Source organism: Chanodichthys erythropterus, chromosome 18 (genome assembly GCF_024489055.1).
Source record: "Chanodichthys erythropterus isolate Z2021 chromosome 18, ASM2448905v1, whole genome shotgun sequence".
NCBI lineage: Eukaryota > Metazoa > Chordata > Actinopteri > Cypriniformes > Xenocyprididae > Chanodichthys > Chanodichthys erythropterus.
The window spans coordinates 1575125-1647213 of NC_090238.1; the positions used below are offsets into that span (position 1 = coordinate 1575125).

A 72089-nucleotide genomic window follows, 5' to 3' on the forward strand; every position below is an offset into this window, starting at 1 on the left:
ATGTAAATGCATGCTAGGTGACATGAATGTGTGCGGCCTGCTGGCCCATTCACCCCTTGATCCTTTATTACATTGTGTAAATGGGAAGGGAGAAAGGAAGATAAGGAGGGGCTATGAAGACCCCACCACTAAAACAGAATGCGCTACCGAGGTTCTGGTGACATCTAGTAGGTAGTAGTGCACAAACGAGAAGCCCAGCTGGCAGCAGAGCAGATGTCCTGCAGTGACACTCCCCTGAATAAGGCCCAAAAGGCACCTAAGCCCCTTGTGGAATGAGCTCTGATGTTCCCTGGGGGCTGCACTCCCATCGCTTCATATGCCACAGCCATAGCTTCCACAAGCCAATATGAGAGGCGTTGCTTTGATATGGGACTTCCCTTGTGAGGGACGCCAATGAAATAAAGAGCAGGTCGCTCTTCCGGAAAGCACTGGTCCTGGTCATACACTGTAATGCATGAACAGCCTCTCGAACAAGCATTCAGCCTCTGATCGTCCTTGGAGGAAAAGGTGGAGGGTGAAAAGCAGACTGCTCCAACACCGACGATGTGAATGCAGGGAAGCAGTTGGGCATAAAAGCCAGGTTAAAACCTTATCTCCACTAAGAGAGATTTTAGTGTACAAGGAATGAACTGAGTGCATTTAGCTCACCGACATGTTTAGCTGAAGCCAAGGCCAAGAGCAAAGCCATCTTGAAGGACAGCAGCTTCAGGGAAATACTTCCCAGGTGCTCAAAAGGGTATTGAGACATAGCCTCCAGCACCATGGAGAGGTCCCATTCAAGAACAGTTCTCCTGATGACTGAAAGAGAACGACGGGCACCCTTCTAATTGACAATGTAGCGCTGTTGCATTAAAGTGACAGCAGGACCAAAGAAAGCCTAGCCAGGCTCAACCTGCTTCAGCGATGTGCCGCTCTTCACTATTGGGGAGACCAGATAGATTTAACCTACAGTTCACATTCTCTTCACAGAGAGAGCCATAGAACGCCCGCTAGCTTGGACAGCTTGACAAGGTCATAAACAGAGACGAGAGCGCACGTCATTATCTCCAGCTGTTCTCCCATGTCGACCAGGAGCTTGGTCTGGTAAGCGGAAAACGTGTCAGACATTGCGGGCTCGTACTGCCAAGGCTGAGGCTTTATAAGAGGCCTGGTGGATGGACGCGGAAAGCGATCCATTTAGCCAAGGAGAACAAGCTTGGGAGGGGTGAGCTGCCCACCTTGAGAGGGGTTAATGTGTCTGGTGATAGATGACTCGATAGCATGGATCCCCCAGACCGTTTTAGAGGTCAAACGGGACACCCTGCAATGTTTCATGCGTTTAGCACATGCAGAGAGGATATGGAGGAAAACTATTTTTTGGGCCGGGAGGGGGTCCCGGGAGTTTTCCGTCATAGACAGCCCGTTATTCGTCAGAATAACTTTGAAGGGCCGGCCATTCGATGTCAAGGCGAGCGGCCGCTGGCTCACAAAACTCAAAGAGGACCAAAAGCAGCGAGTGTTCGTCTGAGGTATCATAGATGACAGGCTGGCATCCTCGTCTTCTGAGCTGTCGGATGGCTCATCCATAAACTGAGGCTCAACACCACAAAAGAGGCTACACCGCAGGAATCCCCCGTGTGCGCACCTGCGTCACCTTTTTTCCCCCCCATCAGAGTCGGACAGGCATAAATCAGAGCGCCAGGCCATGCTACAGTGCGTGGAGAAATCAATAGCCTCTTTGGCTTGTTTAAAGCCAATACACACCACAGTAAGGATGGAAATCCCTAGCGGCAAATAGGGCGCTGCACAGGACTCGTAGTCCCTGGGGGGCCATTGTGGGTTTAGAGAGCGCCAAAGAAATAAACGAATAATCTGACAGGCGGGCAGCCGTAGAACAGGGGAAAATAGCGAAGACATGGGCAGCTTGCAGTAAGTACTTCAGCTAATCTGGATAATAGGACAAACACGTCCAGCGGAGACTCATCCCAAAAGATGTGTCCTCCTGCAGACCATAGTGAAGTCCGTAAAACCAGGAGCGGAGTGTAAAATATTCCAGAGGTTGTGAGAAGCAAATGTCAACTGGAGGATCACATCGTATGCAGGCCTTATATGTTCTCAGATAAGGGGACGGGGTCTTACCTGGCATTGGCTGCATGCTTCTGTCCATCTAGCCAGACTTTGTGCAATTGGATGTTTCTGCAGAGTTTAGGTATGGATGCCCTTCCCATAGGTGGATCTCGAACACGAGATAAAAAAATAACTCCACAATTCAGTACTACAGAGTTAACAGTCTTTGTAATGAGTTTAAGCACTACATTTGTAACATTTATAATGTATTTAGAAACAATTCTCAGAATTGACTTTACATAGACTTTAAATATGTCATTTTGGTGATCAAAGATGAGTTTTAAAGGCATAAAATTGACTACAGGGACACTTTAAATTAGGATTTTTCTTTTTATGAATTCTGTCTTCAAAACTATTTTTTAACACGGTCTTTTTTTTTTTTGACTAGTGCCTGTGCTGTATAGGCTCTTGAGTTAAAGTCTCATCCAGTTATAAACCTTATTTCACTTGGGAGCAACACATTCAACCTTTGATGCTCCGACAAACCAAAAGGTGGTGGATGAAAGCCGTAACAATTATTTTACAGAGATTCCTGGAGTGGATTGTCATTTGTATGGCATACCAATGGGAAATTAAAGCAGACACTGTTTTCTGAAGACTCAAGTTTTTTTTTCTGACTCAAAGTTACCAACCACTTACACAAAGTAGCAGCATGTAAATATCTTTCCAGACAACAAGATGACAGTGAACAGGTTTTAAGATAGAATTCAAAACCTTTATTACAAAAATAAGTTACACTCACCTCATTTTACAGTATAAAACAATTTATTTGCTGGAATGCAAAAACGTTGTTGGCCACCAACAATAGTTTAAAACTGCTCACATCTTTTCAAAAGGTTGCAATGTTACAGCTTTATCGAGAGGGAGTTAACTGTGTACAAAACCGGTTGAATGGTTCGGTCACCTGCTTGCTATATATGGAATATAAACTGAAGCTGCAGTGTCCTTTTTTCTACAGAAATGAGTTCATATCTTGCCTGTGATCACAACCACAGGAGAGTGGCAAGCATTAATATCGATCGTTCGAAAATAGTCATGATTGATTATAAAACCTACATAATTCACTGAACTGGCGTTCATGAGAACTGACAGAAAAAAGGACACTGCAGGGCTTAGCAAATGCAGCGGATGCATTTGTGATGTTTAAGCCAATACAAAAGTAACATTTTATTCCAAACTATCATACAATCATACACCCAGTAACTACATAATCTGAAGAAGCAAGGTAGCTAATTCAGTTGAAAGGAGGATAAAAGCAGGGCTTGTTCCAGCTCATCATATGAGATTCATTTGCATGCCCAGTTTTACTGTTTGCAATGTCAGAGCAGCAGCGGATTGACTATATTACATTAAGAATATCTGCTGAGCTGCTGCCCTTGTGCATATTTCATAAGAAACAAGCCCTGCTCCTATGCTTTTTTTTTTGTTGTTTTTTTTTTGTAAGTGTCCCTATTTACAGTACAGGCAGGGTAGTTGAATCCTCTCTATTGAGGTAGTTAACCGACCCTTAAAAAGACAAGTTCTGAAAAGAACCACGTTCCTGGAATGCCTGACTTGTCCATGTGAGGTGGCTACACCAAAAACCTGCAGATGTTCTCTACCAGAATCCAAACGTTTTAGGTTAACATGGACATTCCCACAAAAAAAATTGTAGTTAGCACAAAAATATACATCAGCATCAAGCTCCTTTGAGCCACTTCAAACGCAGGAGTAAAAAAAAAAAAAAAAAAAAAAAAAAAAGTGCAAAACACATCTGACGTATTGGTATCCTTGAGAGTCTGAACTTCAGTCCCAAAATGTGGCATGTTTAGGCGTGGACTATTTAAGTGGGGGCAGTAGCGAGTTCATTTATTTAGACGGGCTCCGAATGTGAAAACTGCAAGTTGGGGATTTTGTTTGAACTCTTATGGTTTGTCGGGAGTGGCAGTACAGGAGATATGCTTCAATACAGGCTGGAATATCATTGAGTTTGCTTTAACCTTATGAACACTGGTAGCATCCGGTGTAACCCCAACAACAAGTCAGTCTTCATACTACCTGGTCAGGACCAGCCTCGACCCCCTTTCCCTGGTGGAACAAAAGATATGCATGCTTTATTTATGCAAACACAAGTAATGGTATATAATTAGTCAGGTTCATGCAGGACCTTTACAACAAAAGCGCAGGAGATGGTTATCCAAAGTTTGGAAAATCCAGTTAAGAAGGAACATGATCTGAAGACATCTGTGCCAGTAGCCAGGTTTCCATCCAAGGAAGTGCAACGTATTAATACAGAATTTTATCTCAAATAAATAAGGAAAATAAAGAAGCTAATGCAGACCACATAAAAAAAAAAAATTAATACACAAATTTTTAGGTCACAGCTACATCTGTCTCTGGGGGAAGAAAAAAAAAAAAAAAAAAAAAAAAAAAAAAAAAAACAGCGATTTGATGTCAAATAAAGGCAGTTAAGCCCTGTCATACGAGCTGCTCCACTTCACCGTTGTCTTCTTACATTTCCTATGTAATAATATGCAGTGCTTCCCACACAGACTTTACTTGAGAGGGCCGCCCACGTATGACAACGGCCGCCCAAGTATATTTGGAGACACATTTTTGCTTTTATTATTTTTATCCTCCTATAATTTTATATCTGCACAAGGTAATGAAACCATCCACGATCGATTAACTAATCGTTTCATACCTGCTCGTTATTTGTGCATCAGAACTGTTTAGTCCCGCTGACATTCCCACGGGCGCTGCATTTTGCGAAGTCACAAGGGGGCGCTGTTGCGCGTTCTACAAGCTCATGCAACAGCGCTTCAGACTGCTTCAAAGTGATTCTCAATCAATGAAAAGCACATATTTATGCCAAGCGATTGCTAATGAACTCAAGTTGATGAATTATTACAATGTCTACTTCATGGCCTTTATATAAAATGTTTTAGACGATTGTAAGAATCTGAAAGATCAGCCTGCAATAGTACAGACATTTCAAAATAAGAGTACCTGTGCATTTCGGGCTTGTTTATAATTAAAAGTCACACGCTAAGTTTTTTCTTTTTCTTTTGGGCATTATTGGTATTTTGGTTACACGATAAATTGTATTTAATTTGATTTCGATTTAATTCATAGTAAATTATTGTAGTCTCCCCCACAGGAAGAAAAGACTAAGAACATTATTTGACACATATTATTCATTTTATAAATTTTACTAGTAAAAAAAGTGTCCTGTTCACTGAGAGAGACACTATATGACAGCAAGGAGAACATAGGAAAAGGTGAACCATTTAAATGCTGTAATTTAGCACAATTTACAATGCATAATAATGCATATTATTAGTATGTGATTAAATGTAATATGCTATGCAATTAAAATTAATTTCAATAAATAAAAATACTGTTAAAAATCACACATTATTTGTTTGTCACATGTAGTAGACCATTTTTGTGCCGTGGGTAATAGGAGGATTTTTCGCCCGGCTACCACCACAAGTATATTTCAAACCTGTGGGAAGCACCGATACATGTGAAAATAGGTAGGCTGGTGGCTGGTGTAGGCTGGTGAATTACAATTGTCTCACTACTCTGTACATTTTACAAATGGGATGCAAAAGATAGCCTACGAATTATACGCAATACAAATTATACTAATATATGCAAAATTATGTATGGAAGCATTTTTTTTTTTTTTTTTTTTTTTTTTTGAGATATAACAAAACTTATCGGAAAAAGGCTAACTGGATGGAAACAGCCTGGACACAGCAAATTTTGCAAATTTTTCTTTGCGCATATTTGCTTTGTCGATAGCAAAACAGCACAAAAACTGGATGGAAACTTGGCTAGAGAGTGGCACAACATCTTTGTCGATATTAATCTGTGTGCTAAAGCAGCACAGTTGAGAAATGAGCATGTTCAGTTGCAGGACTGATTTTGCTGGAGTACAACTGTTACTCTTACAATTAATTCCTTAAATTTGAGATGCATTACAGCAGAGGCGGGGAGACAGAATATTTACAACACATTAAGTTTCCTGAAGAGTCAATCTTTAGACTAGTTTTACAATCCTCTATCTTTGCGCATGTGAGAGTGTTAATACAGGTCTCTTATTTAAAGTTCAGTAGCAGAAACTGCATTTTGTACGTAGTTTGTAAGTTTGATTCACTTTTGTTTAATTAGTAAAAACATATGGAGTTGGTTTCATAAACATTTACACTGCACAAGGCATTTTTTGTACATCTTTTGGTATAATTATGTTTCTACTCCATTTTGTTGAAACAGAAACATTTAAACGGTAGTTGGAAAACGGTGCTGAAAACTCTGTTCATCAAAACGAAGACTGATTAAAAACAAGAAATTGATATTGCCACCCCACCAAAACTTAATATTCAGCCAAATTTGCACGGCCGCTGGAATTTCGGTGCATTACAAGGGCAAACATAAATATCAAAAAGCTGAAAAATAAAGAAATTTTAGCTACATCGCCCAGACTTCATTACAGCTTGTGCTACAGTACTTGAGTACTTGAAGACAATTTGCATATGCAGCAGACTAAAACAATTCAGTGTACTTAAGTGCTGTGAATATAATTTCCAGAAATGAAAGGAAAGTGCAAACCTTTGGTCCATTTCGTCCACAAGGTGCCTTGCATATGTAAGCAATATGAAAAGGAGGGGAAGGAAAAACAAACGCCAAAACATGTATTTTGATCACTGTCCTTTGTCATGGTAAAGTCTACTTTAAAAGACCGAACATCTAGCCTACAGGGTTTCAAAACCTCCTGCCAACACTCCAGGAATGCTCCACCCACACATCACGTACCACTCGACATCTCTGCTGGACGCCTCCTCTGGAGCCTCGGCCGCCTCGGCTGGATCCCGGACCAATGCGCTGAGAGAAACCGGCCCGTCCTCGGGTATTGGTTGAGCCACGGCCTCTGGACAGTGTGGGGCCACGGGCTCCTCTGTTGCCTCTTCCTCTAACGTGAGCTTGAAAGTCATCGTAGCCGTAGTAGGGGTCGTCGTATCCGCCTCGGTAGTTGTGATAGTCATAGCCATAGTAATCGTAATAATCTTCATAGCTGTAATAGTCATGGGGATACGAATAACCTCCTCGAGCTCCTCGGCCTCTCACTCTTGTCGGGGCGTGCATATGCGGTGGGCCGTAGTAATAATATTCATCATACCTAAAACAAAAGCACATGGTTTAAAATATAGACAAATCAATGTGTCCCCATTAAAATGGCCTTATTCAAAGTCTTGATTTTGTTTTTGGACTCCACTAGAACAGGTTTACATTCTTAAATGTTTTGTTCCGAATATTCCGTTTAGTTCCTGTCTCTATGAAGCCTCTCCTTCTGAAAAGCCCAATGTAATTGCGTAATTAATGACAGAATTCTCTTTTTTTTTTTCAACCCTTTAACAATTTACATTACCCCGTTAGATGATCTTAGAAGTCGGGAGTTTATCACACCAAGCGTCTACAATGGCGTAAACACCTGTAACTCTGGTAGACGTAAATTTCTATTCCAACCGTCTGACCCGATTTCGCTTGGATAAAGCAAACCAGTGTCTCGCTAGTAAAGTTGATGGATGAGGATTGCGGTGACATACAGGAGTCGTACAGTATAAACACGAGTGAGTCCGTTATATTAATGCACAAACAAACTGTGTGTGCACTCTCGACGCACTGATCGCACATTGTATTTAAAGGTGCTAAAGAGGATGTTTTGTTTTATACATTTTTGCAATATTACTTGAAACTGTCTTTACTAACTGATAAAAGACTATTAGGTGCACTGAAAGGAATAATATTAATATACATCATCTGTGCACGAGGTAGGGCCTTAAAAACATCAGCCAATCGCGAAATGATGAAAAACGCGATGATCGCGTAAACGATTGGCCCTCTGGCTTGGCAATCACTGCCGTGACGTTCCTTGTGAGAGACGTGCGCGGCTGCACTCTCCAGTAACTTTCCACACTCCACAAGCGCCGCATGCAATGTTTTTGTCAGGAGACAGGAGTAACATCTGCAGATTATGAGTTACCTGCGGTGAGTCCGACATAATGAATCCACTAACATGACACAGCGAATGCCGGTGGTAAACACTCGTGTTCCAATACTCATGCACGAGTTTTTGGAGGCGTTCCCACGAAAGGGATTTTTTGGACTTTTTTGGACTCCTTATATCATTTGGTGTCCTTTTGGAGTCTCCAAGTGTCCTTTTTTTTGGAAAGACACCTAAATCTACCTTGGAAAAAGCTTGCAGAAAATAGTTTGAGAGAATCATCCTTCAATCTGATGGTTTACTTTGCTGGATTTAGAAAATGATGACAAAATGAACGTGTTAAACAAGATAAATGGTGTATGATTAATTTCACGGTAAGAGTGTGTGAGGTTATCGCACAAAAGGGTGCAATAAAAATTTGAATCAATTGACAGCCCTAATATACATACAGAAGTCAATGTAAGTGTAGACCTCTTACTGCTGCATCTGGTAAAATCTTGGTTTTAAAAACTGCAATTACAAATTATACTATTAGTCTACTATTATATGCTCAATTTCTTTTTTTTTTTTTTTTTAATGTATGGTGGAGATTTGATAAACATTTTACAAACATGATAGATATGGTAGAACAAATAAATAAATAGGCTAAATATGAATTATATTTTGCACAAAGCTAGTATGAAAGGCTCCAATACAGATCAGCACAAAAGCACTTATGCACATCCCGGGCAGATGATGATGCCCTTAAAGCAACATGAAGCCACCGGTGAGCAACGCTTCGCAATGAAAAGTTCTTAACAGTTAGAGAACAAAGAGATTGTGTGCGCGCAACACACAGAGTATTGCTTCTAACAGTTTAGTGAGCCTTTTCATCAGTTTTAATTTCCAGTTACTGTGTGAATGAGTTTTTTTCAGTCCTCTAATCTGAAAACCACACCATTCAGAATCACTAATACACTACAGATAAATACTGTTAGTTTAAACAAAAGCCTGTATTGTAATTGAAATCTACAGACGCAAATAGACAGAGCGCAATAAAACAAACAAATAAGTGTTTTGGATGTTTTCTTACCACTTGTCTGAATCAACATTATGAAAAGCCAAATAACCCAAAATCTCAAAACTGACCAATGCATGAAAAAGAATGGTGTTGCCTGTAGTGTCTTGCCTTAATCAAATCCCTTCAGCAGAGGGGAAATCTGTGAACTAAGCTGCGTTTCCACCGCAGGAACTAGGGACTTTGGGGCGGTACTCTGTGTGTTTCGACTTTCGACCGAAGGTACCAGGGTCTAAATGAAGTTCCAGGTAAAAATTCCCCCCTCAGAAAGTCCCTGCTCACGAGATTGTACTTTCTCAAAGTTCAGGAACTTTTGGGGGTGGGACTTGGGAGCTGAACATGCTAATTGGTTGAGTTCATGCAGCATTTTGATTGGTGGTTGAAATAAAATTCTGTATGGAGTCAAACATTTTTAAAAGTCCGTTGTGGTGTGTGAGAGTAACCCTGCGTCTAAATCCGCTCCCTAGTTCCCTAGGTCGTGAATCAGTATATCATGAAAGTGAATGTAGCTGATTCCCTGATCAGTGCCCTGACTACTGAACTAGGGAGCTGATTGAGACACACGGTAAGAGTTGTTTGCTATGAACTTGCTATCTTTCCTGGACTGGGAGGAGTCCAAGGATGTCACAGGACTAATTGGCCCAATCTTCTTGGTACTTAAGACTGCGATTGAAACGTAGACAGCAACAGGTCTGGGGGAAAAAAGTTCCTGGGTTAAATTGTTCCGGGTAATTATGGTGGAAACGCAGCTCTAATTAATCTTCGGGCTCCTCACAAAAAGTATCAGAAGGCTGGAATATTAAAAGCATCAGAACAAAAGTCTAAAGGACTAATGCGCCGTGTCATTTTGCACTGTCATTTTTAGTCCTTGAGAGCACCTGAAAAATTCTGCCATGTTTCTCCATTTGAGTTATGCGGGGAAGAAAGTTGTGAGACAACGCTCATGAATGGCTATAAAACAAACTTACATTTGAGTTTTAGCAGCTTGTCTCTGGGCCTTTCGCTCTTTCCTCTTCTGATCAGGTGGCTTTGCAAAGACAATTTCAATTTGTTCCCCTTCCAAATCCTTCCCATTCATTTCAGCTAGAGCCTGTGGGAAAACACTTTGATTAAAATCTGTGCATAAATTACCAAAAACCTCAAACTATCCAGAGGAAGAGATACTTACCTTAACAGCACCATCTCTCTCATCGAAGTGGATGAAGGCGTAGTCTTTAAGCTTTTTAACCCTTTCCAGTTTGCCAAACTGACAGAACGTCTTCTCGAGATGTTCTTCCGTTACTGTGCTTGCCAGGTTTCTTACAAAAAGGACTTTGACCTATGGAAAGTTGCGCATTATAGGTTAAAAATTGCAATAGTGCCTCGTAAAGATGATAATTGTTTTGTGATAATTGTTTTTGGTATCGTAAGCATATTTTCCAGCAAAAACAACTATATTGTGATGTATATGGTAATCATGAAATAAAATTACTCCTTGTGATGCAAGACTTTGGTCATATTAGACAAAATGCTACTCTTGCATTGTGCTAATGGAAAACAACGTACCTTGGCCATGACTTCGGGGTCAGGGTCTTCTATGGGATCAGCCCATTCTACCGTCACCACATTCCCCCAAACCTTCACTTTGCCACTCATTAACCTACGTCGCGCTTGGGCTGCCGTTTTATGATCCTCGTACTCCAAGAAGCAGAAGCCTCGATTCTTCTTTTTATCATCAGGCTGGTGATATAAGATGACGTCATTCAAGCCCTCTGTTGAGATTAAGAATGAAAAATTATTTCCTGGAAAACTGAAGCTTGTTTTGGCAAATCAAATACAACACATTCAATAATTAACTATTGAAACATACAACAAATTTATCAACATTTATTAGCAAGATGGTTTAACTTTTGAAAAGGAAATGTATTAAAAAAATGCATTGTTCTTAAATAATCTTATAGTAAAGCCATTACAATAATACTTGTGTTAAATATTTTAATTTAATAGTAATATTATTATATAGGCATGTTGATAATTCAACAAACTTAATGATGCCTGAGATTTTTTTACTCATCTGATCGCTCCTTTCAAAAGACAAAGCACACATGGTATACTGTGCAAATGAGTGTACAAAACTTTTCGTTTTATAAAATAAATACTTGAGCTGTGTTATGTACTGGGGTCAGATATTACAGAACATAAAAATGAGCTTCAGTCAGTGTTTGTGCTCACATACCCATGTGAAGAATGATTAAAGTCCACATGAAAAGACAAACCAATTATACTTTTATCTATCAGGAACTGATGTGATGAGTGTGCATTTGAGGGTCAAGTTCATCCTCCAGACCATCTCAATGTAACCCAATGGATACACTATCATTATTTATTAAATTATAGAGGTTTGCCGACTTTACAGATAACTAGGGGTGTATCGATATATTGCAGTACGATATTACGCAATGCAAAAATGTTACGATATGTATCGTAGCGTGATGGCGATACTTTTACGATATGACGGCAGTCTGATCTTATTGGTTGAGCTGCCGACGTGACCTACTCTGCAACAGGAGGTGGCAGTGAGAGAAGCCGGGTTGTCCCCACAAATTAAGGGTGCGTCTCAATCAACTCTCTAGTTCAGTAAGTGTTTCGGCTGCGCCTTGCATGCGTTTTTAGACACGATATGTGAACGGCCCTTAGGATTCTTAATTCTAAGTTCATGTTAAACTTAACTTTTTTCCAGTGACAGACAGACCTATTCAGCTGTTAATTTGAATACAGAAAGTTATTAAACCTTGAAATGTGATCTTGTATGTACAAGGAAAATTATTGAAATTTGTTAAGGTTTTTAAAATAAATCTTACTTGAATCTCAGTTTCATTTTGTTCAAAATATTGTGATACGTATCGTGAACTCAGTATCAAGATACGTACATATCGTGACCTGAGAATATCGTTACACCCCTAAAGTTAACTAAAAGTGGAAAATCTGTCTGAAAACCTATTAATCAGCCAATAGTTTTTAAAATAAATAATACCAACAAGAGTTTTCAACTTAGAAATTAATAGTGCTAATGCTTTTTAGAACACTACCAGTAATTACTTGCAAATGAAATAAATTGGAAGAAATAGCTAAGATTCATTACTATTGACAGATTTTTCTCATTATTGTCGTCATATGAACTATAGACAAATTATGTACAGGAAAATGAGAAAGAAAAGATACATTTTTTTTTTTTTTTAAAAGGAAAAGTTGGAATGGCTTTGTATACGTTATATATCCACAAGCCTTCATATAAACGTTTTATGTTTGCGTTTTAAATGCATTTGTGTTTCTTGCATTTTTTTTTTTTTTTTTGCACATAACCATTTCATAAAGTTTATTTTGTTAGAAAAGAGAGAAGTATGGAAAACTAAAACAGACATGCACTTGAACAGCAAACAAAAACTAGGGCAGCATTTTTCACATTAACATGATTGATATTACCATGAAATTATGATTAACTCAATAGAAACTTCAAGTTTATATCCTTACTGTAACAAACTAGACCACTCTAGAAAATAAATGATTGGATCTGCATGAAGCACAAGTGTCATCTTTATTATTCACAATTGAATTAAATGAATTAAGATGAAAGTAGTGTTGTCAAAAGTACCGACTACGGTACCTATTCGGTACTAATATTTTAAAAACGTGACGCTTTGAGTGCTGTTGAGTGGATTCGTAAACATCTCTGATTGGCCGTTGTTTTCATGGCTCATCGGTTATGTCTGTGATAGGCTTCAATGATCAACGCTGTAAAAACGTTGTAAATAGTCATCAATTAATCTCTTCACTAAGCGCTTACACAGATACACACGGGAGCGTTTGAAAGCAGGCGTCTATCGCGGATCGGTCCACTGTTAGACGCCTGCTTTCAATCGCTCGCGCTCCCACTTTCAAATTCATATCCGATGAGCGCATCAACACAATGGCCAATCAGAGATGTTTATGAATCCGCTCAACAGCGCTCAAAGCGTCACATTTTTTAAATTTCAGTACCGATAGGTACCGAAGTCGGTACTTTTGACAACACTAGATGAAAGCGATGCAGTTTCCATCCTTAAAGTTTATAATATTGTTGCTAGAACCCTCCAGTGCAAATAGAAAAACTATTACCAACTATCAGTGTTGATTTTCCTGTCATGTCAGTCGACCTCTGATGCAAGCATCTGGATTACACCAACACTTACCAGTAACTTTGGCAAACTCCTCCACGATCTGGTCCTTAGTTTTGCTCTTAGGGATGGACCCCACAAAAAGACGATTGTTGGCAACAGAGATGCATACACCGATGTGTTTACCAGGTCGAATTTCATTGTTGTTACACTGCAGGAAACATTAAAATAAGAATCCAAAAGACTGAGCTGACTCTGAAAGGTGGCTAGAGACAAACAGTAAGGAAAATCGCTTACAAGTTTGACCGCTTCCTGCGCAGCCTCTTTAGTGCAGAAGGTGACGAAGGCGTATCCTCTGTTCAGCCCGCTGAGGGGGTCCATCATCAGACGGAGATCCCATATAGGCCCAGCTTTCTCAAACAGAGGGACCAGCTCATCTTCAAACAGATCTCTCGGGATCTTTCCCACAAAAATCTATGAATGTTTAAAAGACATCAGACCAAGATCAGCCATAATAAAACATTTTAACAATACATTTTTGATGGTACAATGTGTGCATCCGTCATTTGGTCTTACTGATATTAATCGACTACAGCACTAACCTCTGTGCCGACGGTGGGCTGTACTCCGGCATGGGTCGACCCTGGTGGAGGACCACCGTACTTGCGCTGGCCTGTCGTCACATCAAGCGTATAGCCAGTTCTCTCGAGCAAAGCCTGGAGAAGCAGCAAACAAAATACTTAAATAACAGTTCCTGAAGTTATTAGTGGAAAGAGAACGAACCATGAACAGCTAGAGAGAACAAGTAAACTTGCTTTGATTTTGGCCTCATCTGGTCCTTTAGTGGAGTCTGACACTTTGGTCCCCTGTTTCTCCCTCTGTCTGTATGTCTTCATCACGCCGCAGAGGAAGGCACTTTTATTCTGTTAGAAACATGAGCAATAGGTGAGCAGGAGTGTTTGTGTGCCTACAAGACTGACTGAATAACTTATGCAGCTTTAATAAGGATTCATCTATATTTGATTTATAAATGAAGTTTTACTTTACATTTGATGGGTTGAAAATATCAATTCCTTGATTTTGATTTTGATGAACCAATAGTGATTATTCAATCCTAATAATCTATCTTTTACTCAATGCCGTTTTCGGTTTTCAAACATTATTTGTAGGGCCTCCCATCCAATAAAACGCAATAAGCTTTGTGACTTTCATATGAAAGTTTTAGCTTTCAAATTCTTTTAATCTAATTTTATCACGAAATTCAAACAAATACCATTTTGTGTCTCTTTAACATTGAACCGATCCTTTTATCCTCTTTACTACGAGTTACAACACTAAATAAATATGAATGAACATCAGAAGGAATGCTGAAATACACAGTAAAACTTACTGAGATGAACCATTTTATGTAATCGATCAATTAGTGTTTCAACCACAGAAAGACATCAGTAAAACAGCTTGTAATTAATGTCACATGACGTTACATTTACCTCAGGAAAGCCATTCAATGGCCATAAACTTGTTAGTCAACGAGAAAAATAAACTCTAGGAGTGTTTTGCTAAATATATGCACTGTATTGCATATTCTTTATATTTTTACTTAACCTGTTCTTCAATATTTATTACATGTTTAAATAATTCAGTCATGAAAAGATATGAAAGCCATCCTTTGAATGTTTATATTTCAAAAACATAAGTTATTAAAAGCTTATTATAAAAACTGCCTTGTGCAATTTAAATGTTTGTATACAAATCAGCTGGTAATTTTAAGCTTTAATATTATTATGTACCAACGGACAGGATTTCTAATGTACCGTACCTGATATATATACCAGATGAAGAGATATCGAATTGAATGAAGATTGAAAATCAAATCGTAAGCTTATAAACTTCGATTTTGACTTACATTTGTGCTATCGCTTGTCATTGTTTATTTATTCTCATTTTTTACTTACTCTTCACTTGCCTTTAACAATGTTTGAACTTGAAAGTTTTTTTTTTTGTGGCACCAAAATTGGATTTGAGAAATTTCACTGGTTTAATAGTTTACATGACAATGAAAACTATCCTTAATTTATTAAGTTGATTTATGATAATTACAGATAACTTGGATAACTGCTGTATTCAAAAAGTGATTCTACTAAAGCCCACATTACATATCTGATTAACAAATCATGTTTGTAATTTTCACTTTATGTACATTTTTATCCTTGCCTTGTTATTTTAGCTATTATGATTTAACAGATCTCAATTAAAGAGAAATCATAACGTGTAAAAATTAAATAATGAGTGCCAAAGACATAAATGTAATAAAAAGAACATGGATAAATGAAAAGAAACCAGGTGAAATGAAAGTGTTCTCAGAACATTAGATGTACAAATGCATTAGTTTTGCTTTCTCAAACATACCTGAACATGCGACAGGTCGCTGTCTTTAAACTGCAGGAGAACTTGCAGTGCACCTTCTTCATTGAACTCTTTCAGTGCTTCAATCGCCCGATCATCGAGATCGCTGTGAGACACGAGCCCTGCACAAAAACACATACTTAAGCCACCACAATCTGTCAATACATTTAAAATAACTGGATATAATAAAGGTACAATTTTAAAATCCTGATGAAAGAGGAGATCTGAACTACTGCTGTCATTTCCTCGACTGATGTCATGTGTAATTTGACACAGTAGAGCAGAGCCATTGACTGGATCTAATGGACAGTGCTTTATAAGCGCTAACCATCGAATCATGACCAGATGCTGTCATTGTCCCGCATGTGTGCATTTGGCAGCATGCTTCCCTGACGCCAAACTCATTTCCACGGTTTAATTTGCTCTTTAGGTACAAATCAGTTCATGCAAACTTAGAAGTAATCAGTTAAGCCGATACCAATATTCACACTTGTCAACTCAAATGGTTATCGGTTCCTCCAATATTACACTGACCAATAAAATGGTGCCATTTGGTGAGTGTCTACAAATAACAGCCAACAATGGCGTTGCATATGGTCAACAGGACAAAACAATGGCTTCAATGTATTGTTTGCATAAATTACTGTAACAGTCATGCATTCCCAAGAGAAGTGTAGACAGTCCGACACAGATGAAAATAAATGGTTTTATCTGACCACCAAACAGCTTTACACATTGCAATTGTTCTGTATATTAGTTATCGGGCACATGAATATGGAATCTTGAAAAAAAAAAAAAATAAATAAATAATAATAATAAATAAAAAAATAAAAAGGGTAACTGCAACTTCTCACAAATTTGACACTTCTGAGTTTACATTTCTCATTAGTGATGCTAATAATTACCCAGTTAACTATTGCTTAAATGGTTAAAAAAATTATTTTAAAGTAATTTTTCAAGTTATTTTGAAAGCATTTGCTGCATGGTTAAAAAACACACTACACATAAAATTGACATTTAAAAAAAATAAATACATAAAAATGAGTAAATCATCTTATAACAAATGTAAAATATAGCTGCAAGCAGCGATGATGGGCCCAAGCTCGGTGGCTCCAGGGCAACTGTGCATGGTGGGCAATAGGTAGTAGTAGTAGTATAAAATACAGACCATGATTTTTTTCAAAAAAAAATTACATTCAAACCAAAATAGCTGACTTCCTGTTGGTCTAAGCTAATGGCTGTAAATTAGAAAGTTGTCTGGCTTGATGAGAACAACATACATACTGAGTTTGGTGACTGTAGGTAAAACTAACCCCCTAACTTTAGTCAATACGTGGCGCTACTGAGCCCCTCCACCATGCCTGTTTTTAAGGGATTGCCCATATCTACTGGTCGACAATATTGATGTGCGTGTCAAGTTTCATGCAATTTGAAGCATGCTAAGAGCCTCAAAAATAGAGAATATTATCAAAGTTTGATGTGTTGCCATGGCAATGATATTTAAGATATCACAAATACATTCACAGTTCTACATCTATGTGTTGACATTATACTGATGAAGTTTGAAGGAAATCCGTTAAAAATAAGAGGGTGATCTCAATGCATTTTGAAAGTGACACTTCCTGCTGCCACTTGGTGGCGCTATAACCTTGACTCACAATAGTCACATCCATGTGACCAGCCTCGTACAACAAACACACAGCACAAGTTATCAAAATCGAAGTATGCAGAAGTTATGATACTTCCTCTTTCCCTTTACTCGCCATTAATACTTTGCCTCTTCACCGCCAAACAGTTCGAGATCAAATCTGCTGACAATTTTACATCCTCAATGTCTTTACTTCATGCTGACCGAGTTTGGTGGCGATCGGATTAATCACATAAGGAGTGTATATCAAATTCCAGAGCATGAGTTTTTCAAACAACCCATAATAGCTGACTTCCTGTTGAGCTGCTGTCTAACTAGGAGCATGAAAGTTGTTCAGCCCCATGAGGTCTATGTGTACAGAGTTTCATACTAATACATGCAAGTGTGTTTGATATATGGACCAAGTTTTGGACCCCATTCAAGAGGGCGCCATAGAGCCTTTGTGCCACACACAGAGTTTTTGAGCAAGTTAAGGCTCCCAAAAAGCCACGGAAGGTTGAAATAAATAAATAAATAAATAAATAAAAAAATAAATAATAAAAAAAAATCCTTAGGGGATCAAGAGGGCCCTGCACCTTAGTGGCTTGTGTCCTAGATACCAGTAAATAAAGCTAAGCATTACAAGCACTATAAACACAGCTATAGGCTATTTTAGTTCTGCTCACTCCACAACAATTCATTTCAATTTAATGGTATTCTTTTTCTTTCTTTCTTTTTTAACGCCATGTTTAATGGTATTCAGAACAGAAGAATGAAAAACAAAAGTAGCTGTATAAATGCCTAGCCAAAACGAATTCATTTCAAGCGAAACTGAAACCTACCTCTCACAATCGACATTAATCCAAATGTTTCCATATTTGAGATGTATTTGGATGCTAAATATATGTAAACTAGTACTAGGCCTGGGCGATATTTATCGACGGTACGCCTTCATCGATAACGATAGAAAAATTTTCGATATAACTCTCAATATAGTTTCACTTAAAAGCATTAAAATGTAAACAGACATGAAGTTCGGTTGCATGAACATCCCTCAAAATCGCTCGGTCCCTGGATCACAAACAGTGTAACTACAATAACTACGATATATATGTATATATACACACGATAACTATGGATAACTACGAGTGACACGCAAACAAGCTGCTGTGGGGTTCAGAACACACAAACACATGAAAATGAGTGCTTTACCTGCAAGCGACGAGGAGATTGTGAATAAAAAAGGACATTTCAGCTTGTCTGTGGCAGTTTCATGGTTTCTTTACATCTTACAGTTGATCTACTTCAAAGTTCGTCTTGAGAGCAGTTGTCATGTCGGTATTAACAGCTGCACAAACAGCGTTTTCAACCACATGGTATCTTTATTTCTGTTACAAATATTCAAATTATCACAGAAGTACTGAGAAAAGTATATAGTTCAGTTTAGATATAAATAATAATGTCTATGTTATCGATAAAAAACAAAACAAAACAAAATAAATAAAAAAAAAAAACACTGAAAATGACGGATTTATCAATTACATATAAATAATTTCACCACCAGGTGGTGACAAGTGAAAAATGTATTTGATGTTGAATCTTGATTCAACATATTCTTTCAAACACACCGATTCATCAGTAATGAAACAAGAGTATTTATGAGTCACTGAGTCATACATCCAAACTGATTTTAAAAATTAATTAATTCAATTCAATTTAAAATTTTAAAATAGACTGCAGCAATTTATATTTTGTCAAAACCTCTGGTACATTGGATGTTATTTAATTTAGTTGTCATTCAGAATTATGATCTCAGTTTGAAAAACAAAAAGTGTTTCTCAGCTCCCAGACTTTTATTTTTTCCCAAATTCCGTTTTTTTCCATTTTAATTTTTCTGGATTCCGTTTTTTTCCGTTTTATTTATTTTTTGACTCCATTTTAATGGTTAAATTACATTTTAGTAATCAAAAAGCATGTCTAATTTATTGAAATAATGAATATTGTCCAATTTACCAACAATTTAATAAAAGTTTAATTTTTTTTTTTTTTTTTTTAGGGCCCTACGTTTTATTCTTTCCCCTCAAATTTTATTTTTACCAAATTCTGTTTTCTGGATTCCATTTTAATAATCAAAAAGCATGTCTAATTAATTGAATTCTTAAAAGCAACAATATTAATTTAAAAAAAATATTGTTTTTTTTTTTTCTGTTGTGTATTTAAATTTCTGGCAATCAACTGAACGCATACCATTTAATTTATCTTTTAATTATGAAATTAAACTTTTTTGTCAAACTATGTGCTGCATAACAGAGCTTTACTGTTAAAATTAAAACATGGAAGAAACACATATTATTGTTTAAAAATATATTAATAATTTATTGTTAAATTAATGTATCTAAATTCTACTGTACAACTATAATATTTTTTTGTCAGGTTAAATCAAACTTTTATTTTGAAGGTTTGCCTAGAGCTTTGAGTTTCTCTGTGTTTATGACGGTAGTTTTCTCAAATGAAGTGGTTAAATGCTGATGAAGTGACTTTCAGAGGAGCTCTGGAGATGAATTTGTGCGTTCATATAGTGAGGCGACAGAGGACGAAAACACTGCGAGCGTTGCATGCGTTTCAGCGTGCGTGCGCCTGTGTGTGAGGCGGTGTGAGGTAAATTAAACCGCGCTTCCGCATCATTCATTTCAGAGGCACACAGACATGCAGGATTCATGTTTAAATATTCTTTTTGTGGTTTACTATTCAGTCACTAGTCTATATCGCAATTTAATTTACGTGTACAGACCTGCTTTTAATTCATTCATCAAAAATTTGAAAAATTCCATGACATTCCGTGTTCTATAGTAAATTCCGTTTTTATGAATGATTCCGCGATTCTGTCCGCGATTCCGTGATTCTGTCCGCGATTCCGTGATCGCAGAAATTATAGAGCCCTATATTTTTTGTTTGAACTACCCGTTTAAATTGAGCAGTGTAACTTTTTAATTTTGGCTGACTGTATATTATTTTAATAATGAACAGGTTGATGTCAAGTTAGCAATGCTAAAACAGGATGCGCTTTCTGCCGTCTAGGTTTCCTTTCCATGAACTTGTTTGTGGAGCGAGTCACAAAAATGAACCGAAACTCAGCATATACTTCTTGTCGCAGTTTTTTAATGGTTCACAGACACACATCCATTCCAATTTAATTTTAATTTAACAATCTTGTCAGTTAACGGTTAATGATGTGTTAACAAGCTTCGGTTGTCCAAAATGAATATCCTACGTCTCACAATTCATTTCCGCCACAGAATAAAAAGACTAAAAAGGTTACTCCGACTATCTCGCAATTTGGACTTTACCACATTAAAAAAAAAAAGGTAAATCGCCACATTTTCTCTTACAATTTGGACTTTCTCACAATTGCAAGTTTATCTCACAGAAACCTTGCTTATTCTGTGGAGGAAATAAGTCTCCATAAACAATCAGTCCCAATAGTTAAAAAAATAAATAAATAAAAAATAGTACACAAAAACACTGGAAGTTGTGGGACATGCTTCCATTAGCCACAAACGATCACCACAGCACATGAAATCCTAATGTTAGATGCATAATGTCTCACCTGCTATGTAAATCTCGTCTAGTTTGACTGCAACTTGTCTAGGTAAGCCCGCCTCTAGTAGTGTCTGGAAGTGCTCTGAATGGGTAACCGCAGCTGAAGACTCCACTGGTTCATCCGTACCATTTCCATTTATATGCTCCGTGGCCATGTCTCCGTGACCTGTGCAGATGTAAGGGGCCAAATTAATCCAAAACTGGGTCAAAGTTAAGTGATCTGGAGCCTGACGGCTGTCTGCATCACTATGGAGGAAGTTTTTAGTAGAGATACAGATGACCTGTTAAACCATCAAATAATAATATTTACAGTATTTAAAGTAACTTATTTATTGTATTGCTTTTTTGTTGTATTGGCTTTAACATCCATTCTTTATCAAATGATAAAGATTAAATAAAACATCCCAAAACAAAGAAATTTGCAACCATCTAGACTACAAAATGTATTAATGTTATAAAACAACAACATTATGTATTGTTTGTTACTCACAAAATTGATAACATTTTTTATTATTGTAGTCTACTGATCATATAGTAATTAGGAGAGTCAAAACATAGCATAGCATTGAAACTGGTCAAATTATGCTTCCCCATAATAAACGGTTTTGTAATATCGGACTCACTGTTAAATGGCTCCATTTTGTGGCCGTTTTAAGAATTGCGTGTAAGATCGCCATTAAAGGATTGGTTCACTTTCAGATGAAAATTAGCCCAAGCTTTACTCACCCTCAAGCCATCCTAGGTGTATACAACTTTCTTCTTTCTGACGAACACAATCGGAGAAATATTACATCCGAGATTTATAATGGGAGTGAACGGGACCACTGAGTATGAGCTGAAGAAAGCTTCTCCATCCATCATAAACGTACTTCACACGGCTCCGGGGAGTTAATAAAGGCCTTCTGAAGCCAAGTGATGCAAAAATATCCATATTTAACAAGTTTCATTTTAAAGTGAACTAATCCTTTAAAGCACTGCGTATAAGGGGAGATGAGTCAACAACGGTGTTCAAAGGTAAAACTATTAAGATTTGTTACATAAATGTTCGTTTTGTAGTTTAAACTTGGCGCTAAAAAACAGAGACAAACTCACAGAGGCATGTAATCCGTCAAGTCATGTCCCAATAAAGACGTAACTTTACATGAATTAAATAAAACAGCCTTGAATGAGTGCATGTTGGAAATAAAAGTGCTGAATTTAATTCTCTTTTTCGTCTACACTCAGTCTCGTGAAGTTTTGTTCATAGTGCTGATGGCCATCGTATGTAACTTAAGATCCACTCATTTAAAACTCCTTATATTACATCAACGTCTACTATATAACATTTATTTAGCTGACAAACATCTAAATTATCACAGCTCTGTGGAAATCAATTCTCTCTGTGAGAGACGTTCTGTAAACGCACATATAAAACAGCGCTCTATCAGCTGGTATTTCATAATCTAGAGACCGAAAAAAACATTATCAATAATTCTGATAATATGCCAGAACAGATGGACTCAGTAATTGCAGTTATCGGGCACATAAACATGCAAATAACTGGTATCGGTAATGAAAAACCAATATCGTTCAATCTCTAAAAGACATTAGCAGATGTAAACATCTTTTACAATAGTAGACATTGTAAACAGACTGTGTGGTTACAATTATCATAATAAATTTTTCGTATTTGATATGCACAATAAGCAGAATAACTGCAAGAAAAACAAAAAAGTAGTTAAGGTTAGAAAGCATGAAGCTTGATGTGTCAGAATGCCAGTCGAGTCTAAAGCAAGGAACACATTATGGCAATGGCGTCTCACAGTCTGACGGCAGATAAAATAAACGGTAAATAAATAACTTTCAAGTTATTAGTTACAAAAATGTGCATCAAATATGATAAATATGGAAGCTCGAATGCGTGAGTGAACAGAAAACCTGATTGGTTCATGCGCATTTGAGCTTCTTATCCTTTAATACTTAATTTCCTTTAACTTGAAGGTGCATACCGCCACCTACTGCACGACACCTGCATGACAGCTGACGTAAAATAAAGGATCAGGCTTAAAGGGATAGTTCAACATTATTATCGGTCATCCACAGCCTCGAACGTTCCTAAGCGCGTTCAGGCCATCCTTAAAAATATTCTTGTTTGCCGTAACCCGACCGACCCTGTCAATTTAGGACCGACTCAAATTTTTTATTTTTTTTTTGCTTTAAGTCCAACCGACTTGCCAATTATAAATTTGCGTTAAGACCGACCAATTTTTTTTTTTTTTTACTCTTCAAACAACTAATACAAAAGCAATAAAATAAAGTTATATTTTAGTAAGTATTGTTAATATATAAATAACCTAGGCCTACATACAAACGAAGGCTACGTTCTTTCTTTTAAATAAAAACCGTCATCTATGTTTACACTATTGGTTAACGGATGTCACACTATGGCCGGTGCGTTCGCTTCGTCTCAACCCGTTGAGAGACGAGACGTGCTGACAGATAATAATTACATGATTGTGATAGCCTACGTATATTCCTCTGATTTCTTCAAGCCGCCATATTTACCATGTTTACTATGGTAATAGCGCGCATAGTCTTGGTGAACAGAACCCACATCGAATCACAAACAGAAGTTATTTAAAACACTTGCTGCTGTCTGAAAGTGAGTTTTGAGCTAAAATGATTTTAAAAGTCTTTAATGCTGGTGTTAGCTGGTAATCATCGGCGCCTCCGTCTCCACACACGGATAAACTCCGCCTTTGCTCGTAACCACTCCCTCCTCAAGCCCGAGCTGGCCCGCTTTGGACCAATGTATTCGGCGGGCCGAAAAACTCGGGCCGTTGACCCCGAGGAAGCCCCAATGAGGCACGATCAAGCCCCGAAAGTGACAGTGGAAAAGCGACTGGCCCTGGCACGCACTAGCACACCCGCTTTAGGCCCAACAGTGGAAACACGGCTGCCCCCAAAGGCATGGGTTGAAAGACCCAGTCAGTGACGTCACGATATGCTAATTTGTTTAAATTCATAACTACGTAATCACCATCACCAAAATTGTACTTTTTTTACATAGAAACTTAAAAAAATTAAAAAATATAGACCTACCTACAGACCCTTTTTTTTTTTACTGTTACTGCAAACCAAAATATTTTTAAGGATGGCCCGATTATTTTCATTTTTTGGTGAACTAACCCTTTAAGACATAATGCATGGATCAGTACACTGATACTGAACACATGCGCTTCTTTCTCGAGCGTATAAGTTCACTTAAGACCATCCTTGCTTGCTGGGATACTCGCCAAGACGGGCATGTTGACAATTGTGTGTGAATTTGTTCGTTCAAACACAAAACTTGAAAGAGACCTCAATATTTGCACGCTGTACACACGCTTTGGATGAGTGCACAAATCTCACAGCGCGCGCGTTCTCTCTCGCGGCTTGCACTCGAATGTTTAAATTGGCAAGGCTTAAATGAGTTTAGTTTAAACGCAGATAGCAACGTATGATGTTCAGTTCTCACCTGCGTTTACGCGCTATCAACACTCGGGTAATGACAGCGTAAATGACTGGTCATATAGAGCATACGGCACTCGCATTGAACAAAGTTTAGAGGAAGCCAGAATGCGTATCCATCGACAGAAACGTATATTTGCCTAACTCTGTCTGTTTTACTTTCTACAAACCATATTATAGATGCGTATGTGCCAGAGATGAACCGCGGTGCAAGTGCATGCCGAACAGAGTGTGGAGAACGGTACGGTTCGATTTTTTTTTACAAAGAAGCATTTCACCCCTAATCCACCGGTATTAATTTTGTTTTGCCTGTATTTTTTTGAATCTCAAATCTCCAAAAAGTGACTGCACCCATTGACTTCCATTATATTAATCAACAAGGACCAGTTTCAGCTAAACATCTTCTTTACTGTCCTATTGAAGAAAAAGACACCTGCATATTGGATGGATGAACGATGATATTTTGGGTGAACTATCCCTTTAGTATAGCCGATACCAATCAATTAAAAAAAATAAAAAATTAAATGGCCCTGATACCAGACATCCTTTAGATCGGATCAGGAATTACATACAAAAAAAAAAAAAAAAAAGTGGATTCAAGCTGAAGTGTAATCTACTCTATTAAAGCACTTCCTAGTATCTCAATGCAATATTCACAAAACATTCATAGTTTGACTGGCCTGATAGGTGTAAATCTGTGGTACTTTCAAAACAGCTTTGTTTGTTTGAACATCACAACCAGTCCAACACATTAAAGCCAATCAATGCTATGAAGTAGGACCATCTGTTTGACTGATGACAGATGGGGGAAGCGTTCGGGAATAACCTGTTTGAAAACAAGTGTTTTTGCAATTGTGTCTGCTAATGTAATTACACCTTTAAAAACTGAGCAGTTACAGCCTTTAATATACACTCTTCCCCTTATAAAGTCATAGATATTTTAATATTTTAGATACATTATAACTTAAGTTAAACTGCTGCTAGGAAAAAAAGCTGCCCAACCCTTTTAGTAAGTAATAAGAAAACAGAAAAATGCCCAGAAATGCTGAATGTAGAGACGGTTCAGATAATATCATGGTAATGAACGACTGTCATATATTGTAGGCGTGTAACAATACACCCATGTCACGATTCGATACAAATCATGATACTGAACTCAAGAAATGATATTGCAATATTTTAAGCCAAAATAAAGAATTTATTTTTACTTCATTATTATTAAAGTTGTTGTCCGTAACTGTCAGTGCTCTAGTGGTTAACATACAGAACTGCATGCGTCTCGCAGTGACGAACTGACCAGTCTAAAATAGTCAGAATATACATACTTATTATAGGTGTACTGTAGTGATTCATGATGAGACAAAAACACGGTTTGGAAAATGGATTCATGATGTACTTGCTCACTATATAAGTTTTGTACATTTTGAACAACAACAAAAAAAAGTTATGAACTGCAGCTTTAAAATTATATTTTATTATTATCATCAGTACCCACAAATATTACTTCATTGCATTATTATACATTATAGTCAATAGGGGTGTAATGATACACACCTGTCACGATTCGATACATATCACAATACTGAACGCACTATACAATATTATTGCGATACTTTAAGACATATGGTAAAAGGATAACAAAAATTAACTGTTGATTATAATGCTAAATTTGGTATTACATTGAATAGGCTTGGACTTGAACCCAATGCACAGGACAATGGTGATACCAGAATAAAAATATTCTAACGCTGAAAATACTGAAATATAGGAATATGCTTACACTCGGTCACTGACTAGATATTTAAAATAATGTAGGCCATTTTTTACTGGCTGCGATTATTTTATGCGCAACTTGTCAGAGCTGTGCGGCTCTGTGATCAGTAGTAAATGCTTCTCCATCTGAAAGCCAGAGGGCGCCATCGTGCAGAAACTCCAAATATGCCCTGCTGCAGAAGTAGATAACAAGCGTCATTATATGTGTGTGTTCTGTGTACAATAATTACATACATGTGTAATATATATATATATATATATAAAAATGTATACATGTATGTGCATATAAGAAAAAAAATTATAAAATATTTATATGTAATAAAAAATATATAAATATGTATATTTATTTATACATGTATATATTTCTTAAATTTATACATGTGCATGGATTTACATATACATAATTATTATACACAGAACACACACATATTCGGTTGTTAAGTCTGACGTCACACGACACCTTATTCTGTGTAAGAAGCCACATCATCTCACAGAAGGATGCTCATCTGTCATTATGAAGTGAGTTGGGAGTAAAAACATGTTATTAAATGTTGACTTTTGTTGGACAAGATGTTAATAAACACTTCTCATGTCTGGAAAGATGTTTGATGCGTGTTGCTTTTTCAAACTCGCAGTGCTTTCAGATTCAGAATTCGGAGCTATACTTCATCAAAGTCCCTTTAAGACAAGTCATTTCACTCGGCGGCCATCTCTGAAATGCCTCTTGGGCATCCAAGTGCAGCTCCTATCTCTTTGAATGGGGAAACATCAAATTCTCCAAAGCTGTTAAATTTCAAATTTGAAATCACCAATGAAATCTGACAACAACTGTCTCAATTTTTCCCAAATGCTCAAATCATGAAAAAAAAAAAAAAAAAAAAAAAGCTGGATCAAGCTAATGCGCATGCGCAGTCCTAAATGCGCGTCCGTCTCTAGTGCCTCATTTCGGAGGCACGCGTCTGACTGTTTCTATAGAAACCGGAGCTTCTAATGGCAGCTACAGTGATGCGATGACTTTACTAGTCAATGATTGGCTCTTATTTAGAAGGCGGGACTTATTCCGCCATATTGCGCGTTGCACTTTCTCCCATTCAAAACAATACGAGTGACGTGTTGTGTTATTCTATAGTCTTTGTACTTCATTCACAAGCTGCGCAAAAAAATTCATAATCGCACTAAGAACCACGTTTAAGCGCAATTTCAATGTTATTTTTCTTGAACAATTATTTTGTCTTTTTTTACCATCATATTTCACTGATAAGGTTTGTACTGTAAATATGATTGACGATTAAAGTTATATTACCTATGGTTCGTAACATTTCTTACAGATTTCTGCTCGTTGTAAATCAGATACAGATTAATTAATACAGTACCAGTAATGACAGCGATCGTGTGTGAGAATTAGTCATACCGTTTTCTCTATTAATTGTGAAGCTGTGGGTTGTAAATAGTTCCTTCAAAAGTAGAAAAATATATGCGATAAGTTTTGAGTTTCTAAGCTACTTTAGTGATAAATCACAGGACAGCGCTGACAAATAATTTCTGCTCAGTGCACGCAATCTTCGTGTTTGGCGCAGCTACTCTTTGTATGAATGTTCGTGCCACAATGCAGCTGCGCGAGCACGGTAGCTCGGATATAATAATTATTACATCCAATAGTCTAAAAATCGCTTGAATGTCCAAACTGGCAACCCATAAAACAAATACAACTGACAAAGTTTAGTGAAGACGCAAAGCTCACCACTCGCACGCCATCACTATGTGTTGAACCGGCGTTGCTTTTATGCCACTGACTGGACGGGACAGAGTCACATGGCTACACACACGGTAGTATGTTTTTAAGGGAGAAGTATTAACAGGAATAAAAAAAACGAAATAACCGACATGGGAAAATTACGTCGGTTAGGGGTTCTGAATTTGATTACTTCGATTAATTGTCCAGCCCGATTTCGTATCATGCGATAAAACGTGCAGCCCTAATAAACTTCCACATTACTTTTAAAATGCACTGACAGCTTTGTTATTAAGCACTAATAATATATAGTTCATATTATTTGTTAACTGTGGAAATGAGTGAATTATTTATGCACAATAAATTTAAACAAGTTGAATTAGTCTTTTCGATCCTATTGTGACAAAATCGTGAAAAAAAAAAAAAGTAGGGCGGGGCTTGATTTTGTCCGTGGGGAATTGATTGGACGGTTGTGGCTTGCTATTGGTGGATCTCATGTGAGTGACAGGTCTCTTCTCTGATGATGAGGGCGGGAAGAGATGCTCCAAAAGGGAGGGGAAGATATTCTGATTCAAGATCACGAGAATCATACATTGTGGACGAATAATACTACAATAGTCCATCAATAATCAATTTTGAATTCATGGCGACTTTAAGCAAAAAAAAAAAAAAAATTGTGTTCATGTCTGAGATTTTAGCATTTAATACTTAAGTGCAGAAACCGAATACGGTACAGCAAACACGTTTCTAGTGATGAATTTGGCAACTCTATTCTGTAGACATCAGCATGTGTAATGATCACATCCATGTTATTTATAATAATATATCAGCATATTATTAATGATAGCGCATTATAATCAAAATATCACTTTAAAGATCACCCTGGCATGGCATCGTTTCATCAGTGTCTCATCACTCAGACCTCCACGTGTTCCGCCGGCCGAGCAGTTCCCGCTTCACGAGCACGAGCGCCGCGAGACGATGATGTTTACAGAGAAAACGGACACTTCTGTCACGATATCAGTGCAGCTCACAAACAGCGCTTTATAATGCATCACTTCGCTAAATAACGCGATTAATGGCAGCATAAGCGACAGACTTCATCAACTCAAACACAAGTCAGGGTGGATAAAATGACATATCGTCGCGTATTCTCACCGGGCCGTGTCTCTTTGTTGTGTCAGAATGACAAGAACACACACTCGCTAGGCCACAACACACATGCGCTACGTGGACACTCTGCGCTGTGATAAAGCGCGTTTCTGCACCCCACATGAGCCTTTCAACCACTGTTTACACGCTTTCTGCGTTAAAAAGACACGAGAACACTTTCACAACAAACTTCAGTCGTGGTTGGACGTGTTAAATTTGTTTGTTTGACAACGTGTGCGTGCGTGCGTGTGTGTGTGTTAGGGGAGGGGGCGACATCGTGTTTGATCAGCAGCCACATCATGACTTTACCACACTACCTCCACGGGGACAGAAAGCGAACAATAGTCCGTGAATGATGCAGAAAATGTGTCAGAAAGCCCCTGATCTGACGTGTGGTGAGCTGAGCCGCGTGCGTGCCGCCACAGAAGCCGGTGCGATCCCTCTCTAACGTTACTCTCTACTGAAGCCGAAGCGACGCTTCACCGCCAACACAACGCGCGCTTGAAAGCTGAAGAGAACGTTCCCATACCTGTCAGTTAATAGCTTGGATTGTGTTGGGATAAATCCAGAGAGAAATGTACTGAGAGAAGATAAAGTGGCCAGATCCCGCCGTGTCTGCTATCTCACTCTTTTCAATAGGTCTGATGCAAAATGGCGGCGAAACTCATGCCGCGGGAGTTTTTTTCCGCTTCCGGTTGTACGGGGTTTCTCACACAGCCACTGGAGGGCTCACATTACACTGACTGCGTTCGCGTACTGCGCAGTGTGCACAGTGTAGTGCTTACTAGCTTAACCCTTATGCGCTCTTAGTTCACACTCAGGGTCTTTGGGGGCTCCAGGCAACAAAATGTCATTTTGTAACATTTTTTTATTTTTTTAAAATGTTGTTTTACTCTGTTTTATTAATGTTTTTACGTGACATTTGTGCAGTTTTTGGAGGATTTATCATATTAAATTTATACAAATAAATGAAAAAAATGTTTTTTTTAAATACAAAAACAGCTTTTAATGTAAAATTCACTTTATAAAGACACACATTTCTAACTTTCATTCATGGGGATAACATGGATAATTTGACATTATTAGTTTAAGATTTTTGCCCATCTTTTGGAAAATGCAGTTTTAAAAGTAAAAAAAAAAATTCACTTTTACCAGTAGATGGCTCCAGAACTCCACTATTTGCTATTTGACTGACTGAAAGACATCTTTTCACAAGTATTTTCAGTTGGATTCATGTCTAAATATTGTGAAATCACAATTATAACAATAAAAGCTACTTTTTTGTCAAAGTTTAGCATTTTTTTTTAATAATAAAAAAAAAAAAAATCAGTTTTTCAATGTTACATTATAATGAGACCCCACTTAGAAAAAATTCATCCTCAAAATCAACATTTTTCAAAAACCTATTTTTTTGTTTTGTTTTTTTAGTACAAAAAAAAATGGCTAAACTTTGACAAAAAGTAATTTCTATTGTTATAATTGTGATTTCATAATATTTAGATATTAATCCAACTGAAAAATACTTGTGAAAAGATGTCTTTCAGTCAGTCAAATAGCACACAGTGGAGCTCTAGAGCCATCTACTGGTAAAAGTAATAATTTCTTTACTTTTAAAAGATGGGCAAAAATCTCACACTAAACCATGTCAAATTATCCATGTTATCCCCGTGAATGAAAGTTAGAAATGTGGGTCATTTATAAAGTGAATTTTACATAAAAAGCTGTTTTGTATAAAAACCTATTTTATTTATTTATTTTTTTATATAAATTTTAAAAAAATATGATAAATCCTCCAAACACTGCACAAATAAGAAGTAAAAACATTAATAAACAGAGTAAAATTACATTTGTTTTTTAAAAAACAATTATTTTGTTACAAAATTACATTTTGTTGGCTGGCGTCTGTGGAGACCCCAAATACCCTGAGTGTGACTTTTTTTCTACACTAAAATAAAAACAAGATATCACCCTTTTTTTTTTTTTTTTTTTTTTTTTTTTTTTTTGTAGATCTAGAAAATATTAACAATTTTACAAAGTTAGATTTTTGCAAATGTCATTTGGGGACCCCAAAGACCCCATAAGGGTTAAAAACAATAGGCAAACTGGACAGTAGGAAGCCCATTTCCAATACATGCTTTGGTAAATCTTAATTATGTCAAAATTCCCAGGTGAAAAAAATACTATAGTAATTTATAGTAAATAGGCCTACTATAGTGTTTTTGAACTATACTATAGTAAAGTACTTGAATTAATTTATTGTGGTAATTCTATAGTTGCTCTGATAATATAACAACTATAGTAATATAAACAAATTACTTTACCCAATACTGTACTAAGTTTTCTTTAATCTATAGGGTATACTATACTACAATACACTACAGTTTACTGTAGTAAAAAAAAAAACTAAAGTATACTACAGGATTTATTACAGTTGATCAGTTCACTATAGTTAATACTACAGTATGCTGAAGCATTTATTAACAAACTTTTATAAATACTATAATATATACAGTATACTACAATTTACTATAGTATGGTTCAAAAACACTATAGTATTTACTATAAATTACTATATTAGTTGTTTCACCTGGGTTATTACATAAAAAGTGGAAATTATGACACATTCATAATTTAGATTTTTCTTATTTCATAGTTATGACATACTTATGACTTACTTTTAGGTAATAATTATTATAGGCTACACAGAAAAATCTTCAGAGTTGAATCAACTTAAATCTGCTTGGAGTACATATGAATATATGCTAAATAGTGTTAAAGTAACACTTAACCAGAGTTAAAGTTAATGAGATTAATTAAGTGATGATTGAGTGTTAGTGATGAACACCTGCTGTTAACAAGCAGAATCATATACATTATACATAATAATACATTATATCTATCAAGATCTCAGTAGAGGATGATTACCTTTTCTTTAGTTACTCTGCTTGTTAACAGCAGGTGTTCATCACTAATGCTCATTCATCGCTTAATTAATCGCTGAATTATCTCATTAACATTAACTCTGCTTCAGTGTTGCTTTATCACTATAGAGGAACCATATGCACTCAGAGCAGAGTTGATTTAACTCTGGGGATTTTGCCAGTCAAAATTATGACTTACTAAATCATAATTATGAGATTAAACAGTCAAAATTTTGAGTTAAAAAGTCAAAATTATGACTTTCTATGATATTATAGAAACCATATTTATCTAACTTCCGTATTCTGTAAAACAGATCAGATCAATTCTGGTTTAGGTCTTTTGTATGTGCTTCATGAAAAAGTAGCTTAAAAAAACTTAAAAAGAGCGATCAAAGATAAGCATAAATGATGTCTGCCGCATATGCAGATTGATATTTAAAAGCTTTTTTTAATTTTTCTTCTTCACACTAACATTTAGACATTTAATAGAATAAAACACCTATAACATTGTGAACTAGGTGGTTTCGCTGATTACCTTAAAAGTCCATAGATATGCCGTCAGTTCATACTGCTGTTAACATTTTCTCTGACAAGCGGATGCAATGAGACCAGTTTTCCGGTCTGGTCATGTGACGTTCGACATATACCCTATAGGCTTTATTTCCATGATACAAAAATGAACTGATAAAACTGGCATACTTCCTTTACATTCACACAATCAGTTGCGTGATGTATTTCTGGCAGAGATTTTGTTTATAATTTTTCCAATTAATAATTAAAAATATTTATACATAATTTTATATATTAAGGATGGTGTGCTGTTGTTTTAAAATCTGGAAAATGTAACTTTTAATGCATTCTTTTTAAATAAATGTACAGATAAATTGTGTAACCGGTGCAGCATTACTGTGCTTCCTAACTAAATAAGACAGGATTCTATATGAAGTCCATTTTCTGTGTTCTCCTTGACAGCACAATAAAACTGTGTCTTTGTTACGCTTGACCTTCAGATGTTTTGATTTCAGTTAGCATCGACTGCAGGCCTGGTTCTGATAGGAGTCAGGGTTACCATCTTCACCTTTCTACTGTCCACTGATAATTCAGAAAGAAAGAGCAACTGAAGCCTACTGTTAAACCAGCAACTTTAATAACACATCTTGATGAATAATGCTATCAGAATGTGTTAGTGCCAACACTATATTTGCACGGTTTCAAGGATAGGTTTAGGGTTTGTGGTTGGTATGGACGTTTAAAAAGCCTCAAACCACGTCACACCACATGAATATAGCACAATCTGATAGCATTTCTCTCCAAGAATCTGAGCGGGTAGAACAAATCTGTTGTAAGCTATTTTATGTCTATTATAAACTATGAGAGCAGACAGAAAGTCTGCTAACTGATTTTAATCCTAGTGGATTTAGAGGTTTCCTCACTTACACAAAGAATATTTCCAAAAGGATCATCACTATACACAACAGCACTGTTTTCCTATGAGGTTTCATCCTGTAAAGTAATTGCACTGATATCACAGACACACAGTGGAATAAATCAGACTAATCACCAGTCTGTGGGCATGAGGAGCCTGTTGTGTTTACCAAAAACACTCATTCAAAGTGCTTTACGGATTTCTGTTACTCCATTACACCAGTAGATGGCGATGAGTGAGTGACTCTCAGCTGTGTGAATACTGCTATAGCAAAAAAATAAACATATAAATGTAAACATGAAAAATTTTAATGTGAGACTGATGTTTTATGAACATGTGCTATATACATCTGTTAGTTTACTTATAATAACACAACTTTCACAAAATGTATACCTGCATCGTCCCGTTTATAAAGGCTTCTGACTGAAGTTTTGTGAAATTAGTACAAAACACAATCTATCTAACATATAAGGTTTTATCCATATGTACAGCTGATATGGTTTCAATGCCATGAATCATGTTCATATGGTTTTTTTATTATTATTGTTTTTTGGTGTTTTTATATTTCACACTAAAGATGCTACTCTAAGTCTTCCAAAAGCTGCAGCTGATGAAGATCGTGTCAGCGCGCCGTCCTCTTCCTCGCGCTGGTCTGCGGTTGTTTAGGAGGTGCTGGTCTGCTCTTGATGTTCTGGCACTTTGGGATGTGTCTCTCTGCCGGGCCTGGGGCAAATTTGCGGCCACAATGAGGGCAGGTTACATATTCTGGATTTAGATTGGAGACTGACTGTGGCTCGTGAGATCGACCCTGACGCATGGTTTGAATGAATGCCTCGTGTTTCTGCCGCCAATTATTCTTCTTGCGCTGAGGAAGAAGACAGTGTGACATCAGTGAGGACATGGATAATACACAGAAGAGTGATGCTATGAAGGAAATATTACCACAGCAAAACAAAATCACTCATCTCAAACACACATTTATCAGACTGCAGATAACTTTTGTTTCCACTATCAGGGTTTAAATGTATATGAACGCACAGTATTGGAGAAGTGAATTTTGTAGATTAGACTGGATTTTGTTCTATTTTTTCATTCAGCTTTAAAGTTTGTGAGGAACTTCTTATTCTTGTCATGTGAATCAATGAGATCTTTATAACAGTATAGCAGATAATTACATAAAATACACATAAATATCAGTCTTCACTGTATCTGTCAATTATGGAAGCTTGTTTCCAGCACTGAATAAAAAAAAATAAAAAAAGGGTAACTACGACTTTTTATCTCACAATGCTGAATTTTTTCTTGCAACTACTAGATATATATGAATACTGACTTTATAACTCGTAATTGTAAGAAAATTCAGTATCATGAGATAAAAAAATCACAATTGTGAGAAAAAAGTCAGAATTACGAGGTAAAAAGTCACGACTGTGAGAAAAAAATCAGAATTACGAGGTAAAAAGTCACAATTGTGAGAAAAATCAGAATTGTGAAATAAAAAGTCGCAATTGCGAGAAAAAGTCAGAATTGTGAGAAAAAAATAATTACGAGATAAAAAGTCGCAATTGTGAGGTAAAAAGTCAGAATTGTGAAATAAAAAGTCGCAATTGCGAGAAAAAGTCAGAATTGTGAGAAAAAAATAATTACGAGATAAAAAGTCGCAATTGTGAGGTAAAAAGTCAGAATTGTGAGAAAAAAATGTATTATGAGGTAAAAAGTCGCAATTGCAAGAAAAAAAGTCACAATTGAGCGAAAAAAGTCAGAATTGTGAGATAAAAAGTCAGAATTGTGAGAAAGTCGCAATTGCAAGAAAAAAGTCAGAATTATGAGAAAAAATTAATTATGAGGTAAAAAGTCGAAATTGCAAGAAAAAAAGTCAGAATTGTGAGATAAAAGTCAGAATTGTAAGAAAAAAATAATTACGAGGTAAAAAGTCGCAATTGCAAGAAAAAAAGTCAGAATTGTGAGAAAAAATTAATTACGAGGTAAAAGTCGCAATTGTGAGGAAAAAAGTGAGAATTGTGAGATAAAAAGTCAAAATTGTAAGAAAAAAGTGAGAATTGTGAGATAGTCACAATTGAGAGAAAAAAGTCACAATTGTGAGATAAAAAGTCACAATTGTGAAATAGTCACAATTGAGAGAAAAAAGTCAGAATTACGAGGTAAAAAGTCGCAATTGTGAGAAAAATCAGAATTGTGAAATAAAAAGTCGCAATTGCGAGAAAAAGTCAGAATTGTGAGAAAAAAATAATTACGAGATAAAAAGTCGCAATTGTGAGTTAAAAAGTCAGAATTGTGAGAAAAAAATGTATTATTGGGTAAAAAGTCGCAATTGTGAGGAAAAAAGTCAGAATTGTGAGAAAAAAATAATTACGAGATAAAAAGTCGCAATTGTGACGTAAAAAGTCAGAATTGTGAGATAAAAAGTCGCAATTGCAAGAAAAAAAGTCAGAATTGTGAGAAAAAAATCAGAATTGTGAGAAAAAAGTCAGAATTGTGAGATAAAAAGTCGCAATTGCAAGAAAAAAAGTCACAATTGAGCGAAAAAAGTCAGAATTGTGAGATAAAAAGTCAGAATTGTGAGAAAGTCGCAATTGCAAGAAAAAAGTCAGAATTATGAGAAAAAATTAATTACGAAGTAAAAAGTCAAAATTGCAAGAAAAAAAGTCAGAATTGTGAGATAAAAGTCAGAATTGTAAGAAAAAAATAATTACGAGGTAAAAAGTCGCAATTGCAAGAAAAAAAGTCAGAATTGTAAGAAAAAATTAATTACGAGGTAAAAGTCGCAACTGTGAGGAAAAAAGTGAGAATTGTGAGATAAAAAGTCAAAATTGCAAGAAAAAAAGTGAGAATTGTGAGATAGTCACAATTGAGAGAAAAAGGTCACAATTGTGAGATAAAAAGTCACAATTGTGAAATAGTCACAATTGTGAGAAAAAAGTCAGAATTACGAGGTAAAAAGTCGCAATTGTGAGAAAAATCAGAATTGTGAAATAAAAAGTCGCAATTGCGAGAAAAAGTCAGAATTGTGAGAAAAAATAATTACGAGATAAAAAGTCGCAATTGTGAGGTAAAAAGTCAGAATTGTGAGAACAAAAAGTATTATGAGGTAAAAAGTCGCAATTGTGAGGAAAAAAGTCAGAATTGTGAGAAAAAAATAATTACGAGATAAAAAGTCGCAATTTTGAGGTAAAAAGTCAGAATTGTGAGATAAAAAGTCGCAATTGCAAGAAAAAAAGTCAGAATTGTGAGATAAAAGTCAGAATTGTGAGAAAAAAGAAAGAATTGTGAGAAAAAAGTCAGAATTGTGAGATAAAAAGTCGCAATTGCAAGAAAAAAGTCACAATTGAGCGAAAAAAGTCACAATTGTGAGATAAAAAGTCAGAATTGTGAGAAAGTCGCAATTGCAAGAAAAAAGTCAGAATTATGAGAAAAAATTAATTACGAGGTAAAAGTCGAAATTGCAAGGAAAAATGTCAGAATTGTGAGAAGTCAGAATTGTAAGAAAAAAATAATTACGAGGTAAAAAGTCGCAATTGCAAGAAAAAAAGTCAGAATTGTGAGAAAAAATTAATTACGAGGTAAAAGTCGCAATTGTGAGGAAAAAAGTGAGAATTGTGAGATAGTCACAATTGAGAGAAAAAAGTCACAATTGTGAGATAAAAAGTCACAATTGTGAGATAAAAAGTCACAATTGTGAAATAGTCACAATTGAGAGAAAAAAAGTCAGAATTACGAGGTAAAAAGTCGCAATTGTGAGAAAAATCAGAATTGTGAAATAAAAAGTCGCAATTGCGAGAAAAAGTCAGAATTGTGAGAAAAAATAATTACGAGGTAAAAAGTCGCAATTGTGAGAAAAAAGTCAGAATTGTGAGATAAAAAGTCAGAATTGCAAGAAAAAAAGTGAGAATTGTGAGAGTCACAATTGAGAGAAAAAAGTCAGAATTACGAGGTAAAAAGTCGCAATTGTGAGAAAAATCAGAATTGTGAAATAAAAAGTCGCAATTGCGAGAAAAAGTCCGAATTGTGAGAAAAAAATAATTACGAGGTAAAAAGTCGCAATTGTGAGAAAAAAGTCAGAATTGTGAGATAAAAAGTCAGAATTGTGAGAAAAAATTAATTACGAGGTAAAAAGTCACAATTGCAAGAAAAAAAGTAAGAATTGTGAGATGTTATCAATATTACTAATATTACAAACAAGTTATTCTTACGTTTACTTGATAAAATCAGTGCAGATTTCACAGCAGAAAGACACGAGCTGAAGGAGAACGTTTGTACAATTATACTAAAAGATATTTTACTTCCTAAAAAAGTCTAAACTATCAATCAGACGACAGAAGGACTGTAGCAGATTGTGTGCAGCTGCAAAGTTTTGATCACGTTGATCACTTTAGAGAACTTGCGTATCAAATATGTCGTAAGTAAAAGGTGAGATCTTTGCAAAGCACTTACTTCGGGCGTTTTGCTTCTGCTGTTGATCTTCATGAACTCCTCCAGCTCTGTTCCTTTGGCTCTGTACTGTGACATGTCGAAGACCTTGCGCTGCGGCCGCTTTTTCTCACACACCCTCATGTGCGTCTCCAGCCGCTCTCGTGCGAAGCATCGATGGCACACGTTACATGGAACCAGCTGGTGCGGAGCGTCGGGATCCTCCTCCGGACTGAGCTCCACCTGCTGCAGTCGGTTTCCTCTCTGGCTGGGAATCCTGTCCGTGCTGCCAGCGGCCTCCTTCATAAGCCTTGATGTGAGCTGATACAAACCCTCTTTATTTTCCCTCCTCTCATGTTTGAGGTGAGCTCGGTCCCTTCTCATAGAGTCAGACGAGTTCGGTTTTCTCACGTCATCTTCTCTGAGGTTGTGCATTTCGCTCCTTCTTCTGACGTAATTGTCTTGTCCCATTCCTCGCTCTCGTCGCCCATTACCAGTTTCTCTGTTCCAGCCTTTTGCTGTGTGTTCGTAGTCATCCCAATCTCTCTTTTCCTCCAGTTTGTGACTCTTTGCCATCTCTAAAGTCAAAGGTCTCCTCCTGCCCTCCCTTTCTCTGCTCCTCTTTACCTCTCGCTCCCATCTTTCCATATCATCTCTTGCATTCCCATATCTGTGCCTTTCCTCATCCCAATCGCTGTATCCGTTACTATAGAACCTGTTGTCCTCTAAATAACTCTGGTTTCTCTCTTTAGTCTTCTCTTTTTGGACTCTTCGCAGGGTCTCTTCTGTTTTGAAAATCTTCTGCTGGAGCATCATCTGCTTGGAGTGGATTTCCTTTGAAAGGTGTGTTTGCTTGTGTTCCTGGTGCTCCCGGTCCAGATTGAGAGGGTCTAGTTTCCTGCCAGCCTTCTGCTGGTGTCTGACGGCAGCTTGATGGGTTAGTGCAGGCAGACATGAGTAAAATCTCTCTTGATGTTCTGGTTTGGTGACATTACTCAGGCTGAACGCCCTCTTGTGGAGGACTGGTTTCAGAGGGAATATTTTGTCTAAAGTTCTCCGTGAAGGAACGTATTCATTCTGCTCCGTGTTTTTCTTCCTATGGATGATGTCTGGATGTTGCCAGGGATGTTGTCTCTCTCTCAGGGACCTTCCCTCTTGGTTTTCCAGAACATCCAGCCTGGAGCTGTGATGAGTTCCCGAGGGACTGCGGAGTCTGCTCATGCTCTCTCTGTACAAGAATGGAAGTTTTGATGGTACGGTCTCTCTTTCCCAGAAGTGATGTGTGAGGTGATGGTGTGGCACCGTTTGCATGTTTGTGAAAGGCAGATCTAATAACAGCGTTGTCAAACCTGTGGACTGACAGAAAACACATATGGATGTTTCTTTAAAAATAGTGCAGGTATAATTTGTTTCAGAATGGGCTTAGTTTGATTGCTGCTTCTGTAAAGTCTGAAACCATCATTAAAGGCACAATACGTAGGATTTTGGGATTAAAATATCCAAAAGCCACTAGAACAGTGTTATACATTTTGTTGACTTGTGTACTTACATTATCACAAATATAGCACTATAACAACTCTCAATATAGCACTTATAACACTCAAATGTATCTAAGATGATAAGAGCTGCTTTACCCCACATACTCCTGACCAGAAGAAGAAGAAGCAGCGACTGTGGCATAATAAAAGTCCCGCTGCTCTCGAGACATGTGTTGCGCTCTTCTCTCATTAGAGAGTGTTTGGGTAGATTTTGTGTTACACAGATCTTGGGTCAATGATGTGGAAGTTTCAAATTTCAATATTTTATTCAGAATACAACATAGATGTCATATCAAATGTTTAAACTGAGAAAATGTATCATTTTAAGGGAAAAATAAGTTGATTTTAAATTTCATGGCATCAACACATCTCAAAAAAGTTGGAACAAGGCCATGTTTACCACTGTGTGGCATCCCCTCTTCTTTTTATAACAGTCTGCAAACGTCTGGGGACTGAGGAGACAAGTTGCTCAAGTTTAGGAATAGGAATGTTGTCCCATTCTTGTCTAATACAGGCTTCTAGTTGCTCAACTGTCTTAGGTCTTCTTTGTCGCATCTTCCTCTTTATGATGCGCCAAATGTTTTCTATGGGTGAAAGATCTGGACTGCAGGCTGGCCATTTCAGTACCCGGATCCTTCTTCTACCCAGCTGTGATGTTGTAATTGATGCAGTATGTGGTCTGGCATTGTCATGTTGGAAAATGCAAGGTCTTCCCTGAAAGAGATGACGTCTGGATGGGAGCTTATGTTGTTCTAGAACTTGGATATACCTTTCAGCATTGATGGTGCCTTTCCAGATGTGTAAGCTGCCCATGCCACACGCACTCATGCAACCCCATACCATCAGAGATGCAGCTTCTGAACTGAGCGCTGGTAACAACTTGGGTTGTCCTTGTCCTCTTTAGTCCGGATGATATGGCGTCCCAGTTTTCCAAAAAGAACTTCAAATTTTGATTCGTCTGACCACAGAACAGTTTTCCACTTTGCCACAGTCCATTTTAAATGAGCTTTGGCCCAGAGAAAACGCCTGCGCTTCTGGATCATGTTTAGATATGGCTTCTTTTTTGACCTATAGAGTTTTAGCCGGCAACGGCGAATGGCATGGTGGATTGTGTTCACCAACAATGTTTTCTGGAAGTATTCCTGAGCCCATGTTGTGATTCCCATTACAGTAGCATTCCTGTATGTGATGCAGTGCCGTCTGGGCCCGAAGATCACGGGCATCCAGTATGGTTTTCCGGCCTTGACCCTTATGCACAGAGATTGATCCAGATTCTCTGAATCTTTGGATGATATTATGCACTGTAGATGATGATAACTTCAAACTCTTTGCAGTTTTTCTCTGAGAAGCTCCTTTCTGATATTGCTCCACTATTTTTGGCTGCAGCATTGGGGGAATTGGTGATCCTCTGCCCGTCTTGACTTATGAGAGACTCTGCCACTCTGAGAGGCTCTTTTTATACCCAATCATCCGCCAGCTGTTCCTTATATGTACATTTAACTTTTCCGGCCTCTTATTGCTATCTGTCCCAACTTTTTTGGAATGTGTAGCTCTCATGAAATCCAAAATGAGCCAATATTTGGCATGACATTTCAAAATGTCTCACTTTCAACATTTGATATGTTATCTATATTCTATTGTGAATAAAATATAAGTTTATGAGATTTGTAAATTATTGCATTCCTTTTTTATTCACAATTTGTACAGTGTGCCAACTTTTTTGGAATCGGGTTTGTACTTCTAAATGTTTAAGTTTTACTTGTTAAATGAGCTTAAATGTAGGCAATATGTATTAAAAATGGGTAACACTTTAGAATCTCACACTATGAAGCATTAGTTAAGCATTAATAAATAGTTAATTCATCACTTATAAAACATTAAAAGACATTAGTAAGCCATTTATAAATACAGCTAAAAATGCTTTGTTCTTGATTTATAAGCATATCTATAATGAATTTAATAATTGTATTTTCATACTTTATTCATTCTTAATTTATCATTTCTAAATTATGTATTACATTATTCACAAACCAGTTATTTAGGAGTTGTCAGTGGTCCATAAGATTATTTAGGAAGAGTAAGTAAATGATTAATAAACTATTTAAATGTACATTTATGCATCTTATTATTTAGACATATAGTATTAGTTACTTAGTGTGTTAATAAATGCTTTATTAACACATATTTCAGTGTCAAAACGACCTCAGTACTAACTTTAAAACATTAGAGAACTGCAGTGGAGAAGATCACTGAACCTTTAAATCTCATTTATAAAAGCTTTACAAAGCATAAATAGTCTTCACTTTAGATGAGCTCACAAAAATAGTTAACTGACCACTTCTAAATGTTTTATAACTACCTGAATTCATTAATCATGAATTGCAGTAGGAATATGTGTTAATAAAGCATTTTTTTTCTCTCTTAGCCAGCGTGTATTATCCAGTCCTTGTGTCTGACAAGCTTAGCTGTAAAAATAATAATAATAGCTTATAATAATAAAAGCTTTGCCTTTGGCAAGCACCATTAATAATAATAATAATAAATAAAAAATAAAAAATGTGTGATTTGTGATTAGTTAAAAGTTTTGCTCTATTCTCATGTAGTGTCTAACCATATCAGCACATTTTCACAAGAATTCTTTTTCACACTCTCGAAGATAAATAAATAATAATAATAATAATAATAATAATAATAATAATAATAATAATAATAATAATATAATGTGTGTTTACCTGTAATCTTACCGGTGTGTGTTTTCCGCTGGATCGCCTCAGGTTCAGTTATGTTTTCAGGTGTGTTTACACTTGTTGCTTAGGAACAAGACAACGCAAACTTCCTTCATATTTGCTATTGGCCAGTTGCGTCAGACGTCATGCCGTGACCCGGATGAACGACGCGCTGTGATGATGGTGCGCATGTGCCACTTCATGAGCCTGACGCAGCTTCAGATCAAATGTTGAAGCGCTAATGAAGTCGATTTGACTGCGGATTCCAGAAACCAGAACGCGTTTATTATCGTCCATCCTCCGGTAGGTCAGACTGTGTGTGTGACATTGAGCTGGTAAAGCTGGACGGGTTCAGAGTGTGTGTGTGTGTGTGTGTGTGTGTGTGTGTTGCAGGAGAGCGTCATGTCCGCTGAGGAGCTGCTGTCTGTGGACTATGAGGTGTATGGCCGCGTGCAGGGCGTGTTCTTTCGGAAATACACACAGGTAATGTCTCGTGTGTAGGGGCTAGTTGTCACAGTGCTGTCAGTCAGTGCACGAATGCGTACTTTAAATGTGAAGCTGCTGTGATGAAAGTGTCTGCCAAATGCATGAACACAAATGAATATTTCTCAGGGTGGCTTTATTTTTGGAACATTTATGTGTATATGGGCCATTCTACAGAATTGGTGCAAGCTGCTGTCCCTCAACCAAAACACACATTTAAAAAAACATTTAAATATTAAAATGTTAGATGTTTACTAAGATCATTCTATTGTCTATTGAATCCCACAATAATATTTAAAATATCAGTAAGTTTAATATGTATAAAATCATCATTTATTGGGTACTTTCAATTGGGAAGCGTTTGAAAATGATACTGAAAATAATCTTTGCAGTTTTTTTCCATTGTTGGTTTTAAAAACATAACAGTGAATTAAACGGTGAAGTAAAAAAAAAAAAAAAAAAAAAAAAAAAAAAATTATATATATATATATATATATATATATATATATATATATATATATATATTATATATATATATTATATATATATATATATATCTATATATAATTTTTTTTTTTTTTTTAATCATGAAACTTTCATGTCAAGCATGTTCACGTCACTACCGAAACAGTGTTTGAGTCATTGTCTGAGACTCCATCATTCTGAGTTAAATGTGTTCAAAAGTTTGAAAATCTGTGTGCAACTTTAAGGATCGTCACTAACAAAAACCTTTTTCTGCAATTAAGCAAACTTTTCTGTGTGTTATTCCATAAAATTTAGTTTTTGTGTGTGTACAACTGTTCAGATCTGCGCTAGATAACCATGTGCTGATTATCATCTTTGTGAAATAAACACAATCTTAGTATTTAATGCAAATCATTAGTATTTTAATATGTTTTAGTATGTGAGTTAAATTGTGTCATGTGATGTGTCACTACCAACACATCACTACTGAAACTGTGCATCACGACCGAAACATGGGATGTTTTGTGAAAAATAAAGTATATTGAATGATCAACTAAGATGTTATTATAGTGTTTGGTTCAATGTTTATTCAAACTAATCAATCCTTTACTTTGACATCAGTTTGATCAACTTTATGCCTTTTACAGAGAAAGATTGGATTCAAAATACAACAAATCTCATAAATTACACTATTTATAAAATTGTAATTGTTATTCATTTACCTGTGAAAACTTTTTTAATAATGGCAAAAAAATATATATTTACAAGGTAGATGTAAACAAAATCTTAATAGGTCAATTTGACCCTTCTTATTAAATTATATATATTATTGTGTTTCAGTAGTGACAAATTTGGGTAGAGGAAAAATATTCCAAAACTTTCTGAAAATACAATATGAGAATTAACTGCACAATTACTAGAAATGTGTATCTTGGATTTTATACAATTTGCATACAAACAAAATTTGTGGAAAACACAATTCTGTAGAATGACCCGTATACAAAAACATTAAGATCTTGTCTATAAAAACTATTAAACATACAAAAGAATATACCAAAAAAATAATAATAATAATAATAATACAGCTAATTGAACACACTGTTATTTTATGCTATTTAATGGTTTTTTATATATACATTTTGGAAAACTGCAAAAATATAAAAGGGAACACAAAAACTGTTGTTGTGGTCAACAGATATTGTGATTAATGAACTCTGTAGAATTACCACACATAAAATCACAACCTTTTCTGACCAGACATTTCTACTCTAGTCCTGTGAACACAGCTCAGCATTTGGTTAAAATCTTCCTTCATAATGTAAAAGTCATCATGAAATCAAAAGGGACACAGTTAACGCTCTTAATACACTCTTCAGGTATCGTGAATGATTCATCAATGAATGTTATTTCAGTTAATCAAGATGTACTTGCTCAGCCTCTAAAATGACTTTAATTTAGCCACCAAAGCCCTCTTTTTTGCTTTAGTCATTTTGTTGTGTGTTTGTGTGTTTTTGTGTTTTAGTTTTAACTAGTTCTCCAGGGGTAAAATCAAGTCCCATTCCAGCAGTTTTTCTCATTGACTGTCCCGTAAAAAATGTCAGATTACAGAAGTAAATAGGTAACTGAAGGCAATTCATGTAAACTTTAACACAAGGTTTTATTTTGTTCATGTATTTACTCCACAGCTGTTAGAAAAGTACTGGAAATTTTGTTTTGAGGAGTAAAATATTGTTATATTTTAATTTCTGTCCTTTTTTAATCAGTGTTTAAATGAATCCTTATGTATGTCAAAGTTACTCAGATGTACTTTACTGGACAAAAAATTGTGAAAAAAATTTGATGCTTGGGAGTACAGTTTGAGTAGTTTGGTCTCATTTTGAAGAAGACCCATTGCAGAACATTGTTGAAGTTAAAACGATTCAAAAGTGAAACAAAAAGTTATAGAGGTTTAAGTTAAAATCAAAAGCCATAAATCTAAACAAGTTTGAGCTTGATATCTCAAAAAATGAGCTTTCAGTAATATTTTTGTTTGGGTATAGTACCACATTTTCCTCATTAGATGGCAGCAAAACTCCTCTGGTACAGCAGTGGGATTTGTGATTTGCACTACTGTAGTATTTTTCTCTCTCAAATATTACATGCACACACTTTTTTCAATATTTCTCCAAATGTGCATGCTTTTTAGCTAAAAGCCTATATGAAATGCCATAGAGGTAAGATAATTGTTCAGACACTTTGCATCACAGAAATACATTATATTTTAAAGAATATAATAGAATACCATTATTTTAAATTGTAATAATATTTCACAGTATTGCTGTTTTTCTGTATGTTTGATTTGCATTATGATGAACTGAGACATGATCACAGGGGGTTTTTCACAGCCTACCTGTCTGAAAGAGCTCATTAATATGCAGGTCATTACAGCTCATTATGCGATTCTTATGTCTTCTCAGGTGAGAATCACCCATTATACATGAGGCTTCACGCCTCCACGCATACTGTGTTTCTTGACCAAAGATGTTTTAGACAATTTAAATCTCTCTATTGTTTTATATGAACAAGCAGGCAGCATAATTTTTACCTCATTTTGAAGCACAAACTCTAGTCTACAACCTCAAATACCCAGAAGTCTCAAAGATTTAATATATATTTTTTTTGGCCTTATTTCAGTGACTTAAGTTTTTTGTTTTTTCAATAACCACGCATAAACGTTATTCCTTCAAAAACACAAACATGTACATACATGTTTCTCACATATTATTGTAGCCTAGTTTGTGCTGAATACAGTGTAATGACACTTTTTCGATTAATATGTTTATGAACAACTGAAAAAAGCACAAATGTCAGGGCATGTCAAAACTTCTCCAGGCCCCAAAAATCCTCAGACCCCTGAGGGTTAATGTCTATTGGCATTAACACAGGCAAAATACACTTTCTCTAAATCACTTGATGTACAGCACTTTGCATCACCATAGTGTATATAATGCTCTGTTCGCGAGTCCGACTGGTGTCTGTGTGTGTTTGCAGTCAGAAGGGAAGAAGCTGGGTCTGGTTGGCTGGGTTCAGAACACCGACGCTGGGACGGTTCAGGGGCAGCTCCAGGGTCCGGCCTCCAAAGTCCAGCAGATGCAGCGCTGGCTCCGCACCACCGGCAGCCCGCAGTCACGAATCGCCAAAGCTGAGTTCAAGAACGAACAAACCATCGACAAACTGGACTTTAAGGATTTCAAAGTTGTTCGTTAATGACAGAACAACTCAGTTACATAGATATACAATACTATTTATTTTAGTGTTTAAAAATGTGACCTGTTGCCTGTTACTGGTATAAATATGAGGTCTTTATTGACATTATGTACCAGCTGCTCCTTTACATTTCTGTACAGGAAAACACTGTCTTCCCAACACAACAGCTAATATAACAAACTCCACTCCTGTTTCTTCAGTGTTTCTGTTTTATAATGGCTTGTATCATCCACACAACGAATTTCACCTTTTAATGAGTTCTGTAGTTACATTAAAGGATTAGTTCACTTTCAAATGAAAATTAGCCCAAGCTTTACTCCCCCTCAACCCATCCTAGGTGTATATGACTTTCTTCTTTCTGATGAACACAATCAGAGTTATATTAATAAATATCCTGACGCATCTGAGCTTTATAATGGCAGTGAACGGGACCAACGAGTATGAGCCGAAGAAAGTGTCTCCATCCATCATAAACATACTTCACACGGCTCCGGGGGGTTAATAAAGGCCTTCTGAAGAGAAGCAATGCATTTGTGCAAAAAAAAAAAATTCATATTTAACAAGTTATGAAGTCAAATATCCATCTTCTGCCAGACCACCTGCTTTATTCAACTTATGTACAATTATAGGAAAGTTTTGATATAAATGTATAGATTGCAAAAAAGACGTATAATCAAATGATAATTTTTACTTGTCAATATTTTCACTGGACCACAAAAATTACTTAATTAAAATAAAAAATGCAATTATCTGGGGTCATTTTATATGTCAGGAAGTAAAACTTATTTATTAAACATGATTTTGCAAATAATAAAAGACCTGCATTATTAGTCTGAAATGATATGGTTATAAATTAATAGAGACACTTCTGATGGCATACAGTGATTTGTTTTTCACTTTCAATAGATTTAACTGATGCTCAGCAGATCATTATCAAATGCTTTGGTCCACGGTACAGTTTTATTAGTGACCGTTCCACACAGATCTAAATTATGTTTTAAAAGTGTTTTTAATGTTTTTGAAACAAGTCTCTTCTGCTCACCAAGGCTTCATTTATTTGATCAAAATAAATGTTTTAGACTTAAATATATATTTTAAAATGCATTTTATTTATGTGTTGGAAAAGCTGAATAGAAAGCTTTTGTAACATTATCACTAGGTTTGGTCTCAGTAAGAGTTTTTTTTTTTATTATTATTAATATTTATTGAAAGAAATGAATGAAATTGATACTTTTATTCAGCAAGGATGCATTAAATTGATCAAAAGTGACAGTAAAGACATTTATAATGTTGAAAAAGATTATATTTCAGATAAATGCTGTGCTTTTGAATTTTCTATTCATCAAACAATCCTGAAAAAAATTGTACACAACAGTTTTCAACATTGATAATAATCATAAATGTTTCTTGAGCATCAAATCATCATATTAGAATGATTTCTGAAGGATCATGTGACACTGAAGACTGGAGTAATGATGCTGAAAATTCAGCTTTGATCACAGGAGTAAATTACACTTTACTATATATTCACATAGAAAACTGGTTTTAAATAGTAATAATATTGAATTGTTTTTACATTTGCATTTTGGATCAAATAAATGAAGCCTTGGTAAGCAGAAGAGACTTCTCTCAAAAGCATTAAACAATCTGTTCAAAAACGTTTTGACCGGTAGTGTATGTTTAAAAAATGTATTTAGTTGCAGAAAGAGTATGATTCTAATCATATTCCACATATGCAGACATAGATGAGTGTTAATGCACATAATGAGGGGTTTGAATAGTAAAAGGCAAAATGAAAAAACATTGAAATGTGATCTTCTGTCAGAGTTAGCAATGGAATGTGCTTCCCTGTTGGCATCAACAGTAAAACCATGTGTTGATGTGTACGTTGTGTACATATTTCAGATGTATTGGATTATTTAGAAGTGAGTGACCCAAATTCTCTCAGTACAACTACAAAAGTAAGCCACCCCACCCCCTCCCTCTCTCTCTCTCAGAAATTAAATATAGATATTGGCTGAAGGTGCACCATGATGTGGCACTATCCATAAAACCCACCTCTCCATAATTCTTTGCTCTTGTGCCATGTTTCATGTGTACGTTGACCTGTGTGTCTAGTATTCTCCCAGAACCAAGACTCAAACTGAATGGATGTATTGTGAAAGAGCCAAACATTCCAGGAAATGAGTGTTCCCCACCCTCTAGTCTGCTTCCAAAGTAGAGACCGGCTGCTTATTTTCTACAGCAGCTTTTTTAAGGCCCAACCACCCATACAGAACTACTGTGAGACGAATACATTTGATGACGTACGCCTCTACTAGCAAATGGCTAAAACGTTTGCTTAGTAAGTCTGCATACATCACTTCATTATTCTGCAGTTAATACACAATTCTGACAGGCCTACTGTTTTATAAAACACAGTCGAAATTGACTATTTTACAGAATGTTGCAGTGTTTATTTTACGTGATTTATCCATGCACATAATTTTTCATGTGCACAAGAAACTGAAAACCGGCATTCAGATCTGCCTCCATTTAGTTCGCAGTGACCAACTTCCAACAATCCAGTCAATTACTGAAGGACGAATCATAAAGGTAGGGTAACACATTTCCCTAACCGTAACTCTATAGGAAGTACATAGTTAAGTAAGTACGTCACTTAAAATAAAGTAACCTAAGGTGTTCACTTTGAATAAACTTAATGTCTAATGTTAAAGAACACAAGGTAGCTCCACAGTGCAGAGGAGCCGAAGCACAACCAAAACACTTCTTCTGTAAGACACGTGCAGTTTTATTTTTTAACCGCTAGAGGGCCAAAAGTGAATGTATATATATTACAGTGTAGCTTTAGGATCATTTCATGGTTTCAAAGACAAAACTCCTCTCATTGCTCTGATCATGATTGTGCACAGTGTTTACAGACTAAAGAACTGTTTATAGAAATGCATGTTTCTATGCACAGGGCCAATCTGTAAAAATTAAACCTGTAAAATGACAGAAAAAGTACTGGAAGCTCATTAACCCGACATTATCCAGTCATTTTCTGTTAACCCTAAAACACAACGCAATTAAGTGCAAAATACAGGTAAAACACCTGTAAAAAATAAATACAAAATCGAGCCACAACACAACGAAATAAAGCCACAACACAACGAAATCGAGCCACAACACAACGAAATCGAGCCACAACACAACGAAATCGAGCCACAACACAACAAAATCAAACCACAACACAACGAAATCGAGCCACAACACAACGAAATCGAGCCACAACACAACGAAATAAAGCCACAACACAACGAAATCGAGCCACAACACAACGAAATCGAGCCACAACACAACGAAATCGAGCCACAACACAACGAAATAGAGCCACAACACAACAAAATAAAGCCACAACACAACGAAATCGAGCCACAACACAACGAAATCGAGCCACAACACAACAAAATAAAGCCACAACACAACGAAATCGAGCCACAACACAACGAAATCAAACCACAACACAACGAAATCGAGCCACAACACAACGAAATCGAGCCACAACACAACAAAATAAAGCCACAACACAACGAAATCGAGCCACAACACAACGAAATCGAGCCACAACACAACGAAATAAAGCCACAACACAACGAAATCGAGCCACAACACAACGAAATAAAGCCACAACACAACGAAATCGAGCCACAACACAACAAAATCAAACCACAACACAACGAAATCGAGCCACAACACAACGAAATCGAGCCACAACACAACAAAATAAAGCCACAACACAACGAAATAAAGCCACAACACAATGAAATCGAGCCACAACACAATGAAATCGAGCCACAACACAACGAAATAAAGCCACAACACAACGAAATAAAGCCACAACACAATGAAATCGAGCCACAACACAATGAAATCGAGCCACAACACAACGAAATCGAGCCACAACACAACAAAATAAAGCCACAACACAATGAAATCGAGCCACAACACAACGAAATCGAGCCACAACACAACGAAATCGAGCCACAACACAACGAAATAAAGCCACAACACAACGAAATCGAGCCACAACACAACGAAATCGAGCCACAACACAACGAAATCGAGCTACAACACAACGAAATAAAGCAACAACACAACGAAATAGAGCCACAACACAACGAAATCAAGCCACAACACAACGAAATAAAGCCACAACACAACGAAATCAAGCCACAACACAACGAAATCGAGCCACAACACAACAAAATCAAACCACAACACAACGAAATCGAGCCACAACACAACGAAATCGAGCCACAACACAACAAAATCAAACCACAACACAATGAAATAAAGCCACAACACAACGAAATCGAGCTACAACACAACGAAATAAAGCCACAACACAATGAAATCGAGCCACAACACAACGAAATCGAGCCACAACACAACGAAATCGAGCCACAACACAACGAAATAAAGCCACAACACAACGAAATAAAGCCACAACACAACGAAATCGAGCCACAACACAACGAAATCGAGCCACAACACAACGAAATCGAGCTACAACACAACGAAATAAAGCAACAACACAACGAAATAGAGCCACAACACAACGAAATCAAGCCACAACACAACGAAATAAAGCCACAACACAACGAAATCAAGCCACAACACAACGAAATCGAGCCACAACACAACAAAATCAAACCACAACACAACGAAATCGAGCCACAACACAACGAAATCGAGCCACAACACAACAAAATAAAGCCACAACACAACGAAATCGAGCCACAACACAACGAAATCGAGCCACAACACAACGAAATAAAGCCACAACACAATGAAATCGAGCCACAACACAACGAAATCGAGCCACAACACAACGAAATAAAGCCACAACACAACGAAATCGAGCTACAACACAACGAAATAAAGCCACAACACAATGAAATCGAGCCACAACACAACGAAATCGAGCTACAACACAACGAAATAAAGCCACAACACAATGAAATCGAGCCACAACACAACGAAATACAGCCACAACACAACAAAATCGAGCCACAACACAACGAAATCGAGCCACAACACAACGAAATCGAGCCACAACACAATGAAATAAAGCCACAACAAAATGAAATCGAGCTACAACACAATGAAATAAAGCCACAACAAAATGAAATCGAGCCACAACACAACGAAATCGAGCCACAACACAATGAAATAAAGCCACAACACAATGAAATCGAGCCACAACACAACGAAATCGAGCCACAACACAACGAAATCGAGCCACAACACAACGAAATCGAGCCACAACACAACGAAATCGAGCTACAACACAACGAAATAAAGCCACAACACAATGAAATCGAGCCACAACACAACGAAATACAGCCACAACACAACAAAATCGAGCCACAACACAACGAAATCGAGCCACAACACGAAATCGAGCCACAACACAATGAAATAAAGCCACAACAAAATGAAATCGAGCTACAACATAACGAAATAAAGCCACAACACAATGAAATCGAGCCACAACACAACGAAATCGAGCCACAACACAACGAAATCGAGCCACAACACAACGAAATAAAGCCACAACACAATGAAATAAAGCCACAACACAACGAAATAAAGCCACAACACAACGAAATCGAGCCACAACACAACCAAATAAAGCCACAACACAATGAAATAAAGCCACAACACAACGAAATCGAGCCACAACACAACGAAATCGAGCTACAACACAACGAAATAAAGCCACAACACAATGAAATCGAGCCACAACACAACGAAATCGAGCCACAACACAACGAAATCGAGCCACAACACAACGAAATCGAGCCACAACACAACGAAATAAAGCAACAACACAACGAAATCGAGCCACAACACAACGAAATCAAGCCACAACACAACGAAATAAAGCCACAACACAACGAAATCGAGCCACAACACAACGAAATCGAGCTACAACACAACGAAATAAAGCAACAACACAACGAAATAGAGCCACAACACAACGAAATCAAGCCACAACACAACGAAATAAAGCCACAACACAACGAAATCAAGCCACAACACAACGAAATCGAGCCACAACACAACAAAATCAAACCACAACACAACGAAATCGAGCCACAACACAGCGAAATCGAGCCACAACACAACAAAATAAAGCCACAACACAACGAAATCGAGCCACAACACAACGAAATCGAGCCACAACACAACGAAATAAAGCCACAACACAATGAAATCGAGCCACAACACAACGAAATCGAGCCACAACACAACGAAATAAAGCCACAACACAACGAAATCGAGCTACAACACAACGAAATAAAGCCACAACACAATGAAATCGAGCCACAACACAACGAAATCGAGCCACAACACAACGAAATCGAGCCACAACACAACGAAATCGAGCCACAACACAACGAAATCGAGCCACAACACAACGAAATAAAGCCACAACACAACGAAATCGAGCCACAACACAACGAAATCGAGCCACAACACAACGAAATAAAGCCACAACACAACGAAATCGAGCCACAACACAACGAAATCGAGCCACAACACAACGAAATAAAGCCACAACACAACGAAATCGAGCCACAACACAACGAAATCGAGCCACAACACAACGAAATAAAGCCACAACACAACGAAATCGAGCCACAACACAACGAAATCGAGCCACAACACAACGAAATCGAGCCACAACACAACGAAATCAAACCACAACACAACGAAATCGAGCCACAACACAACGAAATCGAGCCACAACACAACGAAATAAAGCCACAACACAACGAAATCGAGCCACAACACAACGAAATCGAGCCACAACACAACGAAATCGAGCCACAACACAACGAAATCGAGCCACAACACAACGAAATCGAGCCACAACACAACGAAATAAAGCCACAACACAACGAAATCGAGCCACAACACAACGAAATCGAGCCACAACACAACGAAATAAAGCCACAACACAACGAAATCGAGCCACAACACAACGAAATCGAGCCACAACACAACAAAATCGAGCCACAACACAACGAAATCGAGCCACAACACAACGAAATCGAGCCACAACACAACGAAATAAAGCCACAACACAACGAAATCAAACCACAACACAACGAAATCGAGCCACAACACAACGAAATCGAGCCACAACACAATGAAATAAAGCCACAACACAACGAAATCGAGCTACAACACAACGAAATAAAGCCACAACACAATGAAATCGAGCCACAACACAACGAAATCGAGCCACAACACAACGAAATCGAGCCACAACACAACGAAATAAAGCCACAACACAACGAAATAAAGCCACAACACAACGAAATCGAGCCACAACACAACGAAATCGAGCCACAACACAACGAAATCGAGCTACAACACAACGAAATAAAGCAACAACACAACGAAATAGAGCCACAACACAACGAAATCAAGCCACAACACAACGAAATAAAGCCACAACACAACGAAATCAAGCCACAACACAACGAAATCGAGCCACAACACAACGAAATCGAGCCACAACACAACAAAATCAAACCACAACACAACGAAATCGAGCCACAACACAACGAAATCGAGCCACAACACAACAAAATAAAGCCACAACACAACGAAATCGAGCCACAACACAACGAAATCGAGCCACAACACAACGAAATAAAGCCACAACACAACGAAATAAAGCCACAACACAACGAAATCGAGCCACAACACAACGAAATAAAGCCACAACACAACGAAATCGAGCCACAACACAATGAAATCGAGCCACAACACAACGAAATCGAGCCACAACACAACGAAATAAAGCCACAACACAACGAAATCGAGCTACAACACAACGAAATAAAGCCACAACACAATGAAATCGAGCCACAACACAACGAAATCGAGCCACAACACAACAAAATCAAACCACAACACAACGAAATCGAGCCACAACACAACGAAATCGAGCCACAACACAACGAAATCGAGCCACAACACAACGAAATAAAGCCACAACACAACGAAATCGAGCCACAACACAACGAAATCGAGCCACAACACAACGAAATCGAGCCACAACACAACAAAATCAAACCACAACACAACGAAATCGAGCCACAACACAACGAAATCGAGCCACAACACAACGAAATAAAGCCACAACACAACAAAATCGAGCCACAACACAACAAAATCGAGCCACAACACAACGAAATCGAGCCACAACACAACGAAATCGAGCCACAACACAACGAAATCGAGCCACAACACAACGAAATAAAGCCACAACAAAACGAAATCGAGCCACAACACAACGAAATCGAGCTACAACACAACGAAATAAAGCCACAACACAATGAAATCGAGCCACAACACAACGAAATCGAGCCACAATACAACAAAATCAAACCACAACGAAATCGAGCCACAACACAACGAAATCGAGCCACAACACAACGAAATAAAGCCACAACACAACGAAATCAAACCACAACACAACGAAATCGAGCCACAACACAACGAAATCGAGCCACAACACAACGAAATAAAGCCACAACAAAATGAAATCGAGCCACAACACAACGAAATCGAGCCACAACACAACGAAATAAAGCCACAACACAACGAAATCGAGCCACAACACAACGAAATCGAGCCACAACACAACGAAATCGAGCCACAACACAACAAAATCAAACCACAACACAACGAAATCGAGCCACAACACAACGAAATCGAGCCACAACACAACGAAATAAAGCCACAACACAACAAAATCGAGCCACAACACAACGAAATCGAGCCACAACACAACGAAATCGAGCCACAACACAACGAAATAAAGCCACAACAAAACGAAATCGAGCCACAACACAACGAAATCGAGCTACAACACAACGAAATAAAGCCACAACACAATGAAATCGAGCCACAACACAACGAAATAAATCCACAACACAATGAAATCGAGCCACAACACAATGAAATCGAGCCACAACACAACAAAATAAAGCCACAACACAACGAAATAAAGCCACAACACAATGAAATCGAGCCACAACACAATGAAATCGAGCCACAACACAACAAAATAAAGCCACAACACAACGAAATCGAGCCACAACACAACGAAATCGAGCCACAACACAACGAAATCGAGCCACAACACAACAAAATCGAGCCACAACACAACGAAATCGAGCCACAACACAACGAAATAGAGCCACAACACAACGAAATCGAGCCACAACACAATGAAATAAAGCCACAACACAACGAAATCGAGCTACAACACAACGAAATAAAGCCACAACACAACGAAATCGAGCCACAACACAACAAAATCGAGCCACAACACAACGAAATCGAGCCACAACACAACGAAATAAAGCCACAACACAATGAAATCGAGCCACAACACAACGAAATCGAGCTACAACACAACGAAATAAAGCCACAACACAATGAAATCGAGCCACAACACAACGAAATCGAGCCACAACACAACGAAATAAAGCCACAACACAACGAAATCGAGCCACAACACAACGAAATCGAGCCACAACACAACGAAATAAAGCCACAACACAACGAAATAAAGCCACAACACAACGAAATCGAGCTACAACACAACGAAATAAAGCCACAACACAACGAAATCGAGCCACAACACAACGAAATCGAGCCACAACACAACGAAATCGAGCCACAACACAACGAAATAAAGCCACAACACAACGAAATCGAGCCACAACACAACGAAATCGAGCCACAACACAACAAAATAAAGCCACAACACAACGAAATCGAGCCACAACACAACGAAATCGAGCCACAACACAACAAAATCAAACCACAACACAACGAAATCGAGCCACAACACAACGAAATCGAGCCACAACACAACGAAATAAAGCCACAACACAACAAAATCGAGCCACAACACAACGAAATCGAGCCACAACACAACGAAATCGAGCCACAACACAACGAAATCGAGCCACAACACAACGAAATAAAGCCACAACAAAATGAAATCGAGCCACAACACAACGAAATCGAGCTACAACACAACGAAATAAAGCCACAACACAATGAAATCGAGCCACAACACAACGAAATCGAGCCACAACACAACGAAATCGAGCCACAACACAACGAAATAAAGCCACAACACAACGAAATCGAGCCACAACACAACGAAATCGAGCCACAACACAACGAAATCAAACCACAACACAACGAAATAAAGCCACAACACAACGAAATCGAGCCACAACACAACGAAATCGAGCCACAACACAACGAAATCGAGCCACAACACAACGAAATCAAACCACAACACAACGAAATCGAGCCACAACACAACGAAATCGAGCCACAACACAACGAAATAAAGCCACAACACAACAAAATCGAGCCACAACACAACGAAATCGAGCCACAACACAACGAAATCGAGCCACAACACAACGAAATCGAGCCACAACACAACAAAATAAAGCCACAACACAACGAAATCGAGCCACAACACAACGAAATCGAGCCACAACACAACGAAATAAAGCCACAACACAACGAAATCGAGCCACAACACAACGAAATCGAGCCACAACACAACGAAATAAAGCCACAACACAACGAAATCGAGCCACAACACAACGAAATCGAGCCACAACACAACGAAATCGAGCCACAACACAACGAAATCGAGCCACAACACAACGAAATCGAGCCACAACACAACGAAATCGAGCCACAACACAACGAAATCGAGCCACAACACAACGAAATCGAGCCACAACACAACGAAATAAAGCCACAACACAACGAAATCGAGCCACAACACAACGAAATCGAGCCACAACACAACGAAATAAAGCCACAACACAACGAAATCGAGCCACAACACAACGAAATCGAGCCACAACACAACGAAATCGAGCCACAACACAACGAAATAAAGCCACAACACAATGAAATCGAGCCACAACACAACGAAATCGAGCCACAACACAACGAAATCGAGCCACAACACAACGAAATCGAGCCACAACACAACGAAATAAAGCCACAACACAACGAAATCGAGCCACAACACAACGAAATCGAGCCACAACACAACGAAATAAAGCCACAACACAACGAAATCGAGCCACAACACAACGAAATCGAGCCACAACACAACGAAATCGAGCCACAACACAACAAAATCAAACCACAACACAACGAAATCGAGCCACAACACAACGAAATCGAGCCACAACACAACGAAATAAAGCCACAACACAACGAAATCGAGCCACAACACAACGAAATCGAGCCACAACACAACGAAATAAAGCCACAACACAACGAAATCGAGCCACAACACAACGAAATAAAGCCACAACACAACGAAATCGAGCCACAACACAACGAAATCGAGCCACAACACAACGAAATCGAGCCACAACACAACGAAATCGAGCCACAACACAACGAAATAAAGCCACAACACAACGAAATAAAGCCACAACACAACGAAATCGAGCCACAACACAACGAAATCGAGCCACAACACAACGAAATAAAGCCACAACACAACGAAATAAAGCCACAACACAACGAAATCGAGCCACAACACAACGAAATCGAGCCACAACACAACGAAATCGAGCCACAACACAACGAAATAAAGCCACAACACAACGAAATCGAGCCACAACACAACGAAATCGAGCCACAACACAACGAAATCGAGCCACAACACAACGAAATCGAGCCACAACACAACGAAATCGAGCCACAACACAACGAAATAAAGCCACAACACAACGAAATCAAACCACAACACAACGAAATCGAGCCACAACACAACGAAATCGAGCCACAACACAATGAAATAAAGCCACAACACAACGAAATCGAGCTACAACACAACGAAATAAAGCCACAACACAATGAAATCGAGCCACAACACAACGAAATCGAGCCACAACACAACGAAATCGAGCCACAACACAACGAAATAAAGCCACAACACAACGAAATAAAGCCACAACACAACGAAATCGAGCCACAACACAACGAAATCGAGCCACAACACAACGAAATCGAGCTACAACACAACGAAATAAAGCAACAACACAACGAAATAGAGCCACAACACAACGAAATCAAGCCACAACACAACGAAATAAAGCCACAACACAACGAAATCAAGCCACAACACAACGAAATCGAGCCACAACACAACGAAATCGAGCCACAACACAACAAAATCAAACCACAACACAACGAAATCGAGCCACAACACAACGAAATCGAGCCACAACACAACAAAATAAAGCCACAACACAACGAAATCGAGCCACAACACAACGAAATCGAGCCACAACACAACGAAATAAAGCCACAACACAACGAAATAAAGCCACAACACAACGAAATCGAGCCACAACACAACGAAATAAAGCCACAACACAACGAAATCGAGCCACAACACAATGAAATCGAGCCACAACACAACGAAATCGAGCCACAACACAACGAAATAAAGCCACAACACAACGAAATCGAGCTACAACACAACGAAATAAAGCCACAACACAATGAAATCGAGCCACAACACAACGAAATCGAGCCACAACACAACAAAATCAAACCACAACACAACGAAATCGAGCCACAACACAACGAAATCGAGCCACAACACAACGAAATCGAGCCACAACACAACGAAATAAAGCCACAACACAACGAAATCGAGCCACAACACAACGAAATCGAGCCACAACACAACGAAATCGAGCCACAACACAACAAAATCAAACCACAACACAACGAAATCGAGCCACAACACAACGAAATCGAGCCACAACACAACGAAATAAAGCCACAACACAACAAAATCGAGCCACAACACAACGAAATCGAGCCACAACACAACGAAATCGAGCCACAACACAACGAAATCGAGCCACAACACAACGAAATCGAGCCACAACACAACGAAATAAAGCCACAACAAAACGAAATCGAGCCACAACACAACGAAATCGAGCTACAACACAACGAAATAAAGCCACAACACAATGAAATCGAGCCACAACACAACGAAATCGAGCCACAATACAACAAAATCAAACCACAACGAAATCGAGCCACAACACAACGAAATCGAGCCACAACACAACGAAATAAAGCCACAACACAACGAAATCAAACCACAACACAACGAAATCGAGCCACAACACAACGAAATCGAGCCACAACACAACGAAATAAAGCCACAACAAAATGAAATCGAGCCACAACACAACGAAATCGAGCCACAACACAACGAAATAAAGCCACAACACAACGAAATCGAGCCACAACACAACGAAATCGAGCCACAACACAACGAAATCGAGCCACAACACAACAAAATCAAACCACAACACAACGAAATCGAGCCACAACACAACGAAATCGAGCCACAACACAACGAAATAAAGCCACAACACAACAAAATCGAGCCACAACACAACGAAATCGAGCCACAACACAACGAAATCGAGCCACAACACAACGAAATCGAGCCACAACACAACGAAATAAAGCCACAACAAAACGAAATCGAGCCACAACACAACGAAATCGAGCTACAACACAACGAAATAAAGCCACAACACAATGAAATCGAGCCACAACACAACGAAATCGAGCCACAACACAATGAAATCGAGCCACAACACAATGAAATCGAGCCACAACACAACAAAATAAAGCCACAACACAACGAAATAAAGCCACAACACAATGAAATCGAGCCACAACACAATGAAATCGAGCCACAACACAACAAAATAAAGCCACAACACAACGAAATAAAGCCACAACACAACGAAATCGAGCCACAACACAACGAAATCGAGCCACAACACAACAAAATCGAGCCACAACACAACGAAATCGAGCCACAACACAACGAAATAAAGCCACAACAAAATGAAATCGAGCCACAACACAATGAAATAAAGCCACAACACAACGAAATCGAGCTACAACACAACGAAATAAAGCCACAACACAACGAAATCGAGCCACAACACAACAAAATCGAGCCACAACACAACGAAATCGAGCCACAACACAACGAAATAAAGCCACAACAAAATGAAATCGAGCCACAACACAACGAAATCGAGCTACAACACAACGAAATAAAGCCACAACACAATGAAATCGAGCCACAACACAACGAAATCGAGCCACAACACAACGAAATAAAGCCACAACACAACGAAATCGAGCCACAACACAACGAAATCGAGCCACAACACAACGAAATAAAGCCACAACACAACGAAATAAAGCCACAACACAACGAAATCGAGCTACAACACAACGAAATAAAGCCACAACACAACGAAATCGAGCCACAACACAACGAAATCGAGCCACAACACAACGAAATCGAGCCACAACACAACGAAATAAAGCCACAACACAACGAAATCGAGCCACAACACAACGAAATCGAGCCACAACACAACGAAATAAAGCCACAACACAACGAAATCGAGCCACAACACAACGAAATCGAGCCACAACACAACAAAATCAAACCACAACACAACGAAATCGAGCCACAACACAACGAAATCGAGCCACAACACAACGAAATAAAGCCACAACACAACAAAATCGAGCCACAACACAACGAAATCGAGCCACAACACAACGAAATCGAGCCACAACACAACGAAATCGAGCCACAACACAACGAAATAAAGCCACAACAAAATGAAATCGAGCCACAACACAACGAAATCGAGCTACAACACAACGAAATAAAGCCACAACACAATGAAATCGAGCCACAACACAACGAAATCGAGCCACAACACAACGAAATCGAGCCACAACACAACGAAATAAAGCCGCAATACAACGAAATCGAGCCACAACACAACGAAATCGAGCCACAACACAACGAAATCAAACCACAACACAACGAAATAAAGCCACAACACAACGAAATTGAGCCACAACACAACGAAATTGAGCCACAACACAACGAAATCGAGCCACAACACAACGAAATCAAACCACAACCCAACGAAATCGAGCCACAATACAACGAAATCGAGCCACAACACAACGAAATAAAGCCACAACACAACAAAATTGAGCCACAACACAACGAAATCGAGCCACAATACAACAAAATCAAACCACAACGAAATCGAGCCACAACACAACAAAATAAAGCCACAACACAACGAAATAAAGCCACAACACAACGAAATCGAGCCACAACACAACGAAATAAAGCCACAACACAACGAAATCGAGCCACAACACAACAAAATCAAACCACAACACAACGACACAACGAAATCGAGCCACAACACAACGAAATCGAGCCACAACACAACGAAATCGAGCCACAACACAACGAAATAAAGCCACAACACAACGAAATCGAGCCACAACACAACGAAATAAAGCCACAACACAACGAAATCGAGCCACAACACAACGAAATCGAGCCACAACACAACGAAATCGAGCCACAACACAACGAAATCGAGCCACAACACAACGAAATCGAGCCACAACACAACGAAATAAAGCCACAACACAACGAAATCGAGCCACAACACAACGAAATCGAGCCACAACACAACGAAATCGAGCCACAACACAACGAAATAAAGCCACAACACAACGAAATCGAGCCACAACACAACGAAATCGAGCCACAACACAACGAAATAAAGCCACAACACAACGAAATCGAGCCACAACACAACGAAATCGAGCCACAACACAACGAAATCAAACCACAACACAACGAAATCGAGCCACAACACAACGAAATCGAGCCACAACACAACGAAATCGAGCCACAACACAACGAAATAAAGCCACAACACAACGAAATCGAGCCACAACACAACGAAATCGAGCCACAACACAACGAAATCGAGCCACAACACAACGAAATAAAGCCACAACAAAATGAAATCGAGCCACAACACAACGAAATCGAGCTACAACACAACGAAATAAAGCCACAACACAATGAAATCGAGCCACAACACAACGAAATCGAGCCACAACACAACAAAATCAAACCACAACACAACGAAATCGAGCCACAACACAACGAAATCGAGCCACAACACAACGAAATCGAGCCACAACACAACGAAATAAAGCCACAACACAACGAAATAAAGCCACAACACAACGAAATCGAGCCACAACACAACGAAATCGAGCCACAACACAACGAAATAAAGCCACAACACAACGAAATAAAGCCACAACACAACGAAATCGAGCTACAACACAACGAAATAAAGCCACAACACAACGAAATCGAGCCACAACACAACGAAATCGAGCCACAACACAACGAAATCGAGCCACAACACAACGAAATAAAGCCACAACACAACGAAATAAAGCCACAACACAACGAAATCGAGCCACAACACAACGAAATAAAGCCACAACACAACGAAATCGAGCCACAACACAACGAAATCGAGCCACAACACAACAAAATCGAGCCACAACACAACGAAATCGAGCCACAACACAACGAAATCGAGCCACAACACAACGAAATAAAGCCACAACACAACGAAATCGAGCCACAACACAACGAAATCGAGCCACAACACAACGAAATAAAGCCACAACACAACGAAATCGAGCCACAACACAACGAAATCGAGCCACAACACAACGAAATAAAGCCACAACACAACTAAATCGAGCCACAACACAACGAAATCGAGCCACAACACAACGAAATAAAGCCACAACACAACGAAATCGAGCCACAACACAACGAAATCGAGCCACAACACAACGAAATCGAGCCACAACACAACGAAATAAAGCCACAACACAACGAAATCGAGCCACAACACAACGAAATCGAGCCACAACACAACGAAATCAAACCACAACACAACGAAATAAAGCCACAACACAACGAAATCGAGCCACAACACAACGAAATCGAGCCACAACACAACGAAATCGAGCCACAACACAACGAAATCGAGCCACAACACAACGAAATCGAGCCACAACACAACGAAATCGAGCCACAACACAACGAAATCGAGCCACAACACAACGAAATCAAACCACAACACAACGAAATCGAGCCACAAAACAACGAAATCGAGCCACAACACAACGAAATAAAGCCACAACACAACAAAATTGAGCCACAACACAACGAAATCGAGCCACAATACAACAAAATCAAACCACAACGAAATCGAGCCACAACACAACAAAATAAAGCCACAACACAACGAAATAAAGCCACAACACAACGAAATCGAGCCACAACACAACGAAATAAAGCCACAACACAACGAAATCGAGCCACAACACAACAAAATCAAACCACAACACAACGACACAACGAAATCGAGCCACAACACAACGAAATCGAGCCACAACACAACGAAATCGAGCCACAACACAACGAAATCGAGCCACAACACAACGAAATAAAGCCACAACACAACGAAATTGAGCCACAACACAACGAAATCGAGCCACAACACAACGAAATCGAGCCACAATACAACGAAATCGAGCCACAACACAACGAAATAAAGCCACAACACAACGAAATCGAGCCACAACACAACGAAATCGAGCCACAACACAACGAAATCAAACCACAACACAACGAAATCGAGCCACAACACAACGAAATCGAGCCACAACACAACGAAATAAAGCCACAACACAACGAAATCGAGCTACAACACAACGAAATCGAGCCACAACACAACGAAATCGAGACACATCACAACGAAATAAAGCCACAACAAAATGAAATCGAGCCACAACACAACGAAATAGAGCTACAACACAACGAAATAAAGCCACAACACAATGAAATCGAGCCACAGCACAACGAAATCGAGCCACAACACAACAAAATCAAACCACAACACAACGAAATCGAGCCACAACACAACGAAATCGAGCCACAACACAACGAAATCGAGCCACAACACAACGAAATAAAGCCACAACACAACGAAATCGAGCTACAACACAACGAAATCGAGCCACAACACAACGAAATCGAGACACAACACAACGAAATAAAGCCACAACAAAATGAAATCGAGCCACAACACAACGAAATCGAGCTACAACACAACGAAATAAAGCCACAACACAATGAAATCGAGCCACAGCACAACGAAATCGAGCCACAACACAACAAAATCAAACCACAACACAACGAAATCGAGCCACAACACAACGAAATCGAGCCACAACACAATGAAATCGAGCCACAACACAACGAAATAAAGCCACAACACAACGAAATAAAGCCACAACACAACGAAATCGAGCCACAACACAACGAAATCGAGCCACAACACAACGAAATCGAGCCACAACACAACGAAATCGAGCCACAACACAACGAAATCGAGCCACAACACAACGAAATCGAGCCACAACACAACGAAATCGAGCCACAACGTAATCGAGCAACAACACAACGAAATCGAGACACAACACAATGAAATTGAGCCACAACACAACGAAATAAAGCCACAACACAACGAAATCGAGCCACAACACAACGAAATCAAGCCACAACACAACGAAATCGAGCCACAACACAACGAAATCGAGCCACAACACAACGAAATCGAGCCACAACACAACAAAATCGAGCCACAACACAACGAAATCGAGCCACAACACAACGAAATAAAGCCACAACACAATGAAATTGAGCCACAACACAACGAAATAAAGCCACAACACAACGAAATAAAGCCACAACACAACGAAATCGAGCCACAACACAACGAAATCAAACCACAACACAACGAAATAAAGCCACAACACAACGAAATCGAGCCACAACACAACGAAATTGAGCCACAACACAACAAAATCGAGCTACAACACAACGAAATCGAGCCACAACACAACGAAATCGAGCCACAACACAACGAAATCGAGCCACAACACAACGAAATAAAGCCGCAACACAACGAAATCGAGCCACAACACAACGAAATCGAGCCACAACACAACGAAATCAAACCACAACACAACGAAATAAAGCCACAACACAACGAAATCGAGCCACAACACAACGAAATCGAGCCACAACGTAATCGAGCCACAACACAACGAAATCGAGACACAACACAACGAAATTGAGCCACAACATAACGAAATAAAGCCACAACACAACGAAATCGAGCCACAACACAACGAAATCGAGCCACAACACAACGAAATCGAGCCACAACACAACAAAATCGAGCCACAACACAACGAAATCAAGCCACAACACAACAAAATCGAGCCACAACACAACGAAATAAAGCCACAACACAATGAAATTGAGCCACAACACAACGAAATAAAGCCACAACACAACGAAATAAAGCCACAACACAACGAAATCGAGCCACAACACAACGAAATCGAGCCACAACACAACGAAATCGAGCCACAACACAACGAAATCGAGCCACAACACAACGAAATAAAGCCACAACACAACGAAATCAAGCCACAACACAACGAAATCGAGCCACAACACAACGAAATCGAGCCACAACACAACGAAATCGAGCCACAAAACAATAAAATCGAGCCACAACACAACGAAATAAAGCCACAACACAACGAAATCGAGCCATGACACAACGAAATAAAGCCACACAAATCGAGCCAAAACACAACGAAATCGAGCCACAACACAAAGAAATAAAGCCACACAAATCGAGCCAAAACACAACGAAATCGAGCCACAACACAACGAAATAAAGCCACAACACAACGAAATTGAGCCACAACACAACGAAATCGAGCCACAACACAACGAAATCAAACCACAACACAACGAAATCAAACCACAACACAACGAAATCGAGCCACAACACAACGAAATCGAGCCACAACACAACGAAATCGAGCCACAACACAACGAAATCGAGCCACAACACAACGAAATAAAGCCACAACAAAATGAAATCGAGCCACAACACAACGAAATCGAGCTACAACACAACGAAATAAAGCCACAACACAATGAAATCGAGCCACAACACAACGAAATCGAGCCACAACACAACAAAATCAAACCACAACACAACGAAATCGAGCCACAACACAACGAAATCGAGCCACAACACAATGAAATCGAGCCACAACACAACGAAATAAAGCCACAACACAACGAAATAAAGCCACAACACAACGAAATCGAGCCACAACACAATGAAATCGAGCCACAACACAACGAAATCGAGCCACAACACAACGAAATCGAGCCACAACACAACGAAATCGAGCCACAACACAACGAAATCGAGCTACAACACAACGAAATCGAGCCACAACACAACGAAATCGAGCCACAACGTAATCGAGCCACAACACAACGAAATCGAGACACAACACAATGAAATTGAGCCACAACACAACGAAATAAAGCCACAACACAACGAAATCGAGCCACAACACAACGAAATCAAGCCACAACACAACGAAATCGAGCCACAACACAACGAAATCGAGCGACAACACAACGAAATCGAGCCACAACACAACAAAATCGAGCCACAACACAACGAAATCGAGCCACAACACAACGAAATAAAGCCACAACACAATGAAATTGAGCCACAACACAACAAAATAAAGCCACAACACAACGAAATAAAGCCACAACACAACGAAATCGAGCCACAACACAACGAAATCGAGCCACAACACAACGAAATCGAGCCACAACACAACGAAATTGAGCCACAACACAACGAAATAAAGCCACAACACAACAAAATCGAGCCACAACACAACAAAATCGAGCCACAACACAACGAAATCGAGCCACAACACAACGAAATCGAGCCACAACACAACCAAATCGAGCCACAAAACAATAAAATCGAGCCACAACACAACGAAATAAAGCCACAACACAACGAAATCGAGCCACAACACAACGAAATAAAGCCACACAAATCGAGCCAAAACACAATGAAATCGAGCCACAACACAACAAATTAAAGCCACAACACAACGAAATAAAGCCACAACACAACGAAATAAAGCCACAACACAACGAAATAAAGCCACAACACAACGAAATCGAGCCACAACACAACGAAATAAAGCCACAACACAACGAAATCGAGCCACAACGAAATAAAGCCACAACACAACGAAATCGAGCCACAACACAACGAAATAAAGCCACAACACAACGAAATCGAGCCACAACACAACGAAATCAAACCACAACACAACGAAATCAAACCACAACACAACGAAATCGAGCCACAACACAACGAAATCGAGCCACAACACAACGAAATCGAGCCACAACACAACGAAATCGAGCCACAACACAACGAAATAAAGCCACAACAAAATGAAATCGAGCCACAACACAACGAAATCGAGCTACAACACAACGAAATCGAGCCACAACACAACGAAATAAAGCCACAACACAACAAAATCGAGCCACAACACAACGAAATCGAGCCACAACACAACGAAATCGAGCCACAACACAACGAAATCGAGCCACAACACAACGAAATCGAGCCACAAAACAATAAAATCGAGCCACAACACAACGAAATAAAGCCACAACACAACGAAATCGAGCCACAACACAGCGAAATAAAGCCACACAAATCGAGCCAAAACACAACGAAATCGAGCCACAACACAACAAATTAAAGCCACAACACAACGAAATAAAGCCACAACACAACGAAATAAAGCCACAACACAACGAAATAAAGCCACAACACAACGAAATCGAGCCACAACACAACGAAATCGAGCCACAACACAACGAAATAAAGCCACAACACAACGAAATCGAGCCACAACACAACGAAATAAAGCCACAACACAACGAAATCGAGCCACAACACAACGAAATAAAGCCACAACACAACGAAATCGAGCCACAACACAACGAAATAAAGCCACAACACAACGTAATCGAGCCACAACACAACGAAATAAAGCCACAACACAACGTAATCGAGCCACAACACAACGAAATCGAGCCACAACGAAATCGAGCCAAAACACTACGAAATCGAGCCACAACACAACGAAATAAAGCCACAACACAATGAAATAAAGCCACAATACAACGAAATAAAGCCACAACACAACGAAATCGAGCCACAACACAACGAAATAAAGCCACAACACAACAAAATCAAGCAACAACAGAACGAAATCGAGCCACAACACAACGAAATCGAGCCACATCACAACGAAATCGAGCCACAACACAACGAAATAAAGCCACAACACAATGAAATCGAGCCACAACACAATGAAATCGAGACACAACACAATGAAATTGAGCCACAACACAACGAAATAAAGCCACAACACAACGAAATAAAGCCACATCACAACGAAATCGAGCCACAACACAACGAAATCAAGCCACAACACAACGAAATCGAGCCACAACGCAACAAAATCGAGCCACAACACAACGAAATCGAGCCACAACACAACGAAATCGAGCTACAACACAACGAAATCGAGCTACAACACAACGAAATCGAGCCACAACACAATGAAATCGAGCCACAAACAACGAAATAAAGCCACAACACAACGAAATAAAGCCACAACACAACGAAATCGAGCCACAACACAACGAAATCGAGCCACAACACAACGAAATAGAGCCACAACACAGCGAAATAAAGCCACACAAATCGAGCCAAAACACAACGAAATCGAGCCACAACACAACAAATTAAAGCCACAACACAACGAAATAAAGCCACAACACAACGAAATAAAGCCACAACACAACGAAATAAAGCCACAACACAACGAAATCGAGCCACAACACAACGAAATCGAGCCACAACACAACGAAATAAAGCCACAACACAACGAAATCGAGCCACAACACAACGAAATAAAGCCACAACACAACGAAATCGAGCCACAACACAACGAAATAAAGCCACAACACAACGAAATCGAGCCACAACACAACGAAATAAAGCCACAACACAACGTAATCGAGCCACAACACAACGAAATAAAGCCACAACACAACGTAATCGAGCCACAACACAACGAAATCGAGCCACAACGAAATCGAGCCAAAACACTACGAAATCGAGCCACAACACAACGAAATAAAGCCACAACACAATGAAATAAAGCCACAATACAACGAAATAAAGCCACAACACAACAAAATCGAGCCACAACACAACGAAATAAAGCCACAACACAACAAAATCAAGCAACAACAGAACGAAATCGAGCCACAACACAACGAAATCGAGCCACATCACAACGAAATCGAGCCACAACACAACGAAATAAAGCCACAACACAATGAAATCGAGCCACAACACAATGAAATCGAGACACAACACAATGAAATTGAGCCACAACACAACGAAATAAAGCCACAACACAACGAAATAAAGCCACATCACAACGAAATCGAGCCACAACACAACGAAATCAAGCCACAACACAACGAAATCGAGCCACAACGCAACAAAATCGAGCCACAACACAACGAAATCGAGCCACAACACAACGAAATCGAGCTACAACACAACGAAATCGAGCTACAACACAACGAAATCGAGCCACAACACAATGAAATCGAGCCACAAACAACGAAATAAAGCCACAACACAACGAAATAAAGCCACAACACAACGAAATCGAGCCACAACACAACGAAATCGAGCCACAACACAACGAAATAGAGCCACAACACAACGAAATCGAGCCACAACACAACGAAATCGAGACACAACACAACGAAATCGAGACACAACACAACGAAATCGAGCCACAACACAACGAAATAAAGCCACAACACAACGAAATCGAGCCACAACACAACGAAATTGAATCTGTATTATACAGCCACCTGTATTAAGTTCCCTTCATCATGCGCATCAAAATCATTCACAGGTATAAATATGAAGCTATTGTGCACACAGATGATTTTGAATTAATATTTCATGTCGATATACAATGTTTACATAATTAAAACTAATCATGGTAGTGATATCTTTGTAAGACCTGTCGCCTTTATAGAACATTGGTAAGGAAAACTAAACTTTCTCAGGTCTGAGAGCCCTCTAGTGGTCAGGAGCATTTCAGTTGTATTGTGACTCGATTTCATTGTGTTGTGGCTTGTTTCCATTGTGTTGTGAACTTATGTTTGTTTTTTAATTTCGTCGTGCTGTGCACTATTGGGCCACCGTAGTTGCATGCCTTATGCTACAACAGAACGAAATCGAGCCACAACACAACGAAATCGAGCCACATCACAACGAAATCGAGCCACAACACAACGAAATAAAGCCACAACACAATGAAATCGAGCCACAACACAATGAAATCGAGACACAACACAATGAAATTGAGCCACAACACAACGAAATAAAGCCACAACACAACGAAATAAAGCCACAACACAACGAAATCGAGCCACAACACAACGAAATCGAGCCACAACACAACGAAATCGAGCCACAAAACAATAAAATCGAGCCACAACACAACGAAATAAAGCCACAACACAACGAAATCGAGCCACAACACAACGAAATAAAGCCACACAAATCGAGCCAAAACACAACGAAATCGAGCCACAACACAACAAATTAAAGCCACAACACAACGAAATAAAGCCACAACACAACGAAATAAAGCCACAACACAACGAAATCGAGCCACAACACAACGAAATCGAGCCACAACACAACGAAATAAAGCCACAACACAACGAAATCGAGCCACAACACAACGAAATAAAGCCACAACACAACGAAATCGAGCCACAACACAACGAAATAAAGCCACAACACAACGAAATCGAGCCACAACACAACGAAATAAAGCCACAACACAACGTAATCGAGCCACAACACAACGAAATAAAGCCACAACACAACGTAATCGAGCCACAACGAAATCGAGCCACAACACAACAACGAAAACGAAATAAAGCCACAACACAACAAAATCAAGCAACAACAGAACGAAATCGAGCCACAACACAACGAAATCGAGCCACATCACAACGAAATCGAGCCACAACACAACGAAATAAAGCCACAACACAATGAAATCGAGCCACAACACAATGAAATCGAGACACAACACAATGAAATTGAGCCACAACACAACGAAATAAAGCCACAACACAACGAAATAAAGCCACAACACAACGAAATCGAGCCACAACACAACGAAATCGAGCCACAACACAACGAAATCGAGCCACAAAACAATAAAATCGAGCCACAACACAACGAAATAAAGCCACAACACAACGAAATCGAGCCACAACACAACGAAATAAAGCCACACAAATCGAGCCAAAACACAACGAAATCGAGCCACAACACAACAAATTAAAGCCACAACACAACGAAATAAAGCCACAACACAACGAAATAAAGCCACAACACAACGAAATAAAGCCACAACACAACGAAATCGAGCCACAACACAACGAAATCGAGCCACAACACAACGAAATAAAGCCACAACACAACGAAATCGAGCCACAACACAACGAAATAAAGCCACAACACAACGAAATCGAGCCACAACACAACGAAATAAAGCCACAACACAACGAAATCGAGCCACAACACAACGAAATAAAGCCACAACACAACGTAATCGAGCCACAACACAACGAAAT

The 72089-nt window shown here is 38.4% G+C and overlaps 3 protein-coding genes across 5 annotated transcripts; 1 reads left to right on the top strand and 2 right to left on the bottom strand.

The window, feature by feature from the left end:
* Window positions 1-2826: 2826 nt before the first annotated feature.
* syncripl (synaptotagmin binding, cytoplasmic RNA interacting protein, like) lies at window positions 2827-29728 on the bottom strand. 2 transcript variants are annotated; one of them, XM_067367045.1, is made up of 12 exons: window positions 29594-29728; window positions 20926-21084; window positions 15695-15813; window positions 14101-14208; window positions 13888-14001; window positions 13583-13759; window positions 13361-13496; window positions 10698-10903; window positions 10321-10470; window positions 10121-10242; window positions 6907-7270; window positions 2827-4173 (listed from the first exon to the last, which is right to left on the bottom strand). In XM_067367045.1, exons 2-12 carry the CDS (start codon window positions 21071-21073, stop codon window positions 4135-4137), a joined length of 1683 nt encoding a protein of 560 aa, XP_067223146.1. In that variant the 5' UTR covers window positions 21074-21084; window positions 29594-29728; the 3' UTR covers window positions 2827-4134. The 2 variants fall into 2 exon arrangements, with proteins under 2 accessions (XP_067223146.1, XP_067223147.1); XM_067367046.1 differs by lacking the exon at window positions 20926-21084 and having other exon boundaries at window positions 29594-29715.
* A 4009-nt stretch (window positions 29729-33737) lies between these two features.
* zc2hc1c (zinc finger, C2HC-type containing 1C) lies at window positions 33738-42246 on the bottom strand. Of its 2 annotated transcripts, none has more exons than XM_067367254.1 (3): window positions 42110-42246; window positions 37864-39195; window positions 33738-34276 (listed from the first exon to the last, which is right to left on the bottom strand). In XM_067367254.1, exons 2-3 carry the CDS (start codon window positions 39148-39150, stop codon window positions 34034-34036), a joined length of 1530 nt encoding a protein of 509 aa, XP_067223355.1. In that variant the 5' UTR covers window positions 39151-39195; window positions 42110-42246; the 3' UTR covers window positions 33738-34033. The 2 variants fall into 2 exon arrangements, with proteins under 2 accessions (XP_067223355.1, XP_067223356.1); XM_067367255.1 differs by having other exon boundaries at window positions 37864-39188; window positions 42122-42170.
* A 4-nt stretch (window positions 42247-42250) lies between these two features.
* acyp1 (acylphosphatase 1, erythrocyte (common) type) lies at window positions 42251-46924 on the top strand. Its single transcript, XM_067367256.1, has 3 exons — window positions 42251-42406; window positions 42497-42586; window positions 46082-46924. Exons 2-3 carry the CDS (start codon window positions 42506-42508, stop codon window positions 46295-46297), a joined length of 297 nt encoding a protein of 98 aa, XP_067223357.1. The 5' UTR covers window positions 42251-42406; window positions 42497-42505; the 3' UTR covers window positions 46298-46924.
* Window positions 46925-72089: the final 25165 nt, after the last annotated feature.

Bases quoted from the DNA above. Each gene is read 5' to 3' on its own strand.
- syncripl (XM_067367045.1), bottom strand. From the start codon at position 21,073: ATGGCCACGGAGCATATAAATGGAAATGGTACGGATGAACCAGTGGAG. The intron at 14,209-15,694 runs GTATGTTTGAGA...TGTTTCTAACAG, and splicing joins GCGACCTGTCGCATGTTCAG to AATAAAAGTGCCTTCCTCTG. The intron at 10,243-10,320 runs GTAAGTATCTCT...GTTTTCCCACAG, and splicing joins AGAGAGATGGTGCTGTTAAG to GCTCTAGCTGAAATGAATGG.
- zc2hc1c (XM_067367254.1), bottom strand. From the start codon at position 39,150: ATGCAAACGGTGCCACACCATCACCTCACACATCACTTCTGGGAAAGA. The intron at 34,277-37,863 runs GTAAGTGCTTTG...CTTCTTCCTCAG, and splicing joins GCAGAAGCAAAACGCCCGAA to CGCAAGAAGAATAATTGGCG.
- acyp1 (XM_067367256.1), top strand. From the start codon at position 42,506: ATGTCCGCTGAGGAGCTGCTGTCTGTGGACTATGAGGTGTATGGCCGC. The intron at 42,587-46,081 runs GTAATGTCTCGT...GTGTGTTTGCAG, and splicing joins TCTTTCGGAAATACACACAG to TCAGAAGGGAAGAAGCTGGG.